Source organism: Schistocerca nitens, chromosome 7 (assembly GCF_023898315.1).
Source record: "Schistocerca nitens isolate TAMUIC-IGC-003100 chromosome 7, iqSchNite1.1, whole genome shotgun sequence".
Classification (NCBI taxonomy): domain Eukaryota; kingdom Metazoa; phylum Arthropoda; class Insecta; order Orthoptera; family Acrididae; genus Schistocerca; species Schistocerca nitens.
This window is the reverse complement of record NC_064620.1, coordinates 580,387,917-580,460,005: the sequence shown is the minus strand read 5'-3', so window position 1 is coordinate 580,460,005 and position 72,089 is coordinate 580,387,917. Positions and strand designations below refer to the sequence as shown.

General features: G+C 43.5%; 1 protein-coding gene across 1 annotated transcript; it reads right to left on the bottom strand.

Moving 5' to 3' along the window:
- Positions 1-13,991: 13,991 nt before the first annotated feature.
- Positions 13,992-58,204, bottom strand: LOC126195757 (E3 ubiquitin-protein ligase MARCHF2-like). Its single transcript, XM_049934385.1, has 3 exons — positions 58,176-58,204; positions 55,976-56,116; positions 13,992-14,367 (listed from the first exon to the last, which is right to left on the bottom strand). Exons 1-3 carry the CDS (start codon positions 58,202-58,204, stop codon positions 13,992-13,994), a joined length of 546 nt encoding a protein of 181 aa, XP_049790342.1.
- Positions 58,205-72,089: the final 13,885 nt, after the last annotated feature.

The window sequence follows — 72,089 nt, the reverse complement described above, 5'->3', positions numbered from 1 at the left end:
CAACCCTGCAGGATTCATGGTGTCAACTGCCTCCAGCACTACCTCAGGCATTAGTCGAGTCTAAGCCACTTCGTGTTACGGCAGTTTCGCGTGCTCGCAGGGGCCCTACGCGATATTTGGAAAGTCTACTAGTTTGTTTGGCTCTTCAGTGTAGTTTACAAAAAGCACAGGGTACAACAGTTACTAAGATTACCATAGACAACATTTAACATCAGGCCAATTACTTCTTTCTCATCGTAAATTCAAGATGCCACAAAGGACGTCACTAGTCAAAGCAGACGGATAGAATCGGACTGTGAGCTTGTCCCAAGGAATCTTAGTGTTGGTTGGTAAAATCTGCCAGCCGGGACACTCTTCCGATCGTGGGTGAGTAACTTTGGTCCTTCTCCTGTATCGAGTCGTAAGGTGACGAGGCGTCAACAGTTGGGAGGCTGTTCTTTGAGCGTACAAAGAGTCAACAGTTGGCAAAGGAACTGCAGCGTGGGGCTGTGTTCTTTGAGCGTACAAAGCCAGCGCGGCACCCGGCGAGCTCTGAGAACGCTGCATCCTCGTCCAGCACATTCCAACAATGGCGGCGTGTATGCTTTTTTCCCTCGAAGGACCCGTCACAGAAAGGGCGTATCTCTTCGACCCGCCCACCCACACTCGAGAGCAGCGAGAGTTTGAATGAAAAGAGTTCCGTGGGAAGAGACTATGGGGCGAAATACTGAATCCAAAATGATGAATTATTAGCACAGTGAGCGACATGGAGCAATATACAGTTTTAAAAATAAAAATACTCGTATCAATCAGGGGGCCATACTTATAATATTATTAGATTATAGGTGGGTGTGGGGGGTTGGGGGTGTGGATGGGGTGGACAAAGAGACACTGCCATGCCCAGTAAAATGTAGAAAAAACGTTAAATTTCAAAAGAACATCCAGTCGTCTCGGAATGGACAAATACAGAACCTGTATGGTTTTCAAGGAAGTCTTACGAGGGCAGTTCAATAAGTAATGCAACACATTTTTTTTCTGAAACAGGGGTTGTTTTATTCAGCATTGAAATACACCAGGTTATTCCCCAATCTTTTAGCTACACAACACTATTTTTCAACGTAATCTCCATTCAATGCTACGGCCTTACGCCACCTTGAAATGAGGGCCTATATGCCTGCACGGTACCATTCCACTGGTCGATGTCGGAGCCAACGTCGTACTGCATCAATAACTTCTTCATCATCCGCGTAGTGCGTCCCACGGATTGCGTCCTTCATTGGGCCAAACATATGGAAATCCGACGGTGCGAGATCGGGGCTGTAGGGTGCATGAGGAAGAACAGTCCACTGAAGTTTTGTGAGCTCCTCTCGGGTGCGAAGACTTGTGTGAGGTCTTGCGTTGTCATGAAGAAGGAGAAGTTCGTTCAGATTTTTGTGCTTACGAACACGCTGAAGTCGTTTCTTCAATTTCTGAAGAGTAGCACAATACACTTCAGAGTTGATCGTTTGACCATGGGGAAGGACATCGAACAGAATAACCCCTTCAGCGTCCCAGAAGACTGTAACCATGACTTTACCGGCTGACGGTATGGCTTTAAACTTTTTCTTGGTAGGGGAGTGGGTGTGGCGCCACTCCATTGATTGCCGTTTTGTTTCAGGTTCGAAGTGATGAACCCATGTTTCATCGCCTGTAACAATCTTTGACAAGAAATTGTCACCCTCAGCCACATGACGGGCAAGCAATTCCGCACAGATGGTTCTCCTTTGCTCTTTATGGTGTTCGGTTAGACAACGAGGGACCCAGCGGGAACAAACCTTTGAATATCCCAACTGGTGAACAATTGTGACAGCACTACCAACAGAGATGTCAAGTTGAGCACTGAGTTGTTTGATGGTGATCCGTCGATCATCTCGAACGAGTGTGTTCGCACGCTCCGCCATTGCAGGAGTCACAGCTGTGCACGGCCGGCCCGCACGCGGGAGATCAGACAGTCTTGCTTGACCTTGCGGCGATGATGACACACGCTTTGCCCAACGACTCACCGTGCTTTTGTCCACTGCCAGATCACCGTAGACATTCTGCAAGCGCCTATGAATATCTGAGATGCCCTGGTTTTCCGCCAAAAGAAACTCGATCACTGCCCGTTGTTTGCAACGCACATCCGTTACAGACGCCATTTTAACAGCTCCGTACAGGGCTGCCACCTGTCGGAAGTCAATGAAACTATAAGAGACGAAACGGGAATGTTTGAAAATATTCCACAAGAAATTTCCGGTTTTTTCAACCAAAATTGGCAGAGAAAAAAATGTGTTGCATTACTTATTGAACTGCCCTCGTATTATGTTCTTCCTAAAAAATAGTGCCAGGTTCAGTTAACTACGATAGAGCTGGACAGCTCCTTCTGTCCAAATTGCACCACAAAGGCTCAAATATATTGTGATACGATGACTGTGTTGGCCAAGAGAGATGCGACAATTCATCCTCATGTTCACAAAATCAGTCCTGGACGAATGCGAGTTGTGTGAACAGGGGCCCTGAGGTCTTGGAACGGAGCAACACCACTGGGGAACAAACATTGTTCCACAATATGGTACTGATCACCCAAAATTGTCGCTTAATCCTTGGCAGTAGTGCTACTTTGCAGCGTAACAATGGGGCCGGTAGAATACCACGCTATGCCCGCCCAAATGATCACCAAACCCCACTGTGTTTCACCCTTGGGACGTAAACTCGGCCAGAAGTTAGATAATAGTGAGAAACAAGACTCCTCCGACAAAACTGCTTTTTTCCGATCCTACATAGTCCACATTTTGTGGTTTCGGCACCAGGTTTTCCTGTAACAGGCATTCGCATCACTGACAAAAGGTTTTGGAATTCCAGCGAACCCACCAGTTCCCTACTCTGGAGCTGATTTATTGCGGTTTTTGTGCCCACAGGGTTCGCGAGTGGGACATTCAGTTCTGCAGTGGCTCTTGCAGCTGTCGGTCACTTATTATTCGTCACGATTCTCTTCAGTGACCGTCCGACACGATCACACAATACACACTTTCGCCCGCGTTGTGAGATAGCGGATGATGTTATTGCGCTTTCCGCTTACGCGATTCAAATCTTCTATTCGATGTCTCTTGAAACACCAGACGCTTCGGTTGCCTTGTTTACGGGAGCACACCCCACACGAGCACCAACAATCACCCGACGTTGAACTTTACTTGTCTCCGACATGACGCACTCACAACTATACACAGCGCTGTTCTGGCACGACCGACATGTGCAGCACGTTAAGGACACTGCACAGGTGCCATTCGTCGTCAAATGCAGCAGCCTCCAGGTGCGGCTTGCGTCTGCATTTATGTCCGCATCATTCCTCGCGGTGTTTCCATACCTTTGTCGGACGTCTTTAAGTCTGTATTTGAAAGGAGAAGAGGAAATAAGACTGTCAGTGGTGAATCTAGTGAAAGCTGATTGGCTCATTTCATAATCGTGCAGTTAAGTGAGAGGCAGACGATAGCCGCCAAAGCTGATGGGCAGGACCCCACTGCGGAGTGGAATCTTACAGAATAAGGATGCGCCCTAGGTGCTCTGCAAGATTGGCCGAAATTGGTTCAAATGGCTCTGAGCACTATGGTACTTAACTTCTGAGGTCATCAATCCACTAGAACTTAGAACTACTTAAACCTAATTAACCTAAAGACATCACTCACATCCATGCCCGAGGCAGGATTCGAACCTGCGACCGTAGCGGTCGCGCGGTTCCAGACTGTAGCGCCTAGAACCGCTCGACCACCCCGACCGGCAGATTGGCCAACAAAAAGTACCAAGGAAGTGTGGTAGTACACGTGAATGAGTTTGTGGGAATATAGATGTCGACAATTTTCTGCTATTTATTTACCTTTTGAATTATTTATTACGTATTTGTTTTTTGCCAGTACGTGGTAATAAATTTATTTAAATTAATTGTTGTTAAATGGTTACTGTGCCTCATGGTACGCATGTGTCATCATCACTTTTTTTCAGTTTTTTCAGTTGATAATCTATGGTTAAGAAAGTCGAGACGCTGCTCTGTCACAGATAGTGGCGACTCTGCAATTAAATACTTGTTGTTGTTATTGTTGTTGTGGTCTTCAGTCCTGAGGCTGGTTTGATGCAGCTCTCCACGCTACTCTATCCTGTACAAGCTTCTTCATCTGCCAGTACCTACTGCAGCCTACATCCTTCTGAATCTGCTTAGTGTATTCGTCTCTTGGTCTCCCTCTACGATTTTTACCCTCTACGCTGCCCTCAAATACTAAACTGGTGATCCCTTGATGCCTCAGAATATGTCCTACCAATCGATCCCTTCTTCTAGTCAATTTGTGCCACAAATTTCTCTTCTCCCCAATTCTATTCAGTACCTCCTCCCAGTTATGTGATCTATCCATCTAATCTTCAGCATCCTTCTGTAGCACCACATTTCGAAAGCTTCTATTCTCTTTTTGTCTAAACTATTTATCGTCCACGTTTCACTTCCATCCATGGCTACACTCCATACAAATACTTTCAGAAAAGACTTCCTGACACTTAAATCTATACTCGATGTTAACAAATTTCTCTTCTTCAGAAACGCTTTCCTTGCCATTGCCAGTCTACATTTTACATCCTCTCTACTTCGACCATCATTAGTTATTTTGCTCCCCAAATAGCAAAACTCATTTCCTAATCTAATACCCTCAGCATCACCCGATTTTATTCGACTACATTCCATTATCCTCGTTTTGCTTTTGTTGATGTTGATGTTCATCTTATATCCTCCTTACTTAATTTCCTTTAATATCTTCCACAGTTACCAGCAGACTTCCAACAGAGGCCCCAGATAAACAGTTTAGTACAGTCTCTGGAACAACGTGGAAATTATATAGAGGCGCTTAGGTAATAAAGAATCTGGTGACTGAAGGACAGTACATGAGCAACAACCAAGAAAATATGCGTAATCCCACACAGATAATGCCTAATCACCGTACCAGCACGAGCATGAAGCTCTCTCATTACTTGTGACCTTGACACCTGCTTGAAACTCGTGTCTGGAGAACAGAACCTCTAGAGCAAGACGACTCTTAGCACAATACTAGCGGAAGGGAAATATTCGAAGTGTGTCAGTGAATGACCCGTGCACGAAAAGTACACGTTTAATCAATACACTATTTCACGATCATAAAATTTTCATCTGTGCTTTTCCTTACCCTCTTATTACAAACGTCATAGTATTAGAATACAGTCACACTTTTCGTTAGTTGAACATGTGCCCAGAAGCTAAATTTTTGTCTCCTAAATCCATGCTCGAATCATGAACTTATTTCATGACTCTCCAGCGAACGAATTAATGTTGTTGTTCTTGTTGTCGTCTTCAGTCAAAAGCCTGGTTTGACGCACCCCTCCATGCTACTATATCCTGTGCAAGACTCTTCATCTCGGAGTAGCTACTGGAGCCTACATCCTTCTGAATCTGCTTGCTGTCTTCAACTCTTGGTTTCCCTCTACGATTTTTACCCTCCACGCTTCCCACAAGTACTAAATTGGTGATCCCTTGATGCCTCAGAAAGTGTCCTACCCACCGATCCCTCCTTCTAGTCAAGTTATACCGCAAAATCCTCTTCTCCCCAATTCCATTCAGTACTACCTCATTAGTTACGTGATCTACCCATCTAATCTTCAGCATTCTAGTGTATTATCACAGTTCAAAAGCTATTCTTTTCTTGTCTAAACTATTCATAGTCCATGTTTCACTTCCACATGTGGCTACACTCCACACAAATTCTTTCAGGAAACACTTCCTGACACTTGAATCTACACACGATGTTAATAAATTTCCCTTCTTGAGAAACGCTTTTCTTGCCATGGTTTCCTAATCTAATTAGCATCAACTGATTTAATTCGACTACATTCCATTGTCCTCGTTTTGCTTTTGGTGGTGTTCAACTTATGTCCTCCTTTTAAGGCACTGTCCATTCCGTTCAACTGCTCTTCCAAGTCCTTTGCTGTCTCTGACATAATGGCAGTGTCATCGGCAACCCTCAAGGTTTTCATTTGTTCTCCCAGGATTTTAATTTTTACTTCAAATTCTGTTTCCTTTCTGCCTGCTCAATACACAGATTGAATAACATCTTGGATAGGCTGCAACCCCGTCTCACACCCTTTTCAACCACTGCTTCCCTTTCGTGCCCCTCGACTCTCATAACTGCCATCTCGTTTCTGTACAAGTTGTAAATAGCCTTTCCCTCCCTGTATTTTATCCCTTCGAAAGAGTATTCCAGTCAACATTGTCAAAAGCTTTCTCTAAGTTTACAAATGCTATAAACTTAGGTTTACCTTTTCTTAGCCTATCTTTTATGAGAAGTCATAGGGTTAGTATTGCCTTGCGTGTTCCTATACTTCTCTGAAATCCAAACTGATCTACCCCGATGTCGGCTTATACCACTCTCCCACTCGTCTGTAAAGAATTCGTGTTAGTATTTTGCAATTGTGACTTATTAAACTGATAACTGAGTAACATTCTTTAAGATACGGTACTAGTATGTCATATCTTAAATAATATTAACGAAGTAATATTTTTTATGATATGACATGCTAGTATCTTTTCACATCCTACTCTCTGACACTGAATGTAACACACTGCTTCATCATCTGTAAGGAAAATTTTGAAAGCGAGGGGGTGGGGGGAGGTGCTGCGGCTTTCGTGAGAGACTGGTTCACACCCTAGCTTGCCACTGACAGCCTGTAACGAGACAGGATGTGAATCAGTCCTTCATACACTCAGTAGGGAGCCAGGGTGTACATCTTACCTGCACACACGCTACAACCAGACTTCAAGAAGGCCATCACAAAAGGGGATTAATCGGTGTAATAGGCCAGAACAGTTTAACAAGTGTGAGTGTAGTGTTGTGTCAGCATTTGTATGGATTTGTAAGGGATTTAGAGAAAGATATACCCTATCTCCGTGTTTATGTAATGTGTTGATTGTGAAAATCATTCATATCACGAAAGAGAAGGCAATGGAAGTAAAAGCCAATGGTGAAAGGATACACTTTATGAGGTTTGTTGGTGATGCAGTAATAGTTCCACACCCCAGAAAAGAAATGAGTAGAATGCTGTAACACCTATCAGATAGGAATCAAAAATAACAAAGGGAAACGAAAGTAATGATATTGCAGGAAAATATGGGGCAAAATAAAATCTACATACCAACTGATGACGTCAGAATTGATAAAGTGAAACAGTTTTAAAATCTCAGTAGTATAATCACTGAGGACGATAGATACTGAATGGGAGTGAAGAAGAGGATTGCATTCGTAAAAGAGGTATTTATGAGTAAGAAAAACATTTTAAACAGCAATCATTTGAATTTGTGCGCTGCAGAATAGTAGTCGTGGTGGAAGTGAAAATTTTTAAAGTTTTCACTGGCCAGTGACAGCACAAGAGCTGAAGTAAAGGCAAGATAGCACACCATATCTAGATTGGAATACCAATAACGAAGGAAGCCGATTTGCATGTAACATGGGCACATCGTCTAGTGAATCACCGCACACGACCCGAGGCGGATGACCACAGTGCCAATGCACCAGAGTGACATCATGGAGAAGGGAGCAATGTCATTCTGTTGACCACACACAGTGAAGCAACAAGACAAGTCATACACAAGAGTGGCTCCACGCCATACAAACACTTTGAAAGTAACCAAAGTGAAAGCTTGAAGAGAAGACTTAAGACAGGGCGAAATACTGAATTGCTAGCGGTTCTGGAAAATTAGGACAGATTCAGTCATTCCTGCCACATAATAACCTCAGTGGCTGAGACCAACCGCTAATAATACTCTCACTTCCAGAGGCCAGTTGGCAGTTGCATCTAACCAGTTCCAAAGTGGGACCTGTGAGGCTCTACCTGCGATCTGTGATTCAATGTTCAGCTCGGCCTGAAGGACTTGGCTGCTGTGGCCTTGTAACGCCGGAAATGCATATCCTCCTACTTCTATTTATTGTACTATAAATTTGTTTTCCTTATTTTTGTTACCTGAATGTATAACATTTCTGTGTCTTCGTATGTTGTAATTGTTTTACTATTTATATATATATATATATATATATATATATATATATATATATATATATATATATATATATATATATATGCATTTATGTCGATGTATAATTGGTTTGTTTCGTAAATATTATTTGTATTTCTACGCTGGGTCTTGCCTAGGGAAAACTGCTATCGAACGATTACATCGATAGGTCGTATGAAGAATCGAAGTATGTAGGATCTTTGGTAGTGTTAACTCTGCCGCGTGGAGCGCGGGCAGAGCAGTCGGAGTCTGGCTGGAGTAGCGAGTGGAGCAGGTGTGTTGTGTGAGGCTCCCGCGAGTTGCCGCGCTTTCGGGGTTTAGCAGCATGTAATTGCGCTCGACTTGCGATGATAGTTTCTGACATGGTGTCGCGGACGGGAAGCATTAGCTGGCGCACATCAAGAGCCCGTTTCGCCTGGTGACCGTGTCGAGAAGAAGGCGCGCCAACATCCAGGTTCTGCAACAGCGACGGCCGACAATGAGTGACTGTCGCCACCTCCTCGATCGACGGCTTCAAACCTTCAATCAACCAACATGGAAGACTAAAAGCACGTAAAGTTTCAGAACTGTATGGCAGACCTCAGCTTTTCAAATTGTTCCATTTGCCTCGCAAAATTACAGCTACTTAGCATGAACCTTTGTTGTTCATTGTCCCAATTGCATTGCCAAGCAGGGTCCCTTCCTTTTCCGAAATGAACCCGAGTGTCGTTGAAATTCAAACGCCAGCATAATTCCATTTCACTGCTTTAATTTCAAAGTTCACTTTAAGTATTCATAGCTGGCTACAATAGTTAGATTACACAAGCACAAATTAAGAGTGCGAGTTTTGTTACCGTATTTTAGCTTACCTGTGACTGCAGCTCAGCTTGGTACGTACTAAATTTTACTATTGTTAATTGTTCAGAATCGTTTAATTCAAGTTCAAAGTTAAATCTCTTCTTTCTAAATTGCGTAGATTCAAGTAGCTTTAGAAATGATTGTTGAGCTAGTCCAAGACTAACTGTATTTCGATGTGCTTCAGAAAGAAAGCTCACTATTAACTTCAGTCACTAAATTAACTTTCGATTTTCCGGTTTCATTCATTCTTTTGCTAAATTAAGTGTAGCGAAATTTATTACTTCTGACAAACTTTCAGTTTTCACACTACACGTGTCAACCTTCAGTTGCCACGCTTCTAGTGCTAATTATGTGTGTAATAACCTTTCTTTTTCAGTTATTATAGTAATTGTCCTTAGGACTGGCGACCGTGATTTCCCCCAAATCTCAAATATCTAATTACCGCTAGTTAATTGTTGACGTAACGGCCGCACATTCACTTTCTTTATTAACTTTACCCCTTTTCAAAATTAATTTCCAACAGTTTCATTTGCATTTTTCCTTTCATTTAGATGTAACCCTTTCCTCCCTCTTTACCGACAGATTAACTTCGGTGACGATTGCTTTTTTCCAGATTTCCATTAGGTACACGCGGTTTAATTTTTCACTGTCATTAAGGTCGATAAGTGAGGGGGAGGTTACAGCCTGACCCACCTCATCTTCGCCTTAGCTGATCAGAAGACTTGGGCACCACCTACTACCTCACCCTCTGGCGGCCTAACTGTTGCTGCCTGTGTAGCTGCCAAACTATCATCATCCCTGGGGAGCACAGTACCTGCCTCGTCTTCACCTGAATCATCAATAAGACACTGGCATCACCGGGCATTCTCTCACTGAAAGGCAGTGACATGACTGATTATAAGTACGGCCACCTCGCGCTGAGCTGTTTGGAGCTTTTCAGGGCTGCCATCTCGGACGTCAAGTAGAGTGCCCTGGTAGCCTGCCGACCCAGCTGCTGACCACTGGGACCACGCAGGCAAAGTCCGCAGAGCATCTGGTCAGCAACCTCCTGCGTCTGCAGTCACATCACTGCACCAGCAAGACTGCAAGGCACGCAGGCATCAGTGTGTACTCAGAATGAGATTTTCACTCTGCAGCGGAGAGTGCGCTGATATGAAACTTCCTGGCAGATTAAAACTGTGTGCCCGACCGAGACTCGAACTCGGGACCTTTGCCTTTCGCGGGCAAGTGCTCTACAAACTGAGCTCCGCTGCAGAGTGAAAATCTCATTCTGGAAACATCCCCCAGGCTGTGGCTAAGCCATGTCTCCGCAATATCCTTTCTTTCAGGAGTGCTAGTTCTGCAAGGTTCGCAGGAGAGCTTCTGTAAAGTTTGGAAGGTAGGAGACGAGGTACTGGCAGAAGTAAAGCTGTGAGTGCCGGGCGTGAGTCGTGCTTCAGTAGCTCAGTTGGTAGAGCACTTGCCTCCGAAAGGCAAAGGTCCCGAGTTCGAGTCTCGGTCGGGCACACAGTTTTAATCCGCCAGGAAGTTTCATATTAGCGCACACTCCGCTGCAGAGTGAAAATCTCATTCTGGAAACATCCCCCAGGCTGTGGCTAAGCCATATCTCCGCAATATCCTTTCTTTCAGGAGTGCTAGTTCTGCAAGGTTCGCAGGAGAGCTTCTGTAAAGTTTGGAAGGTAGGAGACGAGGTACTGGCAGAAGTAAAGCTGTGAGTGCCGGGCGTGAGTCGTGCTTCAGTAGCTCAGTTGGTAGAGCACTTGCCTCCGAAAGGCAAAGGTCCCGAGTTCGAGTCTCGGTCGGGCACACAGTTTTAATCCGCCAGGAAGTTTCATATCAGCGCACACTCCGCTGCAGAGTGAAAATCTCATTCTGGAAACATCCCCCAGGCTGTGGCTAAGCCATGTCTCCGCAATATCCTTTCTTTCAGGAGTGCTAGTTCTGCAAGGTTCGCAGGAGAGCTTCTGTAAAGTTTGGAAGGTAGGAGACGAGGTACTGGCAGAAGTAATGCTGTGAGTACCGGGCGTGAGTCGTGCTTCGGTAGCTCAGTTGGTAGAGCACTTGCCCGCGAAAGGCAAAGGTCCAGAGTTCGAGTCTCGGTCGGGCACACAGTTTTAATCTGCCAGGAAGTTTCATCAGTGTGTACTGACCTTTCGTGTGCTTCAACTGGTCTCCTGGATGATTGCCACCTTAAAGTAAAAAACTGTGTATCCACGCACAGTGAATGCTGATTCTGTTAATAATGTCTCACTACCAGTCCCCGGCATCTGACAAATCTTCCCACCGCCACTCCACACCAAACTATCCTGACAACCATGGCGGGCACAGATAAGGCCCTATGTAGAAAGTAGGTGTCAGATAACCATCTGCAAAAATCATTTGTACAGAGTACATTGCACTTTGGAAGTTAGAGTTGGACTCTCGGTAAATTGGAAAGGAATCGACTTGGAGCTGCTGAAAAGTGAATATGGTGGAAAGTGACAAGTACGAAATGGAAGGAAAGAAAAACCAACACAGAAGTCTTGAGGGAAGTCAACGAAGAAAGGAAATGGGAATGAGAAAAATAAAATTTGCCTTACACAACATTTTCATCATTTGCAGTCTTGAAGAGAAAGTTCTAGGAAACAACAGAAGAGGACAACACAGAAGAAAGTATTCAGGAGAGATCAGGAACAGGATAGGATGTGACAATTATATGGAACTGATATGAACAGCCAGGAACAGAAGAGAATGGTGGCATCGACAAGGCTTCAGCTAACAGAATGTGCATGTATCTACTTTAGTGTAAAATCTGGTTATCCGGCACCACCTCTCCTCCCCTTTCCTACAAAATACTAGCCATGCAAATTCTTTTCTGTCGACAGGTTTCAAACGAGCTGACGACTTGAGTCATGAGGCACACTTCGAACTGAGTCCAGATGGCCAGCGAAGTCATGTCGAAACGGTACAGTAGTTTCCGCTCCATAAGCAGCAGGTTTCGCTGCTCGCTCGAACCGGCCGCGGGTGCACCAGAAACCATGTGGCCTGGTCGAAAGAAAAGTGTGAGGCTTCATAATATGTATTTATATGTGTCGTGTATTGTGCATTTCTTGTACGTGAATGTGAATCTGCACATGAACTTTCCAAATCCTCCTCACACCTTTCCATAAAGCGTGTTCAAATCTTCAGTTGGGAAGTAGTTCTGAAGTATAGTAGTGCCAACCTTACTCCTGCGTAGGGGATCAGAGAGACGGCACAGGCAGATAAAAGTCAAAGACGTTCCAGTGTCACAAGACTTGGGGTGGAGAGGTTGGTCACGGTCAGGTGGTTTGACCATCCCCTCCACAGGGGCCCAGGAAGACCTCCGGGTCCCCGCGATATTCTGGGAGTGTTACAGAAGACGGGTAAGTGAGCAGACATGCTCTCAGTGCGTCTGTATCGATGTTCCCGCTTCGGATTGTGTGAGGAAATGAATGATCTCGTTAATTTAGGAAATTTGACCCCCCTGTGTTAATGTATCTGTTTCCCAGTTTGCCCGTTATACTCCTCACATAGTGGATGTCCCATGTATAATATTGGGAGGCTGGTGGTTTACATTTGGCCAACGCAATTCCGTCTTGCCCGTAGAAATGTGCGTGCAGGTTAGTACATAATATACCCGAGTTGTAAGCTGTAAAATTGTAATATCTGTAAACTGGAACAATTGCTGCAATCGCTGTAAAGTCGAGTGGTAATGTTTAAAATAAATAGGTAATCAGTTGTCATCAATCTTTAACATACCCTAAAAACGACATTGGAGTCAAGTTGAAGGAATTCGTCCAAAATAAAAGATATAGAATGCAGGGACCCATACGTCAGCGAGTGAGCCCTCCAGCCCCTTGGCTAGTGTCGTACAGAAAGGGCACGCTCTCTAGGTAGCGCTCTCGAGCTCCCCTCCCCAGTTACCCGTTGCGCAATTTTCATTCAGGGCTTGACGACATCAACTTGCATCTGGCGTCCCTAGGCAAGGAGGTTTGACGGTAATCTTTCTGTTTTATCCACGGACCCAACCAACCAACCAACTCGCAGAAGCGCGCCTCGACCGTGACATCGCTGGCCACAGTTCCTGTCGCGGCCATCGGCGTCCCAGGGCGTTACCGCCAACGGAAGAGGTCGCGCCATGGCTGAGCTCGGGTCCGCAGCCCCCTCTGCCTTTTGCATATAAGGAGGAGCGCTGGCCCCGAGACGGGCAGTCTATTGTCGATTGTCTATTGCTAGCCTTTTGTGGAGTTTATACAGAAGCCATTGCAGTGTGATATTTGCTATTGTATTCGACTAGGCTCAGTATCCGGATTACTCTTGCATATTAGTCGGACTTGTGCTGCTGGTGCACGTTTCGTCAGAAATAAAGATAAGTTATCTCTTCATTCTAGCTGGCGCAATTCTTGTCATTAATTATTTTTCAGCCGACAGACATAGCTACATCCTGGCCACTACGCACGCTTTATACAATTTGTGGTGGCTGCCCCAAAAGTACCGCCGAGGACCTTGGGTTTGGGAGCCGTCACAAGACTTTCAATGTCTGCAGACGCGCCAGAGAGCGATGCGATACAACTCTGACTCTCGCCCACCATGCGGTCCGGCAACCAGGTGTGACGCTCTGGGGTGTCATTTCATTTCATAGCAGGACGACCTTGGTAGTCATCTACAGCACCCTTACAGCACAGTGGAATGTCTACGATATTCTATACCCTGATTTGTTGCCCTTCGTGGGTTACACTTCAGCAAGATAACGCTCGCCCGCACACGGCGGGAGTTCCTATTGCCTGTCTTCCTGCTTGCCAAACCACGTCTTGGCCAGGCAAGGTCCCGGACCACTCTTCCAATTGAGAACGTTTGGAGCATTGTGGACAGGGCTCTCCAACCAGCTCGGGGTTTTCACGATCTAACACCAATTTTGAACGGAATCTGACGCGACATCCCTCAGATGGACGTCCAACGAGTCCCTCCGCGCATACGTGCGTCAGAGGCAGGGTAAATTGTGTGCCACCGGTGGAATAATAACCGCGTGTGGCGGTGTCTGAAAACGGGGGTCTTTATTGACGGAAGGCGCCTCGAGAGGGCGCTAGTCGACGATGATGCGGACGACGGCGCAGCGCCGCCACCACACGTGCCACGGCACGACGAGGTCGCGGACCAGCAGGCAGACGATGACGAAGTAGCCGAGCAGCACGAGCGCCATGAACGAGGAGATGACGGCGACGGTGTAGGCGCGCGAGATGCCCAGCTTGAGGCCCTCGGCGGCGAAGTACTGCAGGCCCAGCAGGCAGACGGCCACGATGCCCGCCACGACGAAGGTGAGCGCCCCCAGCACCAGCAGGTCCTCCATGAGGCTCTGGCGCACGCGCGGGTGGCAGAACCACAGCCGCAGCGAGCGCGCCACGCTGTAGCGCGGGATGCGCGTCACCGGGAACTCGAACAGGCACAGCTCGCAGTAGTTCCTGCGGACGCAACCAAAACAACGCAGCCCGCTAGGTGCGCTCTCGTCCAGTCCAGTATAGGGAGAGAGTGGCCATGGGCGAAGTTGCCCGTCATTGGTTGATTAGCTTTGGCGCCATTTTTCTGCCAAACGTCTCTCGCGCTTCCTGTGTTCGCCGTGCTTTTGTGTTGAATTGAAGTTCAGAGGACTTTTGGAAACTACACTCCTGGAAATGGAAAAAAGAACACATTGACACCGGTGTGTCAGACCCACCATACTTGCTCCGGACACTGCGAGAGGGCTGTACAAGCAATGATCACACGCACGGCACAGCGGACACACCAGGAACCGCGGTGTTGGCCGTCGAATGGCGCTAGCTGCGCAGCATTTGTGCACCGCCGCCGTCAGTGTCAGCCAGTTTGCCGTGGCATACGGAGCTCCATCGCAGTCTTTAACACTGGTAGCATGCCGCGACAGCGTGGACGTGAACCGTATGTGCAGTTGACGGACTTTGAGCGAGGGCGTATAGTGGGCATGCGGGAGGCCGGGTGGACGTACTGCCGAATTGCTCAACACGTGGGGCGTGAGGTCTCCACAGTACATCGATGTTGTCGCCAGTGGTCGGCGGAAGGTGCACGTGCCCGTCGACCTGGGACCGGACCGCAGCGACGCACGGATGCACGCCAAGACCGTAGGATCCTACGCAGTGCCGTAGGGGACCGCACCGCCACTTCCCAGCAAATTAGGGATACTGTTGCTCCTGGGGTATCGGCGAGGACCATTCGCAACCGTCTCCATGAAGCTGCGCTACGGTCCCGCACACCGTTAGGCCGTCTTCCGCTCACGCCCCAACATCGTGAATGGAGGGACGAATGGAGACGTGTCGTCTTCAGCGATGAGAGTCGCTTCTGCCTTGGTGCCAATGATGGTCGTATGCGTGTTTGGCGCCGTGCAGGTGAGCGCCACAATCAGGACTGCATACGACCGAGGCACACAGGGCCAACACCCGGCATCATGGTGTGGGGAGCGATCTCCTACACTGGCCGTACACCACTGGTGATCGTCGAGGGGACACTGAATAGTGCACGGTACATCCAAACCGTCATCGAACCCATCGTTCTACCATTCCTAGACCGGCAAGGGAACTTGCTGTTCCAACAGGACAATGCACGTCCGCGTGTATCCCGTGCCACCCAACGTGCTCTAGAAGGTGTAAGTCAACTACCCTGGCCAGCAAGATCTCCGGATCTGTCCCCCATTGAGCATGTTTGGGACTGGATGAAGCGTCGTCTCACGCGGTCTGCACGTCCAGCACGAACGCTGGTCCAACTGAGGCGCCAGGTGGAAATGGCATGGCAAGCCGTTCCACAGGACTACATCCAGCACCTCTACGATCGTCTCCATGGGAGAATAGCAGCCTGCATTGCTGCGAAAGGTGGATATACACTGTACTAGTGCCGACATTGTACATGCTCTGTTGCCTGTGTCTATGTGCCTGTGGTTCTGTCAGTGTGATCATGTGATGTATCTGACCCCAGGAATGTGTCAATAAAGTTTCCCCTTCCTGGGACAATGAATCACGGTGTTCTTATTTCAATTTCCAGGAGTGTATTAAAAGGTATTTGAATTATTGAGAGACTTGTTATGCGTTGCGCATGCGTGTTCGATTTAGTTGTATATCGTTTTTAGTAGGCAATTAGCGTTTGCGATCTTAAATACGAGTTGAAATAATGAAGCGTTTTGTGATGAAGTCGGTAGGCCTACATGTTTGAAGTAAACACGTTAGTAATTGTACAGTATTGTTTTTGACATCTGTAATTCGTTCTGCAGACGTTCGTAAATGACGTCAGGAAGGATTGAGTAACTCTTGTAATAAAGTCCACGTACAACTTTCTTAATGGTATATATTATCCGAAATACTTATTTAGTTACGCCTATAAAAATGTTTGGTTCTTCGCTTTACTCATCTACATCTACATCTACATCTACATGATTACTCTGCAATTCACATTTAAGTGCTTGGCAGAAGGCTCATCGAACCACAATCATACTATCTCTCTATCATTCCACTCCCGAACAGCGAGCGGGAAAAACGAACACCTAAACCTTTCTGTTCGAGATCTGATTTCTCTTATTTTATTTTGAAGATCATTCCTACCTATGTAGGTTGGGCTCAACAAAATATTTTCGCAATCGGAAGAGAAAGTTGGTGACTGAAATTTCGTAAATAGATGGTTCAAATGGCTCTGAGCACTATGGGACTCAACTGCTGTGGTCATAAGTCCCCTAGAACTGAGAACTACTTAAACCTAACTAACCTAAGGACAGCACACAACACCCAGCCATCACGAGGCAGAGAAAATCCCTGACCCCGCCGGGAATCGAACCCGGGAACCCGGGCGTGGGAAGCGAGAACGTAAATAGATCTTGCCGCGACGAAAAACGTCTTTGCTTTAATGACTTCCATCCCAACTCGCGTATCATATCTGCCACACTCTCTCCCCTATTACGTTATAATACAAAACGAGCTGCGTTTTTTTGCACCCTTTCGATGTCCCCCGTCAATCCCACCTGATAAGGATCCCACACCGCGCAGCAATATTCTAACACAGGACGAACGAGTGTAGTGTAAGCTGCCTCTTTAGTCGACTTGTTGCATCTTCTAAGTGTCCTGCCAATAAAACGCAACCTTTGGCTCGCCTTCCCCACAATATTATCTATGTGGCCTTTCCAACTGAAGTTGTTCGTAAAGTACTTACTTGAATTGACAGCCTTGAGAATTGTACTATTTATCGAGTAATCGATCACCTCATACTTTTCGTTATTTAGCGTCAACTGCCACCTGCCACACCATACAGCAATCTTTTCTAAATCGCTTTGCAACTGATACTGGTCTTCGGATGACCTTACTAGACGGTAAATTACAGCATCATCTGCGAACAACCTAAGATAACTGCTCAGATTGTCACCCAGTTCATTTATATAGATCAGGAACAGCAGAGGTCCCAGGACGCTTCCCTGAGGAACACCTGATATCACTTCAGTTTTACTCGATGATTTGCCGTCTATTACTACGAACTGCGACCTTCCTGACAGGAAATCACAAATCCAGTCGCACAACTGAGACGATACCCCGTAGGCCCGCAGCTTGATTAGAAGTCGCTTGTGAGGAACGGTGTCAAAAGCTTTCCGGAAATCCAGAAATCAACTTGAGATCCCCTGTCGATAGCGGCCATTACTTCGTTCGAATAAAGAGCTAGCTGCGTTGCACAAGAACGATGTTTTCTGAAACCATGCTGATTACGTATCAGTAGATCGTTCCCTTCCAGGTGGTCCATAATGTCTGATTTTAAGGTGTCAGTTTTTTTAAATATTTTTAGTCACGCAAAACAGGTAGCCCTATTACAATTTACTGCATTTTTAAGCTCTTATTTCTTTAACAGCTCGTGCATACTGGTAGCATCATAAGCTTTTCTGAAGCCAATATTTGACAGTCCTTGCTGGAAACGGAAAGTTCCTGTAATTGTTGTGCCATGCTCGGTCGACTTTATAGCGTGAAACTTTATTTCGTTCCGAATCAGAACACTAGGCATTATTTTGGTTTCAGTATTATTGCCTGCCTGTTGACGCAGGCAAGTTGTAAGCATGTTTTCCTCAGTTGTCGTGGTTGCTGAAACATTGTTCGTAGTAAATAATTGTAGGTACTCTTGAAGACAGTTTTTAATAGGCCTACTTACTGTGGGGCAGAAGGGATACGGTAGTTTTCTTGTTATATTTGGTCGTTATTACAGTAGCCTACATTTAACATTACCTGATTTTTGTAATCTTTTTCGTTTGTCTACGAGAGGTATTCAGTAAAGTCGTAAGCAGTTGTTTACTTGTGACATGCAAAAAGTTTGAAGACGTGACAAGAAGTACTAATACGTCTCACACTTTTTGCATGTCGCAACGACTTTCATTCATCTGACGTAATACAGGTACAGTCGTGGACAAAACGAGCGAGACCCCTCGCCTTTTCGTTATGCTGATCCGCACGGCTTTAAAGTCTGCTACACAGCATAACAGGCAAGGCGACGAAGTGCTACCAACATAATATGCACAGGCGTGAAATTCACAAACTATCTGAACTTTTTTAGACTGTTTTCCATAATTTGTAAGACTATATTAATGCTGATTAGTGTGTTAAATACAACACGTAAATATAAGACAGAAGTGAAAGAAGAAACGCTAATTGGTATGAACTGGACAAATAAAAATGAATTTCAACTTATCGAGATGACTTAACTGTTTCAGTAAGACAAAGAACCCCATATCGTTACGAAGTAGCAAAATATTATCCGCATTCGGCCGCGAAACGGTCTGTGTCAACGTTCAGACCAGTCATACTGGATTACCGTTGCTGACCTACCATGAAAGTGTGCAAATTTAGCAATTCACTTAAACATCATTCAGTGCCACACTTAAGTCAATTCCATTATTGACAGAAGCGGAAAAAGTAGGCAGTAACATGTATGAAATTCTACAAGAGTGTCATATTGATATCCACAGAGCGCCAGTACAGAATAAAGGTAGCGATAAAACGTATTGGGTGCGCGAGAATTTCTTAAAATTGCTTTACTGATATTCTACCTGCCTCCATAGGAATTAGAACCTAAAACAAACCAGACCTTCCTTTCACTATGCTAGCAGACAACCCAGGCAAACACCCCTCTATTATTACCCCAGACATGAAAAAGCCGGCAATTTCGCAATGAAAATCTGCAGTTTCTGTTGCATAGAGCTTTCTGGACTCAAAAACATGAATTTTCTTCCTTTATGTCACCGCTTATGTGACAATCATTCGGGATGTTTATCGAAATAACAAATTACTGTTATTAGAGAGTATATTTTGTAGGATAATTCTGCACCAGCCCAGGAAATAAACGGCTACACAGCTGCCAAACATATTCTGCATTGTTTCGAATTCTCCACTAGACTCGCCACAGCCAGAAAACGTTCATTAGCAGAAGTGTTTCTTAAGCTAGCTAGCAATGAGAATGTTCGCAGTTCTAAAACGCGGTGGCATTAACACTGGGATGTGAATTACCACGTGTATAGGCAAATACATTCTATTTGCATTCCTGTAAACGTGATTTGGATCGAAAACGTTGCTACGATTAATATGCTTATGTATCGACAGCAACTAGAACATTTCGAATAAAGAGTAGCGGGTGTTATTTATGCGGCCCTCATCTTCAGTGTTTTCGTTGTTAGGATTTCGTCACCTAAACCGGTAGAAACGGAACCCTACTAGTCTCACTTTCTTGACCGTCTATCGGTCTACCCAACCCTTAAAACCAGTTTACCTCCAGAACGGATGGACATAATAAGCGGAAATGTATCGCACCTCTTGCTGTAACCGGTCCCTTGGTGGTGTAAAAAAGTGAGCTTCTATGTCAACGCAATCAAAAGATACGACGGTTTATGTAAAGAAAATTTACGCGATAGGTCAAAAAATGGCTTCAAGAACTATGCGACCTAACTGCTTAGGTCATCAGCCCCTAGACCTGGAACTACTTAAACCTAGCTAGCCTAAGGGCATCACAGACATCTATGCCCGAGGTAGAATTCCAGCCTGCGACTGAAGCAGCCGTGCGGTTCGTCACTGAAGCGCCTGGAACCGCTCGGCCACCGCAACCCGGCGAAACCCTACTCACCTCATGTATAATGATAATATATACTGTCTAGTGAGGATAAACTGTATTCGCCAGCAACTCAGATCGTTTGATCACGGAACTTTTACGAAGCTACATTCGAACTTTGTTCGTAGTCGTCTGCAATATCCATTTATAAACACCCTAGGAACGTCGTATGCGATATCCACTTCTGAAGACGCTGGAAGATACTTCAGTACTGTAACAAGTTGGTGGGAATTTATTGTTATTGGTCCGCGCATGACACTTTATTTCAATATTAATTTAACGCGCCTAGGTGTTCGTATATTTCTGAAACTATTGAACAAAAAGTAAATAAACAGCAAACAACTTCGATGTTCAGATCAAATGAAAGTCACATGTCGTAATTAAAACATAATTTCGTTGTTGCATCTACATGACTACATCAACAGGATTTCTTTGCAATCCGGACTTACGTGCCTGGCAGAAGGTTCGGGTTATTTCTCTACCGTCCCACTCATTAACAGTGTGCGGGAAAAGGGACCACATAATCTTTTCTTGCGAGCCTTGAATTACATTATTACTATGGTTTCTTCCTGTTTAAGTTCCCGAGGAAATACCCTGATCTTGCTGAAACTTCGCTCAGTGAAAGCGGGGACAAAATAAGCGAACACGTGTCTCGGCTTATCTGCTTACACTCTACCGCTTCTGAGAAAACGGAGGGCAAAGTTTTCAATGCGCTGTTACTATACTGTAGATACCTCTTAGCGGGTAAGCATTCAACTGGAGCGGTGGCTCTGCGGCTACCATAGAGATTCCGAAACTTTGCACTGCGAGTTCGAAACCCGGTTTTTCCTTTTTTTTCACCTCACTCTCTGAATTATCTACGAATGTTTATTCCAATTTATGTTGAAACACTGTTGTCGCTATTCGTCAGTTAATTTACTGTGTAAAGAAATAAGTTAAAAAGGGAACACATAATGCGTAGTGGGGCGATCACTCTGTTGTAGAAATAATTCAGAAGCCAAGATCGCATAAATATTGTTTACTGGATAACCGGTTTCAACACACTAAACGCGCCATCATCGGATCTAAATATAGATTAACATTTATAAAATATTTGGTTATAACGATACATGAGGCAGCCCAGATGATTTTAGATCAGCTTGTCTCATTCGTTTATTACTTTTTAATTCATTAATTACACATAAAGTTAATTGGCGAATAATGACAACATTATTTCAACATAAATTAGAAAAAAACTTTCGTAGATAATTCTGATAGAGAGGCAGGAAAATAAAATAATTAAAAAACCCAATATGGTCTCGAACACGGGAATCAATGTTAAGAAGGAACGACGGTAGCCACTGAGCCACCGCTTCAAGTGCGTTCTCGGCTTCAGAAGGTATCTACACTAGAGCAACAGCGCGTTGATAACTTTGACCGTCGTTTTCTAGGAAACGGTCGAGTGTCTGCAGATAAGCCGAAACACATGTTCGCTTATTTTGTCCTCTCCTTCACTGAGCAAAGTTTCGGGACAATCAGCCTATGACACTTGGCGAGTTCCCCTCGCTCGTCGAGTCGCTTCTTACGCCCGGCGAGAATTATGTATGCCTCCGAGTAAACTGCGCCACTTGGAAACACGGCGAGTGGGGATAAACACGTTTTCCTTCTTATAAGGCAACCTCCTACAGATAAAATTCACGAAGTGTTCTTCAGGTTGCCTCAGATATTTCAGAAATGTTTCTTGCGTCAGGCCTGCCGCATATGCAAAACGTAAACATTTCATGTCATGTAATATTTATCAGGATAAGACATGACAAGAGAGGACCAGTCCCTTCTGAGAAAAATTAGAGATTCTAAGTTGCTCCACTATGTATTGACACGGGTACGGGCTTGCGATCTCTCTTTTATGCCATCGATTTCTGTGTTACACATACTTGGCCACTGCGTTGCGGCTGCCATCTTGGAGGAGGCAGTCTGTTTCCTGCCAGCGCTGTTTCCGCAGCCAATATTAACCGCGACGAATCATTCAGTCAACGCTAAATGGCCCATCTGGCTGAGGCAGACTAGGGCGCTATAATAGAACTCCATGCAGAGGGATCTTCAAATGCCGACATAGCAAGAACTATGGGCCTTCACTAGTCGACGGTAGCCAGGTGGATCAGACGAAAGGAAGAGAGTGGTAACCTGAATGGGAGGCCTCATGGCCGTCGCCGCAAAACAACAGCAGCTCAGGATCAGCAGATACGCCGTTGCAGTGAGAACCATCCATTTGTCAACGCACGACAAATCAGCAAATTCATGACGCTTGGAATCAGTTACTTGAACTAGTTCTGTGGCTCGAGTCGTGGGCTCAATGCCCAACAGATTTCCAGCTGTTGTGGAAGCCAAAGGAGGCTATACGCGATTTTTTTTACAGACTTATATTTTATATAATTTCAAGGAAACGCAGTAAGTGGAATGGGGACAAACAAATTAATTCACAGCAAGATATGTAATATTTAATTTGATAAGAGAAGAAATACTCACCTTATATATTCATTCAGTCTCTATAAAATACGTGACACTCGTGTGTATGCAAGAAGGGTACAAAACAGTTCAGCACAAAATAAAAACATTGAGGAGAAGCTCGCCGATGAAGACGTAATTGCAGAACAAAGGGTGGGCTAGAAGGAGAGGTAAGGAGGCCCGAAAAAGCAGAGCAAAATCAAATACCCAATAGACTTTGAGTCGTTGTCGCAGCAAAGAACGGTTGGTATATGCGATTAGGAGCAACTGTACAAGAATAGTTTTATTTACTGATTTTTGAGGCTTTATTTTGTGACGGCTAAACAGTGCTGCATCATGAGACCCGCTATTTTTCCACATGTGGCTAAACATCAGAGCTGAAAAAATTTTGAGAGGTACCGAAGTTCTCTGGAAGAGTAAAGTGTTTTAGACAAGAAGATGATTTTTAGTTCATTTCATTTTAACCATTCACACTATGCTTCGACATTCTAATCTTTGATTTCATTTTATTATTATGTATCTTTTCTTCAGTGAAAGTCAACGGTAGTAAGTTTCAAGATATGAAGAATAACTGGAAGTTTTTAATTTGTGGAAAGCGTATTTAACAGTTAACATTTACAACAAATCTGTAGTTATAGGACATATTAACAAGCAAGTAGAAATGGCACTGTGGAAAGATCGGGTTGGCCTCTAAAGGGTAACGACGGTAAAATAGCAAATACGAAACTATGGGTAACAACTATTGTTGATGGTGAGGAGCCGTAATCGATATGCCACTATTCTGTAATTGTATTTCTGAAGTTTATCGTCAATCCTAGGACTGACACCGATACTCTGTTTTACGTAAAGAATACAACCTTCAAAATGTATTTAGCAGCGCAGAATATTAAATCACAACTTATAGATCAGGAACCTAATCCAACTGCCTTTAATTTTATTCTCACGGATGACATTGGGACAGTAAATAACAAGAGAAATAACAAAACTCTCAGAATCAATATATAGAATTCAAGTGACCAGTGGATTCAAAAGTTTGCTATAATAGCGATTAATTGCTTTTACAGACTCCTTCATGCCTACATTTTCTATCAGACAATGTTTGAAACTAGGACTTACAAGGTAAACAATTTTTCCACAAATTGTCAAATTGGAAGTCGGAGAGCCAGTTACATAAATTACGATGACAACAAACGTTTTTGAAGTAAACTGATCACAGGAGGCATCCAACACATTTATTGTGTGTTACATGCACAGTATGTAAACTGGCAACGCCACCAAAACACAATACCACTAACAGGGGAACATCCCCATCGCACCGCCCTCAGATTTAGTTATAAGTTGATACAGTGGATAGGCCTTGAAAAACTGAACACAGATCAATCGAGAAAACAAGAAGAAGTTGTGTGGAACTATGAAAAAAATAAGCAAAAAATACAAACTGAGTAGTCCAAGCGCAAGATGGGCAACATCAAGGATAGGGTGAGCTCAGGAGCGCCGTGATCCCGTGGTTAGCGTAAGCAGCTGCGGAACGAGAGGTCCTTCCTTCAAATTTCCCCTCGAGTGAAAAGTTTAATTTTTATTTTCAGACAATTATTATCTGTCCGTCCGTCCGTCCGATGCGAGGTAACCGCGCCGTAGTATGATGACGCTACACCTAAACAAACGTCGAAAGACATGACGTCAGTCGACTATAGCGCACGGAAGAGAGAGTATTCCTGCTATCGAGGCTCCCTGGCTGGCAGTTAACTGTTCGCTACTTTGGACGAGAGTGTATTAAATACGTGAGATGCATTGCGTGGGCAATATGAATCCAGCAAAAATAGCTCGTGACTTCAATAACAATGTCAATGAATATTTTCCGAACTGTAAGGCATCGGAAAGTTCCTTAAGGGATCGAACGATTGTCGAACATTTGTATGATTATTTCCTACATTTGTTGATAAACAGTACGTGTGGTGATGATTGTCTGAAAATAAAAAAATCAAACAACTCACCCGACGGAAGACTTGAACCAACGACCTCTCGTTCTGCAGCACCTCACGCTAACCACGCGACCACTGCGCTCCCGAGCTCAAGCTATCCATGATGTTGCTTATCATGCGCATGGACTACTCAGTTTGTTTAGTTTGATTATTTTTTTCATAGGTCCACACAACTTCTTCCTGTTTTCTCGAATGACCTGTGTTCAGTTTTCAAGGCCTATCCACTGTGTCAACTTATAACTAAATCCGAGGAGGGTGCGATGGGGAGGTTCCCTTGTTAGCTATGAAACAACTGTAGCAAAACGGAGCATCCTCGTTATCCATGTGATGGATAAGACGACTAATTCGCAACATAAATGTCAATGTAAGCATCATTTTGTGTTGCAACATGCTTCCTGGACCAAATAACATACATTTCCTACGTCTTCAATGCGAATCATGTAGCAAATGTAATTTAAAGGACATAAAAATATCGAGTGAATTTACTAACATAATTATGAACCACTTGAATTTGCATTCAACAGGCAATGTTCAGAAGTCTGGTGCAGGAGTACTGCGTGCTCTAATTCGAAACAACAAAAATCAACAGAGTGACTATTATTGAACGTCATCAGGTCACTCATCGAGCATTCCTATGCAGTACTGTTACTGGTGACGTGTTATGATGCCTTTATCGTTAACTTCCTAAGAAGAAATGAAAGGCTGAGCCCCACCAAAAGACGTAAACTCGAGGAGAGAGTAGTGTGAACATAATATTTTACATTTGATAAATCCAAAAGTGTGTCTTGGGCTACGAATTCTGCCCCCAGGGTGTGGCCACACAGTTGGAATTTGTTGCCAACAACTGAGACACCTTTCGGTCACAGTGTAAGAAAATCGAGCAACAAAACTACATCACCTGTGCTACTGCATGATAACGCACTATGTTGATTTGAGAAACCAAATTACCCAGGAGATTGATAGGAAAGTCGTCTCTCAGGCACTTGTATTGATAGGGAAGTCCTCTCTCAAGCACTTGTCCCTCTCGTGATAGATTTGTAAAATTTTACCTTTCCCACTCTTGATCGATCAACCGTCAAGGCAATTAATTCATTTCTAGACGAAAATACTGTTTAAACTACTCTGGTTTAACGACATCGTTAGAACCAGTAGGTTTCTACAGGCGTAGAATTTGTAAACAACTTTAGCATTGTCATATCGTTTTAGATATCGTGAAAGAAAATTCTACTGCTAATTAATTTCTCTTTGATAATTACTGTTGCGTTTAGTAAACTAATGGCAAATGCAATTAAAATATTCACTGTACTAATACAAATTAAATTCAACTTACTACAGAAACATCACGACGGCAGTCTATCTTAATAAAGCATTAAGTTTCTGTGAGACGATTGAGCCTATTTTAACACGAATTAGTAGGATATTACAGACTTTACACTTCGAAAAGATCTGTATTTCTTTCATTTCCTGTACCATTCGTAAGTAGTATCAAAATGTGACATTTCATAGATAAAATTATGTATTCACAACAACAACAAAAATGTCGGCAGAAAACAAAAGTGGCATTATGAATCTGGCAGTACCGTAAGGTTTTCACTCTGACACTAAGAGTTACTGAAAGTAGCAAGACGAATTTTGCTCGAGCGTTGTCTTACGATTCCCTTATTAAGTTTTTATCTGCCTGCTTGTAGCTGTGCTACAAAAGAATTAAAAATCTGGCTTTCAGCAAGTCTCGAAAGGCGAACAAAAGCAGCTTGCACCTGGTTACTAAGCATGTTACCTGGGAACTGGTTTTTTCTTAAAGTGGGAAGACATCCTTTTGTGGTTCAATTGGCAAATGTCAGTCAGACGTGTGACGTTAGTCTAAGCGTTTCGGTGTGTTGAATTTGTACCAATGATTTTTCTACACGTTTTTTCTGCCCCAAATAGAGTTGAAGTCTCCCATTAGTATTTTCACGTCATCTTGGTGAATTTTGCTCATGGTATTTTCGAGTGCGTTCCAGAATTTTTCAATATTGTCGGTGTTTTTCTTATTTTCGATGTTGGTGGGTTCAAATGGTTCAAATGGCTCTGAGCACTATGGGACTTAACTGCTGTGGTCATCAGTCCCCTAGAACTTAGAACTACTTAAACCTAACTAACCTAAGGACATCACACACATCCATGCCCGAGGCAGGATTCGAACCTGCGACCGTAGCGGTCGCGCGGTTCCAGACTGTAGCGCCTAGAACCTCTCGGACACTCCGGCCGTCGATGTTGGTGGGGATACGTGCATTGATGAGTGTATATGTTTTACTGGGGCTCTGAATGACCATAGTCATAAGTCGGTTCTTGGCTCTTCAGTCCGGAACCGCGGGACTGCTACGGTCGCAGGTTCGAATTCAGCCTTGGGCATGAATTTGTGTGATGACCTTAGATTAGTTAGGTATAAGTAGTTCTAAGTTCTAGGAGACTGATGACCTCCATTGTTAAGTCCCATAGTGCTCAGAGCCATTGGAACCGTTTGATTGTCGTGTGATTTCTTTGACAGAGTTGATAGATCGGTGTTCGAGAAATGCAATGCCGAAGATTGGTACGCCTTTCGCTACCTTTTGTTGTATTCTGCTCTTGAAGATGCAATGGTTTCAATAATGCAAGTTTTCATTGTCAGTTAGTCGTGGTTCTTGAAGTGCAAGAATGAGAATTTTTTGTCGGTCCATTTCTTTTGTGAGATTATTTAGTTTTCGTGTTTGGATCAAGGTATCGATGTTTACTTTTAAATGCATGTTTTTTGCTTGTAGGGAAATTTACCAGAGATCTTCGATATTCTCTGTCGTGCTAACCTGGACTCCCCAGAATCCGAAAATCCAACTGCCGCCTGTCGACAGCCGGGTTGTGTACCACCTGGGATAAAGTTGACTTTGCTTGCATAGTTTACGTTTGCTTGTGTTTCATTGGTTGTGCTTGGGTGATACCAGGACCGGACAGGACCAGAGGGTGTTGAAGCCTTTGAAAGCAAATATTTTCAGCCAAGCTCATTTAGCTAACAGACGGTGACCAGAGTAGCGGTGATTTTCACTCAGACGTGTCTGGATTTTGCGTTCAACGGATTGAGTAGCCGTTCAGGATTGTGTTAGTATTTGGTTCACCCCTAGTAATTGATTTCCTCGGTACCACCCATATGGGGGAGGGTTTCCACTATCCACCACACGCGATTATTATTATTATTATTGTCATTATGTCTCAGCAAACCCGATATGGTGTATCTTCCCACCACTGAAATAGATGTGTATTGTTCGATTCAGTATTTCCATCACATAAATGTGGTTTATAATTACGTTACATTGCTACCAGTAGCCATATTTCTCACATTTTCTTAGACAGTTGCTACCTGTTACTCCATCATAGGAATTTATGTGCGAAGCATTGTTACAATACAGACGTTCAAATTATCCGATTTCTGTAATTTCATTTCGATACCAGATCGTTCTAATCGGATTCAGCCAGGTAGTCTTAATGTGGATATCCGACCACGACTGTCACCATATGATAGACTGTGTAAACCACACTCTTTATCGGACTGTTGAATATAGATCACTTATCTATGACAGGACCTGAATTCTTAAACACTGTGGAAAATAATAATCCGATGTGCTTATTACAAATACGTTATTTCAATATAAATATGTGAACTAACGAGATAACAGTTCATTTACAGGAGCAGAACTAATGTTCAAATGTTCAAATGTGTGTGAAATCGTATGGGACTTAAATGCTAAAGTCATCAGTACCTAAGCTTGCACACTACTTAACCTAAATCATCCTAAGGACAAACACACACACCCATGCCCGAGGGAGGACTCGAACCTCCGCCGGGATCAGCCACGCAGCTCATGACTGCAGCGCCCCGACCGCTCGGCTAATCCCGCGCGGCTACTAAAAGTATACTCGTCCACAAAACCCATGTGGACAATTATCTGATAATCGGTCAAGCTTTGCTTTGTCGCAGCTCTTTAGGATACAAGTCCATTTACTTTCAGGCTCCTCCTTACAATTCTTGCAATGCAAGATAATTGAAAAAACTCATCCACTCGACGCCAACTGAGGAACTGACTGGTGCATGTGTTGTTCAACACACAGTAGTTGTCACCCTCACTGGAATCAATGAGTGTGTGCGTGTGTGTGTTTTTGTGTGTGTGTGTGTGTGTGTGTGTGTGTGTGTGTGTTTGAGTGAGTTTTCGTGTTCATGCACAATCTGAATCAATACTATTAACATTAGACAGACAACCGGCAATAAATATTGCATCAAACATGACTGTAAAGTATGTTAATGCGATGGGAAGTTACAAACTGAATTTTCACCCAACCCACGTCCTGCATATTACGTTAAGTAAGATGTATTAACTCCATAGTATCGTTAGCAGAGAGTGCGCTCTTGTTGTGGAGGCCTGCGACAAGCGCAGCGATCAGCAGTGCCCAATGCCGCCGCGATTTGTTTATGTTGGCTGAGCGTGGACACTGCAGCAGACGCTTCGCCATAAACAGAAAGAAATCACCATGGCTCTGACTGCAGTGCGCGGGTATCACTGCCTGCGTGTTCTTATAGTAACCAACGTGAGACTCTACTCACAGGTGCCATGGAGCAATTGCAACGGGTATCATGTCATTAGTCATGAGAATATTAACCAGTGATGAAATGTCCACTCTATTTGAATCCCAAGAAAATAGGAACCTTCTCACAAAGGAATGTGAGGTGATATCAAAATTTATCCAACATACAAAAATGAACTGCAGGGCTTTCATGTATGCAGTAGTAGCACACAAGGAAATATTATGTCTTGGAAGTGTATATTTCATTTCCTCTTCTCATATTAACGTTTTGTTTCAAATGGTTCAAATGGCTCTGAGCACTATGGGACTTAACATCTTAGGTCATCAGTCCCCTATAACTTAGAACTAGTTAAACCTAACTAACCTAAGGACATCACACAAATCCATGCCCGAGGCAGGATTCGAACCTGCGACCGTAGCAGTCGCGCGGTTCCGGACTGCGCGCCTAGTTAACGTCCTTGTTTTAGAATGATGTGAGAAAATTAACACGAACAACTTAAGTTCCTGAGAAGCATATAAGTCATTTCCTCTTCTCATACCATAGCTTTTGTTTTAGTATGAGGTAAAAAAATAGACAGTTTACGGCTCTGAAACATAATATGACACCAGATTCTTATCGTAGGCGCTATCGGAAACGCAAAAAGCAGGCAGCTGTCCATTCTTTTGTCCTAAAGTCTGTTTCCTTTCATGCATTACTCACGCTAGGAGGTTCTTATTTAAGGACTTGTGGGCATCAAGTTCTTCAGCAGAACAAGCCTTATGTTATTGTGCTAATTACGGTATGGAAAAAATGCAAAAAAGTCGAGTTCCCCTAGAGCAGTGAGGATATTTGCACATGTCTGTATTCAGCAATGACTGCCAGCTGCCACAACACTTCACAGAATCCTTGCGGCAGGCAACATAACTGTGCGTGCACTTCAGACTTCATTCAGTAAGACGTCAGGAGATGGTTGGAAACGTCAAATTAACGTTGCTTTCCGAGTCGTATTCAATCCAGAATGAGGTGTTATTAAGGTAGTTGAACGTTCTAGCAATTACACTTCTATAATTCCCATATGAGTATTCCGATAGCCAAAAGGACCCGTTAGTGTGAAAACATCTGGAACTGCATTAACATCAAACTGCGAGAACCTGAGACAATACGTGGACTCTTCTCTTCGCTAGGTGACCTATTACTGATATTTAGGATTCTCTCCGTCCTAGGCGTAATGGAAATGGAACTTCAGAGGCGCTTTCCGATATTCTTGACAAACTTGAGAAACTTGTAATCACTGCGAGTTACAACTGCGTGATGATAATGGTTCAGGTTGTCAGTAGTTGTGGTGGTGTTATGCTGTCAAACTGCTTACAGCAACGTTAATGGTGGCGCTCATAATTTAGGGCTGACTACCTACTTATGTAGAGATAGTGTTGTGGCGTCGTCGCTCGACTTTATTTGGCCTCAGCTTGAGTAATCCAACTTAACGAACATAGTACTACATTCGCGGGCTGCTAATGATACAGTATGACTACAGAGATCATCGTGCGGGTATTACATTAATTCTGCAATGAATTGCTTAAAAAATATTACCCTCAGCTATGCAGGTGGAATGACTCATTACGCAGGTACTCTATGTTGCACTTGGTTAAGTGATTAGTTCGCTGCAATCCTGCTTCTACTGTTTGTAAATACTTGTATACTTCAAAAATGGTTCAAATGGCTCTGGGCGCTATGGGACGTAACGTCTGAGGTCATCAGTCCGCTAGAACTTAGAACTACTTAAACCTAACTAAGGACATCAGACACATCCATGCCCGAGACTGAAGTCGAACCTGAGACCGTAGCTGTCGCGTGGTTCCAGACTGTAGCGCCTAGAACCGCTCGGCCACCCTGGCCGGCATACTTGTATACTGGCCATTCGTTATTTGACTAAATATGAACTACAATCTAATTCGCAAGTGTATGACATGAGTTAGCGCCGGCACAAAGGTATGACTAAGGATTGGATGCCGTTGGAGTCCCGTTATTTTGATGGCAAGACAAATGTTCGCAAATCACCTCTATCGCCTCAAAAAATATCGAAGGACTGACGTCCACACTGTCACAGCGTGTTGAAATACAGCAACGACGGCAGATGAAAATTTGTGACCGACTGAGCTTCGAACCTAGACCTCCTGCTTACTAGACAGACGTGCTGACCACTGCACAATTTTTTTTTTTTTTAAGGTTGAGAAGGCTTTCCGCACCAGGTAGGTGGAGGTAAAGAGGGTAGGGGTCGAAAATCCGAGGCCTGGCCACAACGCCTGCCCCATACCTGTCACTGAGCAGCTGCATTATTCACATGTATTCCATGTTTGCACTCATATATTCCTTTAAATTGTAGAACAAAATTGAAGTAGTAATTAAGGTAAAATAAACTACAGATTGTCGCCTCCAATGGCGTGCGTTCCTTGTGGAACATATAACAGTGAACAGGGTGACGGGAAAATACATAACAAACATTCATTCAGAAATATATTCACAATTTAAGTTATTATGCACTGTAAAGGAATATTCCAGGAATAAAAAAAAGTGGAAGAATAGTATTCTGCTTCTAATAAAAAAAACTGTCCACCTCTTCGTAGCCCACATAAAACAAAAGATAAAAAAATTTGAAACCGTTCGTTATATTTGTTATTCTTCTTCAGCGTAAAATGTTCTTCTGCAATATAAAACATGTACTCTTCTAAGTTCTAAGTTTATACCCAGAAGCCACGAATAACTGTTATTCTTTGCGGACGGGTAACTTTTCCAGTCGGGTTGTAAAGCTTCAGTTATCGGTATATGACTTTCTGCGGTTCTGTTGATATTGCCAATTTATTCCTAGTCCAGTTCCAAATTCTCAATCTATTTTCACATAAGAAGGTGTGCGCTACAGTTTCTACAAGCCCACATTTGTCGCAGTATGGAGATGGTCTCAATTTGATTTTTCATAATCGTTCCGCTGTGGGTATGGTTTCGTTTACAACGTCGCACCATGCGGCACTGACTCTAGTTGGTAGAATTTTATTGTTGATATTTTTCCAGACACATCCATGCCCGAGGCAGGATTCGAACATGCGACCGTAGCAGTCGCGCGGCTCAGGACTACGCGCCTAGAACCGCGAGACCACCGCGGCCGGCCACAACACTATCTCTACATAAGTAGGTAGTCAGCGCTAAATTATGAGCGCCACCATTAACGTTGCTGCAAGCAGTTTGACAGCATAACACCACCACAACTACTGACAACCTGAACCATTATCATTACGCAGTTGTAACTCGCAGTGATTACAAGTTTCTCATGTTTGTCAAGAATATCGGAAAGCGCCTCTGAAGTTCCATTTCCATTACGCCTAGGACGGAGAGAATCCTAAATATCAGTAATAGGTCACCTAGCGAAGAGAAGAGTCCACGTATTGTCTCAGGTTCTCGCAGTTTGATGTTAATGCAGTTCCAGATGTTTTCACACTAACGGGTTCTTTTGGCTATCGGAATACTCATATGGGAATTATAGAAGTGTAATTGCTAGAACGTTCAACTACCTTAATAACACCTCATTCTGGATTGAATACGACTCGGAAAGCAACGTTAATTTGACGTTTCCAACCATCTCCTGACGTCTTACTGAATGAAGTCTGAAGTGCACGCACAGTTATGTTGCCTGCCGCAAGGATTCTGTGAAGTGTTGTGGCAGCTGGCAGTCATTGCTGAATACAGACATGTGCAAATATCCTCACTGCTCTAGGGGAACTCGACTTTTTTGCATTTTTTCCATACCGTAATTAGCACAGTAACATAAGGCTTGTTCTGCTGAAGAACTTGATGCCCACAAGTCCTTAAATAAGAACCTCCTAGCGTGAGTAATGCATGAAAGGAAACAGACTTTAGGACAAAAGAATGGACAGCTGCCTGCTTTTTGCGTTTCCGATAGCGCCTACGATAAGAATCTGGTGTCATATTATGTTTCAGAGCCGTAAACTGTCTATTTTTTTACCTCATACTAAAACAAAAGCTATGATATGAGACCGCGGGACTGCTACGGTCGCAGGTTCGAATCCTGCCTCGGGCATGGGTGTGTGTGATGTCCGTAGGTTAGTTAGGTTTAAGTAGTTCTAAGTTCTAGGGGACTTATGACCTAAGATGTTAAGTCCCATAGTGCTCAGAGCCATTTGAACCATTTTTTTTTTATGATATGAGAAGAGGAAATGTCTTATATGCTTCTCAGGAACTTCAGTTTTTCGTGTTAATTTTCTCACACCATTCTAAAACAAGGACGTTAATATGAGAAGAGGAAATGAAATATACGCTTCCAAGACATAATATTTCCTTGTGTGCTACTACTGCATACATGAAAGCCCTGCAGTTCATTTTTGTATGTTGGATAAATTTTGATATCACCTCACATTCCTTTGTGAGAAGGTTCCTATTTTCTTGGGATTCAAATAGAGTGGACATTTCATCACTGGTTAATATTCTCATGACTAATGACATGATACCCGTTGCAATTGCTCCATGGCACCTGTGAGTAGAGTCTCACGTTGGTTACTATAAGAACACGCAGGCAGTGATACCCGCGCACTGCAGTCAGAGCCATGGTGATTTCTTTCTGTTTATGGCGAAGCGTCTGCTGCAGTGTCCACGCTCAGCCAACATAAACAAATCGCGGCGGCATTGGGCACTGCTGATCGCTGCGCTTGTCGCAGGCCTCCACAACAAGAGCGCACTCTCTGCTAACGATACTATGGAGTTAATACATCTTACTTAACGTAATATGCAGGACGTGGGTTGGGTGAAAATTCAGTTTGTAACTTCCCATCGCATTAACATACTTTACAGTCATGTTTGATGCAATATTTATTGCCGGTTGTCTGTCTAATGTTAATAGTATTGATTCAGATTGTGCATGAACACGAAAACTCACTCAAACACACACACACACACACACACACACACACACACACAAAAACACACACACGCACACACTCATTGATTCCAGTGAGGGTGACAACTACTGTGTGTTGAACAACACATGCACCAGTCAGTTCCTCAGTTGGCGTCGAGTGGATGAGTTTTTTCAATTATCTTGCATTGCAAGAATTGTAAGGAGGAGCCTGAAAGTAAATGGACTTGTATCCTAAAGAGCTGCGACAAAGCAAAGCTTGACCGATTATCAGATAATTGTCCACATGGGTTTTGTGGACGAGTATACTTTTAGTAGCCGCGCGGGATTAGCCGAGCGGTCGGGGCGCTGCAGTCATGAGCTGCGTGGCTGATCCCGGCGGAGGTTCGAGTCCTCCCTCGGGCATGGGTGTGTGTGTTTGTCCTTAGGATGATTTAGGTTAAGTAGTGTGCAAGCTTAGGTACTGATGACTTTAGCATTTAAGTCCCATACGATTTCACACACATTTGAACATTTGAACATTAGTTCTGCTCCTGTAAATGAACTGTTATCTCGTTAGTTCACATATTTATATTGAAATAACGTATTTGTAATAAGCACATCGGATTATTATTTTCCACAGTGTTTAAGAATTCAGGTCCTGTCATAGATAAGTGATCTATATTCAACAGTCCGATAAAGAGTGTGGTTTACACAGTCTATCATATGGTGACAGTCGTGGTCGGATATCCACATTAAGACTACCTGGCTGAATCCGATTAGAACGATCTGGTATCGAAATGAAATTACAGAAATCGGATAATTTGAACGTCTGTATTGTAACAATGCTTCGCACATAAATTCCTATGATGGAGTAACAGGTAGCAACTGTCTAAGAAAATGTGAGAAATATGGCTACTGGTAGCAATGTAACGTAATTATAAACCACATTTATGTGATGGAAATACTGAATCGAACAATACACATCTATTTCAGTGGTGAGAAGATACACCATATCGGGTTTGCTGAGACATAATGACAATAATAATAATAATAATCGCGTGTGGTGGATAGTGGAAACCCTCCCCCATATGGGTGGTACCGAGGAAATCAATTACTAGGGGTGAACCAAATACTAACACAATCCTGAACGGCTACTCAATCCGTTGAACGCAAAATCCAGACACGTCTGAGTGAAAATCACCGCTACTCTGGTCACCGTCTGTTAGCTAAATGAGCTTGGCTGAAAATATTTGCTTTCAAAGGCTTCAACACCCTCTGGTCCTGTCCGGTCCTGGTATCACCCAAGCACAACCAATGAAACACAAGCAAACGTAAACTATGCAAGCAAAGTCAACTTTATCCCAGGTGGTACACAACCCGGCTGTCGACAGGCGGCAGTTGGATTTTCGGATTCTGGGGAGTCCAGGTTAGCACGACAGAGAATATCGAAGATCTCTGGTAAATTTCCCTACAAGCAAAAAACATGCATTTAAAAGTAAACATCGATACCTTGATCCAAACACGAAAACTAAATAATCTCACAAAAGAAATGGACCGACAAAAAATTCTCATTCTTGCACTTCAAGAACCACGACTAACTGACAATGAAAACTTGCATTATTGAAACCATTGCATCTTCAAGAGCAGAATACAACAAAAGGTAGCGAAAGGCGTACCAATCTTCGGCATTGCATTTCTCGAACACCGATCTATCAACTCTGTCAAAGAAATCACACGACAATCAAACGGTTCCAATGGCTCTGAGCACTATGGGACTTAACAATGGAGGTCATCAGTCTCCTAGAACTTAGAACTACTTATACCTAACTAATCTAAGGTCATCACACAAATTCATGCCCAAGGCTGAATTCGAACCTGCGACCGTAGCAGTCCCGCGGTTCCGGACTGAAGAGCCAAGAACCGACTTATGACTATGGTCATTCAGAGCCCCAGTAAAACATATACACTCATCAATGCACGTATCCCCACCAACATCGACGGCCGGAGTGTCCGAGAGGTTCTAGGCGCTACAGTCTGGAACCGCGCGACCGCTACGGTCGCAGGTTCGAATCCTGCCTCGGGCATGGATGTGTGTGATGTCCTTAGGTTAGTTAGGTTTAAGTAGTTCTAAGTTCTAGGGGACTGATGACCACAGCAGTTAAGTCCCATAGTGCTCAGAGCCATTTGAACCATTTGAACCCACCAACATCGAAAATAAGAAAAACACCGACAATATTGAAAAATTCTGGAACGCACTCGAAAATACCATGAGCAAAATTCACCAAGATGACGTGAAAATACTAATGGGAGACTTCAACTCTATTTGGGGCAGAAAAAACGTGTAGAAAAATCATTGGTACAAATTCAACACACCGAAACGCTTAGACTAACGTCACACGTCTGACTGACATTTGCCAATTGAACCACAAAAGGATGTCTTCCCACTTTAAGAAAAAACCAGTTCCCAGGTAACATGCTTAGTAACCAGGTGCAAGCTGCTTTTGTTCGCCTTTCGAGACTTGCTGAAAGCCAGATTTTTAATTCTTTTGTAGCACAGCTACAAGCAGGCAGATAAAAACTTAATAAGGGAATCGTAAGACAACGCTCGAGCAAAATTCGTCTTGCTACTTTCAGTAACTCTTAGTGTCAGAGTGAAAACCTTACGGTACTGCCAGATTCATAATGCCACTTTTGTTTTCTGCCGACATTTTTGTTGTTGTTGTGAATACATAATTTTATCTATGAAATGTCACATTTTGATACTACTTACGAATGGTACAGGAAATGAAAGAAATACAGATCTTTTCGAAGTGTAAAGTCTGTAATATCCTACTAATTCGTGTTAAAATAGGCTCAATCGTCTCACAGAAACTTAATGCTTTATTAAGATAGACTGCCGTCGTGATGTTTCTGTAGTAAGTTGAATTTAATTTGTATTAGTACAGTGAATATTTTAATTGCATTTGCCATTAGTTTACTAAACGCAACAGTAATTATCAAAGAGAAATTAATTAGCAGTAGAATTTTCTTTCACGATATCTAAAACGATATGACAATGCTAAAGTTGTTTACAAATTCTACGCCTGTAGAAACCTACTGGTTCTAACGATGTCGTTAAACCAGAGTAGTTTAAACAGTATTTTCGTCTAGAAATGAATTAATTGCCTTGACGGTTGATCGATCAAGAGTGGGAAAGGTAAAATTTTACAAATCTATCACGAGAGGGACAAGTGCTTGAGAGAGGACTTCCCTATCAATACAAGTGCCTGAGAGACGACTTTCCTATCAATCTCCTGGGTAATTTGGTTTCTCAAATCAACATAGTGCGTTATCATGCAGTAGCACAGGTGATGTAGTTTTGTTGCTCGATTTTCTTACACTGTGACCGAAAGGTGTCTCAGTTGTTGGCAACAAATTCCAACTGTGTGGCCACACCCTGGGGGCAGAATTCGTAGCCCAAGACACACTTTTGGATTTATCAAATGTAAAATATTATGTTCACACTACTCTCTCCTCGAGTTTACGTCTTTTGGTGGGGCTCAGCCTTTCATTTCTTCTTAGGAAGTTAACGATAAAGGCATCATAACACGTCACCAGTAACAGTACTGCATAGGAATGCTCGATGAGTGACCTGATGACGTTCAATAATAGTCACTCTGTTGATTTTTGTTGTTTCGAATTAGAGCACGCAGTACTCCTGCACCAGACTTCTGAACATTGCCTGTTGAATGCAAATTCAAGTGGTTCATAATTATGTTAGTAAATTCACTCGATATTTTTATGTCCTTTAAATTACATTTGCTACATGATTCGCATTGAAGACGTAGGAAATGTATGTTATTTGGTCCAGGAAGCATGTTCCAACACAAAATGATGCTTACATTGACATTTATGTTGCGAATTAGTCGTCTTATCCATCACATGGATAACGAGGATGCTCCGTTTTGCTACAGTTGTTTCATAGCTAACAAGGGAACCTCCCCATCGCACCCTCCTCGGATTTAGTTATAAGTTGGCTCAGTGGATGGGCCTTGAAAAACTGAACACAGATCACTCGAGAAAACAGGAAGAAGTTGTGTGGACCTATGAAAAAAATAATCAAACTAAACAAACCATGGAGAAGAAATAAAAACTTTGAGGTTCGCCGATGACATTGTAATTCTGTCAGAGACAGCAAAGGACTTGGTAGAGCAGTTGAACGGAATGGATGGTGTCTTGAAGGGAGGATATAAGATGAACATCAACAAATGCAAAACGAGGATAATGGAATGTAGTCGAATTAAGTCGGGTGATGTTGAGGGTATTAGATTAGGAAATGAGATACTTAAAGTAGTAAAGGAGTTTTGCTATTTGGGGAGCAAAATAACTGATGATGGTCGAAGTAGAGAGGATATAAAATGTAGACTGGCAATGGCAAGGAAAGCGTTTCTGAAGAAGAGAAATTTGTATAGATTTAAGTGTCAGGAAGTCTTTTCTGAAAGTATTTGTATGGAGTGTAGCCATGTATGGAAGTGAAACATGGACGATAAATAGTTTGGACAAGAAGAGAATAGAAGCTTTCGAAATGTGGTGCTACAGAAGAATGCTGAAGATTAGATGGGTAGATCACATAACTAATGAGGAGGTACTGAATAGGACTGGGGAGAAGAGGAGTTTGTGGCACAACTTGACCAGAAGAAGGGATCGGTTGGTAGGACATGTTCTGAGGCATCAAGGGATCACTAATTTAGTATTGGAGGGCAGTGTGGAGGGTAAAAATCGTAGAGGGAGACCAAGAGATGCATACACTAAGCAGATTCAGAAGGATGTAGGTTGCAGTAGGTACTGGGAGATGAAGAAGCTTCCACAGGATAGAGTAGCATGGAGAGCTGCATCAACCCAGTCTCAGGACTGAAGACCACAACAACAACAAACAAACTGAGTAGTCCATGCGCATGATAAGCAACATCAAGGATAGCTTGAGCTCGGGAGCGCAGTGGTCACATGGTTAGCGTGAGGAGCTGCAGAACGAGAGGTCGTTGGTTCAAGTCTTCCCTCGGGTGAGTTGTTTGATCTTTTTATTTTCAGACAAACATCACCACACGTACTGTTTATCAACAAATGTAGGACATAATCATACAAATGTTCGACAATCGTTCGATTCCTTAAGGAACTTTCCGATGCCTTACAGTTCGGAAAATATTCATTGACATTGTTATTGAAGTCACGAGCTATTTTTGCTGGATTCATATTGCCCACGCAATGCATCTCACGTATTTAATACACTCTCGTCCAAAGTAGCGAACAGTTAACTGCCAGCCAGGGAGCCTCGATAGCAGGAATACTCTCTCTTCCGTGCGCTATAGTCGACTGACGTCATGTCTTTCGACGTTTGTTTAGGTGTAGCGTCATCATACTACGGCGCGGTTACCTCGCATCGGACGGACGGACGGACAGATAATAATTGTCTGAAAATAAAAATTAAACTTTTCACTCGAGGGGAAATTTGAAGGAAGGACCTCTCGTTCCGCAGCTGCTTACGCTAACCACGGGATCACGGCGCTCCTGAGCTCGCCCTATTCTTGATGTTGCCCATCTTGCGCTTGGACTACTCAGTTTGTATTTTTTGCTTATTTTTTTCATAGTTCCACACAACTTCTTCCTGTTTTCTCGATTGATCTGTGTTCAGTTTTTCAAGGCCTATCCACTGTATCAACTTATAACTAAATCTGAGGGCGGTGCGATGGGGATGTTCCCCTGTTAGTGGTATTGTGTTTTGGTGGCGTTGCCAGTTTACATACTGTGCATGTAACACACAATAAATGCGTTGGATACCTCCTGTGATCAGTTTACTTGAAAAACGTTTGTTGTCATCATAATTTATGTAACTGGCTCTCTGACTTCCAATTAGACAATTTGTGGAAAAATTGTTTACCCTGTTAGTCCTAGTTTCAAACATTGTCTGATAGAAAATGTAGGCATGAAGGAGTCTGTAAAAGCAATTAATCGTTATATTAGCAAACTTTTGAATCCACATGATACTTGTATTCTCTATATTGATTCTGAGAGTTTTGTTATTTCTCTTTTTATTTACTGTCTCAATGTCATCCGTGAAAATAAAATTAAAGGCAGTTGTATTAGGTTCCTGATCTATAAACTGTGATTTAATATTCTGCGCTGCTAAAAAAATTTTGAAGGTTGTATTCTTTACGTAAAACAGAGTATCGGTGTCAGTCCTAGGATTGACGATAAACTTCAGAAATACAATTACGGAAAAGTGACATATCGATTATGGCTCCTCACCATCAACAATAGTTGTTACCCATAGTTTCATATTTGCTATTTTACCGTCGTTACCCTTTAGAGACCAACCTGATCTTTCCACAATGCCATTTTTGACTTGCTTCTTAATATGTCCTATAACTACAGATTTGTTGAAAATATTAACTGTTAAATACGCTTTCCACAAATTAAAAACTTCCAGTTATTCTTCATATCTTGAAACTTACTACCGTTGACTTTCACTGGAGAAAAGATACATAATAATAAAATGAAATCAAAGATTAGAATGTCGAAGCATAGTGTGAATGGTTAAAATGAAATGAACTAAAAATCATCTCCTTGTCTAAAAGACGTTATTCTTCCAGAGAACTTCGGCACCTCAAAATTTTTTACACCTCTGATGTTCAGCCACATGTGGACAAATAGCGGGTCCCATGATGCAGCACTGTTTAGCCGTCACAAAATGAAGCCTCAAAAATCAGTCCACATTCAATTTACTGCGTTTCCTAGAAATTATATAAAATATACGTCTGTAAGTAAAAAAAAAAAAAAAAAAAGATGAAGGAGAAGGAAAGCTTGAAACAGCTGATTGGTGAAGCCTCCTTTGGCTTCCACAACAGCTCGAAGTCTGTTGGGCGTTGAGCCCACAACTCGAGCCACATAACTAGGAGATTCAAGTAACTCATTCCAAGCGTCATGAATCACATCAGAAAGCTGTCGGCGAGTCGACGGTGACTGCCCTTTTCTCGTATTACTCTGACCATTTCTGCCCAGATATTCTCAATGGGATTCGTGTCAGCTCCTTTAGGTGGCCATTCCATTACAGTAATATTACTATGGTCGTCGACTCGCGATAGCCGAGCGATCTTGTTGGAACATGATCTGATCATCGCCAAATCTTGCAGCCACAGCAGGCAACATCACGTTCTCCAGAACTGATATGTAATTGCGCGCATCGAATCTTCCTTCCACTTCCCACAGGAGCCCACACCCTTCGGCCGATATCCACGCCCATACCGTTACCGACTACAAATGGCTCTGAGCACTGTGGGACTTAACATCTGTGGTCATCAGTCCCCTAGAACGTAGAACTACTTAAACCTAACTAACCTAAGGACATCACACACATCCATGCCCGAGGCAGGATTCGAACCTGCAACCGTAGCGGTCACGCGGTTCCAGACTGAAGCGCCTCGAACCGCACGGCCACACCGGCCGGCACCGACATCCTGCCACTCCTTCGGCAACTGTAAATATATTTTCGATTATACCTAGCACATTTAGGCCGGTAAACAAGTACTTTTCCGGTTGATGCCGTAGAGAAAACTTTTTGGTGCGTGAAAATCACTCGCCTCCAAAACTGGAGAGGTTTGTCGCCATTTTCAGTAGCAAAAGCAAGGCAAGCTTCTCTTTGGGAAACAGTCAATGTATCTTTCACAGCAGCGCCTCTTGCTCTCAGTCCACCTTCCCTTGCACGACGAGTGACGGTCTTACTGCTAACATTGAGACCCAAAGTTTGCTGAATTTGTCGTGCGTTGACAAATGGGTGGTTCTCACTGAAACGGCGTATCTGATGATCCTGAGCTGCTGTTGTTTTGCGGCGACGGCCATGAGGCCTCCCATTCAGGTTACCACTCTCTTCCTTTCGTCTGATCCACCTGGCTACCGTCGACTTGAGAAGACTCATAGTTCTTGCTATGTCGGCATTTGAAGATCCCTCTGCATGGAGTTCTATTATAGCGCCCTTGTCTGCCTCAGCCAGATGGGCCATTTAGCGTTGACTGAATGATTCGTCACGGTTAATATTGGCTGCGGAAACAGCGCTGGCAGGAAACAGACTGCCTCCTCCAAGATGGCAGCCGCAACGCAGTGGCCAAGTATGTGTAACACGGAAATCGATGGCATAAAAGAGAGATCGCAAGCCCGTACCCGTGTCATTACTTAGTGGAGCAACTTAGAATTTCTAATTTTTCTCAGAAGGGACTGGTCCACTCTTGTCACGTCTTATCCTGATAAATATTACATGAAATGAAATGATTACGTTTTGCATATGCGGCAGGCCTGACGCAAGAAACATTTCTGAAATATCTGAGGCAACCTGAAGAACACTTCATGAATTTTATCTGTAGAAGGTTGCCTTATAAGAAGGAAAACGTGTTTATCCCCACTCGCCGTGTTTCCAGGTGGCGCAGTTTACTCGGAGGCATACATAATTCTCGCCGGGCGTAAGAAGCGACTCGACGAGCGAGGGGAACTCGCCAAGTGTCATAGGCTGATTGTCCCGAAACTTTGCTCAGTGAAGGAGAGGACAAAATAAGCGAACATGTGTTTCGGCTTATCTGCAGACACTCGACCGTTTCCGAGAAAACGACGGTCAAAGTTATCAACGCGCTGTTGCTCTAGTGTAGATACCTTCTGCAGCCGAGAACGCACTTGAAGCGGTGGCTCAGTGGCTACCGTCGTTCCTTCTTAACATTGATTCCCGTGTTCGAGACCATATTGGGTTTTTTAATTATTTTATTTTCCTGCCTCTCTATCAGAATTATCTACGAATGTTTTTTTTCTAGTTTATGTTGAAATAATGTTGTCATTACTCGACAATTAACTTTATGTGTAATTAATGAATTAAAAAAATAAGAAACGAATGAGACAAGCTGATCTAAAATCATCTGGTCTGCCTCATGTATCGTTATATCCAAATGGTTTATCAATGTTAATCTACATTTAGATCCGATAGTGGCACCTTTAGTGTGTTGAAACCGGTTATCCAGTAGACAGTATTTAAGCGATGTTGGCTTCTGAATTATTTCTACAACAGAGTGATCGCCCCACTACGCACTGTGTGTTCCCTTTTTAACTTATTTCTTTACACAATAAATTAACTGACGAATAACGACAACAGTGTTTCATCATAAATTGGAATAAACATTCGTAGATAATTCAGAGAGTGAGGGGGAAAAAAAGGAAAAACCGGGTTTCGAACTCGCAGCGCAAAGTTCCAAAGTCGCTATGGTAGCCGCAGAGCCACCGCTTCAGTTGAATCCTTACCCGCTAAGAGGTATCTACACTATACCAACAACGCATTGAACACTTTGACCGTCGTTTTCTCAGAAGCGGTAGAGTGTAAGCTTATTTTGTCCCCTCTTTCAATGAGCGTAGTTTCAGCAAGATCGGGGTGTGACACTTGGCGTGTCCCCTCGTAAATTGCGTGCGTTGGGATTCAGTAGACAGAATGCGTCCACTTTCCTCGACTACTCATTGACATGTTTGGAAACTTTCCTTGTTGTAGTGGCACTTTGCATTATGAGGGCTGGTTTTCCTGATAAGGATCTACTTATGGACTTTGCTCCTAATTTACGTTACTGTGTAGTAGACCTACTGCAACTACTTAAACCGGAAATGTTTGTTTGTTTGGATACTCCGCTTCTTAGTTGCTACATTTCGCTAAAATATTTTCCTTTGTTTCAAAACGTCAAGTTAAGATGACCACTGCAACATGGTAAGATCAGTAACAATTTAATACTTTGAAACAGTTATGTGTGGTGTACGAGGAGTGTACTGTGTTGACTGAGGAATACATTAAACACGAAAGCTGCGTCCAATAACAATAATTAGCTTTCGGTTACATGACAAAACACAAGTCTAAGCACTGTCAGTTCATCTCAGTACCCAGTAAAACTTAAACTGGAAAGATCGAAAACATACTTTTGTGGGGAAGGCAAACGAATGACTGCGCTTTATTGGCCGCACACTAAGAATACGCAACAGGCCAACTGAAAACACTGCCTACACTACGTTTGTCCGCCCACTGCTATAATATCCCTGACAGACGTGATTGACTGTGCACGCAAGAACGTCCAAGGAACGGTAGCACGCTCACGGTCACGAAATAGGGGAGAGAAGATCCCAGATTTGATAATCGAGTTGGGGTAACATTCATGAAAACATATGCGTTTTTAGTTGCCACGAGATCTTTTCACGAAATTTCAATCACCACCATCTGTTCTGAATGACAAAACATTATTTCCTAGGGAACTTACACAGGAAGAAACCATAGTAATAATGTAATTCAAGACTCGCAAGAAAAGATTTAAGTGGTCCCTTTTCCCGCACACTCTTAATGAGTAGGACGGTAGAGAAATAATCCGAACCTTCTGCCAGGCACGTAAGTCCGGATTGCAAAGAAATCCTGTTGATGTAGTCATGTAGATGTAACAACGAAATTATGTTGTAATTACGACATGTGACTTTCACTTGATCTGAACATCGAAGTTGTTTACTGTTTATTTACTTTTTGTTCATTAATTTCAGCTATATACGAACACCTAGGCGCGTTAAATTGATATTGAAATAAAGTGTCATGCATGGACCAATAACAATAAATTCCCACCTACTTGTTATAGTACTGCAGTATCTGCCAGCGTCTTCAGAAGTGGATATCGCATACGACGTTCCTAGGGTGTTTATAAATGGATATTGCAGACGACTTCGAACAAAGTTCGAATGTAGCTTCGTAAAAGTTCCGTGATCAAACGATCTGAGTTGCTGGCGAATACAGTTTATCCTCACTAGACAGTATATATTATCATTATACATGAGGTGAGTAGGGTTTCGCCGGGTGCGGTGGCCGAGCGGTTCCAGGCGCTTCTGTCACGATCCGCACGGCTGCTTCAGTCGCAGGCTGGAATCCTACCTCGGGCATAGATGTCTGTGATGCTCTTAGGCTAGCTAGGTTTAAATAGTTCTAGGTCTAGGGACTGACGACCTAAGCAGTTAGGTCGCATAGTTCTTGAAGCCATTTTTTGACCTTTCGCGTAAATTTTCTTTACATAAACCGTCGTATCTTTTGATTGCGTTGACATAGAAGCTCACTTATTTACACCACCAAGGGACCGGTTACAGCAAGAGGTGCGATACATTTCCGCTTATTACGTCCATCCGTTCTGGAGGTAAACTGGTTTTAAGGGTTGGGTAGACTGATTGACGGTCAAGAAAGTGAGACTAGTAGGGTTCCGTTTTTACCGGTTTCGGTGACGAAATCCTAACAACGAAAACAGCTACGACAGCTACAGAAGATGAGGGCCGCATAAATAACACCCGCTACTCTTTATTCGAAATGTTATAGTTGCAGTCGATACATCAGCATATTAATCGTAGCTACGCTTTCGATCCAAATCACGTTTACAGGAATGCAAATAGAATCCATTTGCCTATACACGTGGTAATTCACATCCCAGTATTAATGCCACCGTGTTTTAGAAGTACGAACATTCCCATTGCTAGCTAGCTTAAGAAACACTTCGGCTAATGAACGTTTTCTGGCTGTGGCGAGTCTAGTGGAGAATTCGAAACAGTGTAGAATACGTTTTGCAGCTATGTAGCCGTTTATTTCCTGGGGTGGTGCAGAATTATCCTACAAAATTTACTCTCTAATAACAGTAATTTGTTATTTCGATAATCATCCCGAATGATTGTCACATAACTGGTGACATAAAGGAAGAAAATTCATGTTTTTGAGTCCAGAAAGCTCTATGGAACAGAAACTGCAGATTTTCATTGCGAAATTGCCGGCTTGTTCATGTCTGGGGTAATAATAGAGGGCTGTTTGCCTAGGTTGTCTGCTAGCATAGTGAAAGGAAGGTCTGATTTGTTTTCGGTTCTAATCTCTATGGAGGCAGGTAGAATATCAGTAAAGCAATTTTAAGAAATTCTCGCGCCCCCAATACGTTTTATCGCTACCTTTATTCTGTACTGGCGCCCTGTGGATGTCAATATGACACTCTTGTAGAATTTCATACATGATACTGCCTCCTTTTTCCGCTTCTGTCAATAATGGAATTGACTTAAGTGTGGCACTGAATGATGTTTAAGTGAATTGCTAAATTTGCACACTTTCATGGTAGGTCAGCAATGGTAATCCAGTATGACTGGTCTGAACGTTGACACAGACCGTTTCGCTACCGAATGCGGATAATATTTTGCTAATTCGTAACGGTCAGGGGTTCTTTGTCTTACTGAAACAGTTACGTTATCTGGATAAGCTGAAATTCATTTTTATTCGTCTGTTTCATACAAATTAGTGTTTCTTCTTTCAGTTCTGTCTTATATTTACGTGTTGTATTTAACACACTAATCAGCATTAATATAGTCTTACAAATTATGGAAAACAGTCTAAAAAAGTTCAGATAGTTTGCCAATTTCACGCCTGTGCATAGTATGTTGGTAGCACTTCGTCGCCTTGCCTGTTATGCTGTGTAGCAGACTTTAAAGCCGTGCGGATCAGCATAACGAAAAGGCGAGGGGTCTCGCTCGTTTTGTCCACGACTGTACGTTAAATCTTTAGCGTTATGCACTTCCGATGCAAAACAAATGTTATACACTATATTTTTTTATTTACGTTACATTCATTGCAATATGTCTAGTAAACGAACTTTAAAGGAGGTAAATGCAAGTAACGAATAATTTTTACAGCCACTGTATCAAATTTTCCTGTCGTGTACGTGGTAGGCTACTATGAGTATATTATAGCTGTAAAGAAAGGCATTTAACGAATGATTTCGCCATATTGTCTTGTGCTTTTGATTCGGTGAGTGTGTACTCCACTACTCCACTACTGGCCATTCAAAAGTCCCGCCCGCAGTTTGGCAGAAAAATGGCCGCCGTATCGTCCAGTCGGCCACTCTCTCCCTATACAGGCTCTCCAGTCCAGTAGCGTAGGGGACTATGGGCTGGCCACCGGCGTCCCTCACAAGACCCATACTGGTCAGCGCAAGACCAGTAACTTCCCACACTTCATTCTTCAAAAGACTGAACTCCACTCTACAAAACAATCTCAAACGTCTGGCTATCTTACAAAAGAGTTAATCTGTCAACTACACTCTAAGACAGAAACTACGACGCACCACAAAACAATTATCTGAATGGGCCGGAAATCGCTAGATGTGTTGCGCGAGGGTCGTTCGATAAGCAACGTCTCACATTTATATAAAAGAAAAGCCACTAATGTACACTACTGGCCATTAAAAATGCTACACCAAGAAGAAATGCAGGTGACAAACGGGTATTCATTGGACAAATATATTATACTAGAACTGACATGTGATTACATTTTCAGGCAATTTGGGTGCATAGATCCTGAAAAGTCAGTACCCAGAACAACCACCTCTGGCCGTAATAACGGCCTTGATACGCCTGGGCATTGAGTCAAACAGAGCTTGGCTGTCGTGTACAGGTACAGCTGCCCACGCAGCTTCAACTCGATACCACAGTTCATCAAGACTAGTGACTGGCGTATTGTGACGAGCCAGTTGCTCGGCCACCATTGACCAGACGTTTTCAATTGGTGAGAGATCTGGAGAATGTGCTGGCCAGGGCAGCAGTCGAACATTTTCTGTATCCAGAAAGGCGCATACAGGACCTGCAACATGCGGTCGTGCACTATCCTGCTGAATTGTAGGGTTTCGCAGGGATCTAATGAAGGGTAGATCCACGGGTCGTAAAACATCTGAAATGTGACGTCCACTGTTCAAAGGGCCGTCACTGCGAACAAGAGGTGACCGAGACGCGTAACCAATGACACCCCATACCATCACGCCGGGTAATACGCCAGTATGGCGATGATGAATACACGCTTACAATGTGCGTTCACCGTGATGTCGCCAAACATGGATGCGACCATCATGATGCTGTAAGCAGAACCTGGATTCATCCGAAAAAATGACGTTTTGCCATTCGTTGACTACACCATCGCAGGCTCTCCTGTTTGTGATGCAGCGTCAAGGGCAACCGCAGCCATGGTCTCCGAACTGATAGTCCATGCTGCTGCAAACGTCGTCGAACTGTTCGTGAAGATGGTTGTTGTCTTGCAAGCTTCCCCATCTGTTGACTCAGGGATCTAGACGTGGTTGCACGATCCGTTACAGCCATGCGGATAAGATACCTGTCATCTCGACTGCTAGTGATACGAGGCTGTTGGGATCCAGCACGGCGTTCGGTATTATCCTCCTGAACCCACCGATTCCATATTCTGCCTACAGTCATTGGATCTCGACCAACGCGAGCAGCAGTGTCGTGTTACAATAAACCGCAATCGCGATAGGCTACAAACCTCCCTTTATTAAAGACGGAAACGCGATGGTACGCATTTCTCCTCCTTATACGAGGCATCACAACAACGTTTCACCAGGCATCGCCGGTCAACTGCTGTTTCTGTATGAGAAATCGGTTGCCAGCACGTTGTAGGTGTCACCACCGGCGCCAGCCTTGTGTGAATGCTCTGAAAAGCTAATCATTTGTATATGACAGCATCTTCTTCCTGTCGGTTAAATTTCGCGTTTATAGCACGTCACTTTCGTGGTGTAGCAATTTTAATGGCCAGTAGTGTACCAATTTTTTAGAGTGTGTTTGATGTTAATCACGTAGATTGTAGACTATATATATAAGTAGAGGCGTACGAGTAATACACTCCAGTAGATTTTTTAATTCTAAAAACAATTATACTCGATATGAGAAACCATTTACATTTTTCTGAAAAAATTAGTGGCTCTCCTAAGCTACTCGTATATGTGTCTACAATGACGTAATTTTTTTTATACGAAGATGGTACCTGTTCTTTCGGACATGTCCGAAAGAACACATATCATCTTCGTATATAAATGTAATACTGTCTCTTCCTTTCCGGAGGCAGTGATAATATTTAGGTCGATTTATCAGCCTTTTTTCTTTACAGTAAATTGTTTTTAAAATATCTTCTGTTTATCGAGAATCCCACTACAGCTGTGGTGCTTTTTTTATTTCTTATGGTATTCGTTACGTTTCATTTCCGAAAAAAGGTTAAAATTCTTCTCATGACAACCATTTGTCACCATTTAGATTTATTACTTGTAGCCACATACATTGCATATCGTAGTCTCCATTTCCCAGAAACTTCGCTGACTGGAAGAGGAGTCAAAGCAAGTGAACACGTTCCTTATCCGTAGAAAGTTCGGAGAAAGTTGCGATCAAAGTTTTTGGGGTACTTTATACGCCGTTATGCGCCGTTCAGCGATCGACTAGCATAATCGACACTGTTGCACAGTGGCTAGCGTGCTGAATTCACACATCTGCGAGCCGTTTTCGAAAGCAAGCTATTACGTGTATTTTAGTTTTTCATTTACCCATCCATGACTGCAGAAGAAATAAATCAGAAAATTATTTGAAATTGTTACTGGTAAAATTCCTAAAGCATATCTTGATTATCAATTGTAAGTGATCCGCTATGTGTGCTTCGCCGTGAAATTATTGCCAACGAGTGAAATCTTAAGCAATGTTAACGGAGTTCGTTTCCCGGGTGAGTTTCACACGAATAAATGTCACTGTGAAGAAGCTACCTTCGCGCGATGCTCGAAGTGTTTGGAATTTTGTGTCTCGAATATTCTACGATCGGTATCATCCAAGGCAATGTACCAAATCTTCCTGTAGTACAGACGTAAGCGTAAAGTATAAGAATTAATATGAGAATTTATATGAGAATGAAATGTAAGAATACGTAAATTTAAAAAGATCGTAACTCCAGAAAATACCATAAACACATGCATTATATAATAAAAGCATGACACTTATTGTGAAACCTAGTTGTAATTTTACAGTTAATATAACATCTTTGTATCCCTTAACTTGATAGGAAACATTCCTATAGTAAGCGTCTTCGGGTAGATAGATGAAAAAAATAAAATAACGGAAAGCAATAATCGGGTTTCGAACACGAGGCGCAAAAGTAAAAAAAAATAATAAATAAAAAATATAACAAAAAGCACATCTCTATCCTTTGCGCCACAATTTCCACTGCTATTATTGTGCGCTAAAAGGTCTCTAAGTAACGTCTAAAACTTTGGCTCTCGTTTTCTCAGAAACGGTCGAGTGTCGATGAATAATTCGACGCACGTATTCGCTTATTTTCACTCCTGTTCCACTGAGCGAAGTTTCTAAGAAATCGGGATATTGCACTTGCCGTGTTCTCCCCGTAAGTACATACAGCGTTATATTCGGAACCTCGTGTCGCTGTTTCTCTTGATCTGCGTAGGTAAAGCGTTATTTTTCGTTACTTGCTTCTAGTTATTTACTATAAATATATGTTTTCAGTTCGTGCTGCGAATCGAGATCCCCACTACAGCTGTAGTGCTCCATTTTACGATACTCCATATGACCGATTTCAAAAAAAAGAAAAAAAAGTTTCTCTTATTTATATGTGATTGAGGTAATGATCCGAGTTGATGTTGGCTCCCCTGCGTACCTGCACCATTGTGGATGTCTTTTTGTATTGGGTACGGGATTGCCACCTGGTCGATTTGGAACTCACCCAACTGCTGGGCTGGAGAGCGCCCCATTGGTGGGACACTGACTGCGAGAATGGATTCGTCACTAGGAAAGTTGCGTACCAGAAATACATTAGCAAAAAAATTCCCAGAAAGTTTACAGGCTTTCAACCTAACACGAAAAACAACCGCAAAAGTTATCAGACAAGCCGAGTGAAAATTCACGATAGAACAGTTGGACACTATAAAGGACAACTTCTGTAATTAGAACACAAGAGATTTCTACAGGTCGTTTGCAGGGCAAATCTGAGGACACACACCACGGAACCTCTGCTTCAGAAAAAGTGATGGGAAAATTGGCACTGACAAATAAGGATAAATGCAAGGTGCTGGCACAGTATTTCTCAGAACTTCTGAATTATCCAGAACTCACAGAGAGATTCATAGAGGAAGAACCGACAGAGAAGCACACAGACTCACTACCCCCGACACAAGAGGAGGTCCCCACAGACACATCCTCTAACTCAAAAACAACACAACATCTGGTGAAGACGGTATAATGGCCGAACTACTAAAAAACTCGGGCCAGAGAACTCACACAGATTATAAAAGACATCTGGACATCAGAAAAGCTTCCAGTCGACTGGAAGTGCGCCCTGATTCATCCATATTATAAGACGGCGACCACACAGACATAAACAACTACAGGGGCATTTCCCTACTACAAGTCACACACAAGATCCTTTCAGCATGCCTACTCTAGAGGACACAGGACCATCTGGAACACAAGATCGGAGAGTGCCAGGCGAGCTTCCGACCTCGTCGCTCCTGCGCAGTACACGTCTTCAATTTGAAAACTACGCTGAAAATCAAAGCCCTCAGAAATACGGTAGTCGTATGCACTTTCGTTGACTTTAAGAAAGCGTACGACTCCGTTGACAGCCAGTCCTTGTTCAATTTGCCTGGACAAGGAGACACTGCGACTGATAAAACAGACGGTGACAAACACGACGTCGAAAGTGAAATTTAGGGGGGAAATCTCTGAACCCTTTGAGATCAGGACAGGCGTGCGTCAATGTGATGGTCTCTCACCACTCCTCTTCAACCTAGTGTTGGACAAAGTCATGAAGGGATGGGAGAAAGAGCTGAAATTACAAGGATACTGGAAGCCAGTGCGACTAGGACGACCCAAGGATGAACCGGAGGTTGGCTGTTTAGCCTTTGCAGACGACCTGGTGCCACTTGCAGACAACGAAACCACAGCAATCAGGCAGGTAGAAGTTCTCAAAGAGTGCGGAGAAACAGTAGGGCTACAGATCTTCCAAAAAACAGAGTTCTTCTGCACGAAATTCAACAACCTAAATTTAAACACGAAATATGGCAAGATCACCAGAATGGCACATTTTAAGGTTATTTCCAAGAATGATTGCCTATCGAAGTCGAGGGGTCCAAACGATACATATCGAGCGTGCGATCGTAAATCGATCGTGCGACTCAGCTGGCGGGCGTTCTGATCAATTATTTGTGATCTTCATTTTTATCTGTTTGCATCGTTCCCTTAGTTGCTCTAAATTACATACCTCCGCGAATTATTCGTGAGTTTCTAGGGAAACTCAGCCGAATTATGTCGTTAGTGAGTTGGATGTCTGGTGTACTTCTTCGGTGGATTTTCTCACATCGAAGAATCTAATTCCATGTTTATCCAACGTAGAAAATTGTTCGCCTTTTTGTCGCAAATATGGAGTACTATCAGACGAGGAAAGAGGGGACTGTGTAGACTGTGGTGGTGCGATGTGTGTAAAACTCCGTAAGAACAGTTTCGATGCTGAAATACTGTTACACTTTCATTGCGGCCAGTGCGGAAAACGAACGAGTTTCAGGAAGAATACATGGTTCGACTCATGCAAATTATCCATTCAGACCACCGTAATGAACTTTCACATGGCGACAAGACGACGACGAGTAAGGTAAGTCGTCTCCTTTGCATTGACAAGTAGTTTTGTAACGCTTTTCTTTCGTCTTTACAGTATGGGCCAACGTAAACATACTCATAACGCCCGCCACCAGAGTCGCATGATCGATTTACGATCGCACGCTCGGAATGTATCGTTTGGACCCCTCGACTTCGATAGGCAATCATTTTTTTTTTTTATAGAGGTGGAGCCCCTCCACGCCCACACCGGCATGATGGCCAACACAAAAGGTCTACTGCCATCTCTGCATAAGGGTTAGTATTCACTAAAGTGAGGTGTCGCAGGATGTGGGTACTGCGATGTTTGCGTACGTCTGGTTAGGATTAACCATTAATACGCGCTCATCTGGAGATAGATTGGTCGAAATCTGACGAAGGGTAGCGGTTTGAAGGGCAGAGGAAAAAAAGTGCCAAAGCAAGAGCTAAGGGAAAAAAACCTCTGCAATAATTCTTGGGAAGTACCCATTTTAAATACGTAGGGGAAGTGCTGGAACCGACAGGAAGGGAGAAAATCACGCAGAACACCAGGTTACTGAAGAGAGCCTTATACAAAACAGGATATCTACAACAAAAAATGTCTGTTTGCCTCCATAAAGATTCGTCACTACAATACTGTAATCAAACCTGAGGTGCTATTGTAAGTAGGCTGTTTAGGTTTTTTTATTGGTAACGCCACCTCTGTATGAAAATCACTGGCTGTGCTGTGTGCAGTCTGTGGCTGCTTTGCATTGTTGTAATACTCGCCATTGTAGTGTTAGACAGCTGGCTGTGAACAGCGCGTAGCGTTGGGCAGTTGGAGGTGAGCCGCCAGCAGTGGTGGATGTGGGAAGAGAGATGGCGGAGTTTTGTAATTTGTCATGAACTGCTATATATATGATGATATCAAGGTAAATACATTCTTTGTTCTCTATTAATATCTTTCATTTGCTAACTATCCCTATCAGTAGTTAGTGCCTTCCATAGTTTGAATCTTTTATTTAGCTGGCAGTTGTGGCGCTCGCTGTATTGCAGTAGCTTGAGCAGCGAAGATTTTTGTGAGGTAAGTGATTTGTGAAAGGTATAGTTTAATGTTAGTCAGGGCCATTCTTTTGTAGGGAATTTTGAAAGTCAGATTGCGTTGCGCTAAAAAATATTGTGTGTCAGGTTAAGCACAGTCGTGTAAAATTTGTTTAAAGGGGACGTTTCATCAGTCATGTAAAATTATCAAAAGGGGACGTTTCACTATACGCCCACGAGACACTAACGCTACACACCAAGTGCGACCTAGAGAAGATCCTCAGAGAGGAAAGAAAAATTAGCAGGAAAATTATTCGACCAAAACTCACAGACGAAGGACACAGGCTTCACTCCAGAGACACGGCAGAGAAGTCGTCCAAGGACATCAGAAAAAGGCTACTAAAATTCTACGGCCCTATCAGTAGACTCCCACAGACCAGACTGACCAAGAGAATACGCAGGCAGATAGAGGCTCAAAAGTAACTACACCTTAGATGGCACAAGTCAAAATTGAGCTGGAAAAAGCACAGGTAGATTCAGCGGACATCACAGACAAAAGCGTCTGTAGACACAAAATACACAAGTGGAAAATAATCTCAGAGAAAACAGCCAGAGACCAAAGTGGACCGAAGAAAGGAAAAGGGCCTTTAGCGAACGAATGAAAGAGTACTAGAAGAACAAGTAGTCATAAACGCTTCGCGTGGTCTGATAAAGGCCTGTAACGTGTGTAATAATAACATATGCCACGTTTCTTGCAGTGACCATTTTCGCAGCAGCTGTTTATAAATTGCAGTTGTTTAAAAAGAATGTCTTTTTCGCATGCTGCACATCGAAATTTTTATTGTTATTTGTGCATCCAGACGCGTTTCGCCTTTTTTACAAGGCATCTTCAGTGGGTGTCCTGAAACAGTACATGATTTGTCCATTTTTACACATAGGTTATGGTTTCACATCTAGGTTATAGATTTAAAAACGGTTCCTTAACGTTTTTTATGAAATGTAAAGGTACTTACAGGTAACGTCTAATTCATTGCATCAAAGCAAACTTCTTTTTCTCATCTGGCAACCAGGTGGACATGTTACAGTTCACTTTCAGTTCACTGTTTACGTTACACATCACTGTAACTGCCATTTTTTTAATAGAGAGTTTCATTTGTTTTTCTAACTGTTACCAACAGTCTCAGTTTTCTACGTTCAACTGTTTTGTGAATGTGTGTGTGTGCGTGTGTGTGTGTGTGTGTGTGTGTGTGTGTGTGTTAGAGAGGGAGAGAGATTTCTTATTTTTTATAGTAAAATAAAAATTATTTATTTTATTTTTATTACTATTTATTATTCATTTATTTATTCTTAATAACAATTATTATTGTTATTACATTTTCCTGTATATACTTATAAGAGGAATCAGATGTGTAAAATAGTAATAAAAATAAAATAAATAATTTTAATGTTATCATAAAAAATAAGAAATCTCTCTCCCTCTATGACACACACACACAGACACACACACACACACACACACACACACACACACACACACACATACACACACACACACATTCACAAAATAGTTGAATGTAGAAAACTGAGACTGTTGGTAACAGTTAGAAAAACAAATGAAACTCTCTATTAAAAAAATGGCAGTTACAGTGATGTGTAACGTAAACAGTGAACTGTAATATGTCCACCTGGTTGCCAGATGAGAAAAAGCAGTTTGCTTAAATGCAATGAATTAGATGTTACCTGTAAGTACCTTTACATTTCATAAAAGAAACGTTAAGGAACTGTTTTTAAATCTATAACCTAGATGTGGAACCATATCCTATGTGTAAGAAGGGACAAATCATGTAATATTTCAGGACACCCACTGAAGATGCCTTGTAAAAAAAAGCGAAGCGCGTCTGGGTGCATAAATAAAAATAAAAATTTCGATGTGCAGCATGCAAAAAAGGCATTTTTTTTGAAACAACTGCAATTTGTATACAGCAGCCGCGATAATGGCCACTGCAACAAACATGACATGTATTATTATTACACACGTTACAGGCCTTTATTAGACCAAGCAAAGCATTTATGACTATTGTTCTTATAGTACTCTTTCATTCGTTCGCTAAAGGCCCTTTTCCTTTCTTCGGTCCACTTTGGTCTCTGGGCTTTAGGTGCTGTCTTCTCTGACATTTTTTTTAAACAATTGCAATTTATAAAATATGTGATTGATTGTAATAGTTATAATTACAACTAGTTTTCCCCCGATATAATAACTTCTCAAAATCAAAATTATTTGTGTTATTTGTGTTTCAAAATATCGGCAACAATATGACGTTCTAGAAGCCATGTCCCTCACATCGTTAACTATGCCACTGATGGAAGCCGACAGCTACTATCGCAATGTCCCCCTGTCCTATATGCTGTAATTTCGCAAGCACCACGCGGTCCGACAGTGTCCACAGGCTGATAGCAAACACCTGTGGCAGGGGCGGGCGACGCGAGCCTACCTGGAGTGCTGGCTGAGCCAGCGCTCGAGACAGGAGAGGTGGACCATGCCCATGGAGCCGCGGCACTTGCAGGGCGACACCAGGGGCTCCCCGTTGTCGCCCATGAGGCAGATGCGGCAGCTGCGAGACAGCTCCCCGCTGCTGCAGGTCAGCGCCGGCGCGCCGCGACTCGCGTCCTCCGCCTCCGCCGCCCCCGGCGCCGGCACCTCCGCCTCCGCCCCCAGAGCCGGCGCCGCCCCCGGCTCCTCCTCCGCCGGCGGCTGCTGCTGCTGCTCCTCCTCCGTCACGTCCGCCCTCTCCGGCAGCGACAGCATTGCTCCACCCTCTCACCTCACTCTACTCCAATTTCGAATTTTCCGAGAAGACGATGCGCTTCGTTGTTTACTTGCAAGTACTACAGACCACGGCAATTTTTATTCCCATTCACTTCCTTATTACGATTTCAATTTCCAACCCCGATTCCGTAGATTTCGCTAATATCATTCCGAAAAGGTGAATTCGTCTGCTTCGAGTCGCAGATGTAACCGCTGCTCTTTACTCCGTGCTGGTCGGGCAGAGACAAAGATACTTTTGCAATCGCTTAGCAATCTCCGTGCGACTTCTGTGGCTATTTCCCGCTTTCGGTTAACAGACATTACGTCTTCAGGTTTGCAGCGGAGCAACCGATATTATGTTTTTATACAACAGGTTGACACCAAGGAATCCGTTTAGTGTCGAGGCAGTGGACATACATTATTCTTCCTCTACTGCATATTGGCACCTTTGATAAATTGTAGAAATGACATCATGTAACATCGTAAGCTGCTGTCTAGTTTCTTCATTAATGTGCACCGATTTTCGATCAGGCACCATTATCTAGCAAAGCTTTTTATTCACAGCAGCATTTACATATAAACCTAAAAAAATGCAATTTCAAAAACATCCATGCATCTATCCCCTGCATGACCAAACTTTATTTATAAATGTATTTTCCTCAATGAATTTTTTTAGGTGTTTAAGTAACTGTTGTTGTCAATAGAAATTGTGCTAGATAATGATGCTTGATGGGGACTGGTCGCACATTAAAGAATAAATTGAACGGCAACTTACAGTGTTACAAGACTTCATTTCTGTACTAACATATACATTAGACCACCGCTAGCAGCAGTGTCATAGGTGAGGCATTGTTCCTGGATAACATGTACGTCTACCTGTACTGCACAAACCAAGCAGAGGAGCACACTTACAAGGCAAGTGCGTGACCTCGAACACTCAGAACGACATGAAAATCTGCTTTGAATGTAAGCTGCTCGTCTCAAATCAATGGCACGAGCCATTCGTATGCAGACCTGTGCGTCTCACCGCGAGAGACAGTTAAATGATAATTTATTCCAGGTAAAAGTGAGGAACTTCGGTAACGCGAAGAAACAAAATATCGGTATAATAGGACCAAAACACACTGACGACAAGGAAATTTCGCCAACCTTTAGATGTGTACTTCGTTAGCTAATAGCATGGAAAGGATTGTTGCGTCTGTAAGGCAACAATACGAAACATCACAGATAAAGTTACACCACCGTAATTTCATCATCAGACGTTACCAAAGTGAAAAACACATTCAACTCTCTGCCCCGTTGTGCAACCTACGTTAAATATACTTGGCTAAAGGCAAGCTATGACACTGACATACCAGTTTCACCATTCTAAAATATAGTTAAGTGTGGCGTCTGATATTAGACTGCTTGAATGAAGGTATGATTTTGTTAGTGAAAAATGGCTGCAGATGAATGCGTACTCTGTTCCATTCCACTTTGCTTTGACCGCTTCGTTGAGTCTACGACCAGCCTTGTGAAGACTCAGTAGCTGTGCAACATTATCGGGTCAGTAGAAAAAGTTTGTTGTTCAAATAGCATAATTATTTCAAACAAAATATGGCAACAAGTGAGGACAGTGAAAAAAAAAATTTTTTTTCCTCTTTATCGATACCTTGTTTCTTCACGTTACCAAAGTTCCTGTGTTAAACCTTGAGTAGATGCTGTTTCAAATGTGTCTCGCAGGTGTAGTTTTCATTGTGAATTAGATGAGCTATTTGTATTCTAAGCACATTTTGGTGCGGTTCTGAGCATTCGAGGTCACTTACTTCCCTTGTTCGCGTATCATTGTCATTTTCGCCGCTTCTTATTTCGTTCGCCGATATTATGGGAAGTAAAATCGTAATTACCTCTCACTAAAAACTCGAATTTCTCTCATTTTAGCGTAGTGGTCAATTCGTCAGAAGCGTATCATAAAGATGAAGTATTACCTACATTTTATAACTCGTTTTACAACGTGGCCTACTCGAAATTGCGTTTTAATATTCTACATCTACATCAGCATCTACACTCGTCAAACCACTGTGAGGTGCGTGGCAGAGGAGACGTCTCTTGCACCAATTATAGGACTTTTTCCGCTCCATTCAAGTATGGAGCACGGCGAGAATTAGTGTTTTGAGTGTCTCTGTTTGTGTTGTAATTAATCTAATCTTGTCCTCATAACTGCTATGGGAGCGATATTTAGGGGACTGTAGTATGTTCCTAGAGCCGACTCTTGGTGCTTTGCTAGTAGACTTTATCAGGATAGGTTCCGTCCAGAGTCTGCCAGTTCAACTCTTGCAAGATTTCAGTGATACTCTCCGGCGGGTCAAACAAACCTGTGACCATTGCTGTCCTTCTCTATGTACGTTCAACATCCTCTCGAGCTTACGTGATGTGCCAACGGTCTTGTCGCAATGGTAACACCGGTTCCCCTCAGATCACCGAAGTTATGTGCTGTGAGGCATGGCTAGCCCTTGGATGGGTGACCGTCCGGTCTGCCGAGCGCTGTTGGCAAGCGGGGAGCACTCAGCCCTTGTGGGGCAAACTGAGGAGCCACTTGACTGAGAAGTAGCGGCTCCGGTCTCGTAAACTGACAACGGCCGGGAGAGCGGTTTGCTGGCCACACTCCCCTCCACATACGCTTCCAGCGACGCCTAAGGGCTGAGGGTGACTCGGCGGTCGGTCGGTACCGTGGGGGTCTTCCCAGACTTGTTCGTATGGAGTTTAGCTTTTTAGTTTAGAGCCTATGTAATCGTTCCGTTTCATGTCTCTACAAAGCGTTACAGCCAGGTATTTGTATGAACTTCTAGCTTAGGCTATGGTCAACAGGATGCACAAATTAAAAAAAAAAAAGGTATAACATTGTGCGCTCTGTAATAGTGTTATTTTATTTTGCCACCGGTTTTGCTTCTGAACCATCATCAACGGCAGGAAAATTTTCACAGATGCATCACATGTCATACATGCTTTAACATAAGTTATGGTAACTTAGTGATCCCAACTGTTACTCACCGATGTTATATTCATAGGATACTATGTATTTTTTCGTTTTGTGATGTGCATAATTTTACATTTCTGAATATTTAAAGCAAGTTACCAATCTTTACACCACTTTGAACTCTTATCAAGGCCTGACTCAATATTTCTGTAGCGTCTTTCAGACTGTACTGTGGTTAACTGCGTCATCTGCGAAAACTCTGAGGTTACTATTATTATCGTCTGCAAGGTCATTAATATGCAACACGAACACCAAGGGACCCAACACACTACCCTGCGGTACAGCGAGAGTTACTTCTAAATCTGTCGATGACTCTCACCGCAAGATAACTTGCTGCGTCCTCCCCAGGAAGACTCTTCACTCCACTTACAGATTTCTCCTGACACCCCATACGATCACAATTTTGATAAGCGTATCTGCGATGTATGGAAGTGAAATGTGGACAATAAATAGTTTGCACAGGAAGAGAATAGAAGCTTTCGAAATGTGGTGCTACAGAAGAATGCTGAAGATTAGGTGGGTAGATCACATAAATAATGAGGAGGTACTGAAAAGAATTAGGGAGAAGAGAAATTTGTGGCACACCTTGACTAGAAGAAGGAATCGGTTGATAGGACATGTTCTGAGGCATCAAGGGATCACCAATTTAGTATTGGAGGGCAGCGTGGAGGGTAAAAATCGTAGGAGGAGACCTGGGAGTTGAAGAAGCTTGCACAGGATAGAGTAGCATGGAGAGCTGCAATAAACCAATCTCTGGACTGAAGACCACAACAACAACAACATCTGTCATATTAAGTAAAACTCTTTTAGGAAATCGAGAAATACTGCTTCTATCCGACTGCCTTGATCCATGGGTTTCACGTCATCATGTAAGAAAAGTCAGAGACGCATTTCACGAGATCTATGTTTTTCGAAATCCACTGGTTGGCATAGAGGAAGTCGTTCTGTTCTAAATACCTCACTATGTTTAAACTCAGGTTATGTCCTAAGATTCTACAACAAATAGATATCAAGGATACCCAGTTAACCGACACACTAAAATGTACTAGACTTTAACCATCGACCAGAAGCTAACATAGTAATCTGAGCTACTGACCATCCAACAGAGAGCCTACAATTGACTGAAACTACTGACAGGCCGAACTTGGGGATTACACCCCCCGATTATTCTCCACATATACAGAACACGATCCGATCCATCCTTTGCTATAGAGATGTTACATGGGTATCCAACCGTAAATATATTTTGTCATTTCCTCATGAATTTTTTTAAATGCTCTAGGCTCAAAAGAGCTATATTGTACCGCTGGCAGTCCATCCGAGGGGGACGAAATAACAAATAAAAAATGTCGTGTATTTGTGTTATGCATTCTGAAGTTAACAAATTTTCACGCGTAGATTATGTGAGTTTCGTTATATTCTCTTGAAAGTGGTTCAAACACCATTCTATATTTTGTGGCACCACACACTCTCGACATTTACAAAATGTGAGCGAGTTTCATGTGAATAACAAAATTCTCATGTGAAACTGTTCTACTGAAGAACTGTCGGCCACTAAAATTTCACCCAAAGAGATCATGAAGAAAAGACGGAAAGCTTGGAAAAGATATTGGCTTCTCATCAGCAGAATACTGGGTGCTACAGGCGGGAAAGACGTCTTAATCAATATAGGCTTCGGGACAGTATGTACTACAAGAATTTTGGTAAAATGAGCAGTTCTCAGAGAAAGTTTATGCGAAAATTGTTGCCATAATTTAAGAGGGCCCATTGAAATTGTCCCTTTCGTACCTTAATTAAAGACTTGGTGACGGTAAAGGATGGCAGGGTACATATTTTGTAGGTTCAAATTGCGTATAACCTGAAAGATCTTGTAGTTCACTGGTGTCGAAAATTAAAGCAACAAACTGCTATTTTCCCGTCCTGTGTCTAATTTACGATATAATCACACGAACTGTCACCTGATGTCGTTAAGATCGTGTTCTGCACGGAAGAAGGCATTCCAGTCAACGGACAACAACGCCAACAATGACATCAGGGCACCTGTCAAATGCCGGCCGCTGTGGCCGAGCGGCTCTAGGCGCTTCGGTCCGGAACCGCGCTCCTGCTGCGGTCGCAGGTTCGAATCCTGCCTCGGACATGGATGTGTGTGATGTCCTTAGGTTAGTTAGGTTTAAGTATTTCTAAGTATAGGGTACTGATGACCTCAGATGAAATTAAATGTCGTGTGGCTAGGGCCTCCCGTCGGGTAGACTGTTCGCCTGGTGCAGATCTTTCGACTTGACGCCACTTCGGCGACCTGCACGTCGATGGGGATGAAATGATGATGATTAGGACAACACAACACCCAGTCCCTGAGCCGAGAAAATCTCCGTACCCAGCCGGGAATCGAACCCGGCCCCTGAGGATTGACATTCCGTCACGCTGACCACTCAGCTACCGGGGGCGGACGACCTCAGATGTTAAGTCCCTTAGTGCTTAGAGCCGTTTGAACCTATCAACCGGACTAGTTTTTGCCGGGAAGTCGCATAACCACAATCGCTCACTGACGGAGCAGTATGGCACAGAGAAGACGCCTACCAGATTCTCTGTAGTGAAGGGCCGTAGGAAGAATGGAAGCGAGACAGTCGCAGACTGATGTGGCTTGATGGCTTAATGTGAATCACTCTGTTGTTTCTGGGATGTTGTGACTGTTTATAAAAACCGAAACTGTATCCCGGAGACCAGGACAGGGCCGACCAAGTGTGACATCAGAAAGAGCGAACCGTTATTTGGCTGTAAGGGCACGACGGTATCGCCTTACTGCTGCACTGCAACTGTCATCTGACCTCGCAGCATCCCCTGGAAGTGTTGAGTCGGGGCAAACGGTGTACACAAGGCTTCAGCAGAGTGGCCCTCATTGTTCGAGACCCGCTCTCTTTGTTTACCTCAGACGCGCCTTCGCGGAAGGGACCGTCTCGACTGGAATCGTCAGCATGCCACCTGGACGGTTGAACGGTGGACCAATGTTCTTATCACAGATGAGCCCCGATTTTGTCTGGAAAGTTATTCTCCACTGATTCGCATCTGGAGGGCACGCGGAACACGATTTCGGGACCCAAACATTGTGGAAAGAGACCGATATCTAAGAGGATCCCTAATGGTGTGTGCAGGGATTACGTTGACCACTCGAACACCTCTTCATGAAACTGTACGGGTGAATTAGCAAGATTTAATTTTTGTCAGGTACAGTGAAGAGATCTGGGGATCTCATGCACAGTTGTGATGAGGTGCCGTGGGCCCAAGCTTCGTGATGATGGATGATAATGCTCGACCTAGAGCACGTCTGGGATGCACAAGGGAGACGGGTTGCATCTCGTCAGCATGCACCAACCACTCTCCAAAAGCTGCGCGCAGCTCTGTAGGAAGAATGGTGTTAGTGACTGACATGAGATTGATGACATCATTCTCAGTACGTACCGTCCTTGTCAGCCCTGTGTTGGTGCAAGAGGTGGTCATATCCCATACTGAGCACATTAACCAGTGTGTGTGCAAATCCGTCAAGTTGGAAAAATACGAAGAACATTTTTGTCTACCGTTATGCATGTTACATTTGATTACATTCTGTATTCTTTACATTGTTTCTACTTTACTACCATCTGTTTATACTGTTTTGTGGCCAAACAGGAGCAACCTTGGGCAGGAGTTTGCATGTGATCATTGTAAAGTTGTTACTACGAGGGCAGTTCAATAAGTAATGCAACACATTTTTTTTCTCGGCCAATTTTGGTTGAAAAAACCGGAAATTTCTTGTGGAATATTTTCAAACATTCCCGCTTCGTCTCGTATAGTTTCATTGACTTCCGACAGGTGGCAGCGCTGTACAGAGCTGTTAAAATGGCGTCTGTAACGGATGTGCGTTGCAAACAACGGGCAGTGATCGAGTTTCTTTTGGCGGAAAACCAGGGCATCTCAGATATTCATAGGCGCTTGCAGAATGTCTACGGTGATCTGGCAGTGGACAAAAGCACGGTGAGTCGTTGGGCAAAGCGTGTGTCATCATCGCCGCAAGGTCAAGCAAGACTGTCTGATCTCCCGCGTGCGGGCCGGCCGTGCACAGCTGTGACTCCTGCAATGGCGGAGCGTGCGAACACACTCGTTCGAGATGATCGACGGATCACCATCAAACAACTCAGTGCTCAACTTGACATCTCTGTTGGTAGTGCTGTCACAATTGTTCACCAGTTGGGATATTCAAAGGTTTGTTCCCGCTGGGTCCCTCGTTGTCTAACCGAACACCATAAAGAGCAAAGGAGAACCATCTGTGCGGAATTGCTTGCTCGTCATATGGCTGAGGGTGACAATTTCTTGTCAAAGATTGTTACAGGCGATGAAACATGGCTTCATCACTTCGAACCTGAAACAAAACGGCAATCAATGGAGTGGCGCCACACCCACTCCCCTACCAAGAAAAAGTTTAAAGCCATACCCTCAGCCGGTAAAGTCATGGTTACAGTCTTCTGGGACGCTGAAGGGGTTATTCTGTTCGATGTCCTTCCCCATGGTCAAACGATCAACTCTGAAGTGTATTGTGCTACTCTTCAGAAATTGAAGAAACGACTTCAGCGTGTTCGTAGGCACAAAAATCTGAACGAACTTCTCCTTCTTCATGACAACGCAAGACCTCACACAAGTCTTCGCACCCGAGAGGAGCTCACAAAACTTCAGTGGACTGTTCTTCCTCATGCACCCTACAGCCCCGATCTCGCACCGTCGGATTTCCATATGTTTGGCCCAATGAAGGACGCAATCCGTGGGAGGCACTACGCGGATGATGAAGAAGTTATTGATGCAGTACGACGTTGGCTCCGACATCGACCAGTGGAATGGTACCGTGCAGGCATACAGGCCCTCATTTCAAGGTGGCGTAAGGCCGTAGCATTGAATGGAGATTACGTTGAAAAATAGTGTTGTGTAGCTAAAAGATTGGGGAATAACCTGGTGTATTTCAATGCTGAATAAAACAACCCCTGTTTCAGAAAAAAAATGTGTTGCATTACTTATTGAACTGCCCTCGTACATTGTATTTAAGTGCTCTTTATTGTTACATTCCAATTACCCGCCTCTTGCTGTGTGCTTAAGGGTATATGGAGGAGCGGTGGAGAGAGGGACGAGTATCGAGGAGGAAATTGTGCCTGTGTGAAGCGGCACAATTGGACTTCCTGCCGCCAGTTCCGGGATACTGGCGGTTTTTAGTGGCCAGTTCAGCTAGAGGTCTCTTGCTATGCCCGGGCTTTGATGCCGCCGCCTCTCGAGTTTGCCGTGGTGGCGTGGCGAAGTGAGCAGCAGTTTGTTGGCGGCCAGCAAGCGATAGGAAAGCAGTGAAAGTGTGGGACATCGAGTGCCGTGGCACGTGCGGCGTGTTGAGTGTCACAACGTCAACGTCAGCGTCAACACTGGGCAGTACGTGGACATCGCCCTTTGTCCATAAGAAGACGGCAGCCGCAGGCGAAGATTGATGGAGATTAGTCATTGTTTCTTGTAGAGAGAGCTGAGTGTTGTGTTTTTATTACCCTACCAAGTTTTACTCATGCATACTAACATTGGGCTGCCTGCCAAAAGCTTTTAAAATTACTAAACTAGTTACTGTGCTGGAACCAAACGTTAAAGTTACCGCCCTATCGCTCATCTCATCTGCTGCTACAAATTTCTGGAATGGCTACTCCTCAACAGGCTGGGCCCACGAATCCTAGAAGTCATCCCACCAGAGCAGGCAGGTTTCAGACTCAATAGCAGCTGCACAGACCAGGTTCTAAGTCTAACGACATATACTGAAGCAGGTTTTCAAAAACAAAAAAAATACTGTGGTAGCTTTCGTAGACCTAACAGCTGCCTATGACACTGTATGGAAGGAAGGACTTCTACACAAACTGATAAAAGTAATCCCCTGCCGTATGACACTGAGACTCATCAGCAATATGCTTTCGGATAGATACTTCCAGGTGATACAGGGTAATGACATAAGCAAACAGAGGTAACTGAACAATGGAGTGCCTCAAGGATCAGTTTTAGCACCAATGCTCTTTAATCTTTACATCTCTGACATGCCTGAAACCATCTCAAGGAAGTTCAGCTATGTTGATGATATGGCCCTAGCTATACAAAGCAAGCAGTTAGAAGACACTGAAAACATCCTCACAACTGACCTAAACAAAATGCTTGAGTGTTTCACCAAATGGAGGCTAATACCAAATCCCACCAAGACTGAAGTCAGCTGTTTTCATTTGAACAACAGAATGGCGGGATATGAGCTGAAGGTTCATATGAATAACAGTCAACTGCGATATCAGCCATATCCAAAGTACCTGGGGATCACTCTATGTAGGACATTATCCTTCAAAAGACACCTGGAAAATGTATCCAATAAAATAAGCTCACGGAACAGCCTCATTCAGAGGCTCTGCAGCACTAACTGGGGAGCAGCAGCAGACACACTACGAACCTCTGCACTTGCCTTAGTGTATTCTGCAGCCGAGTACTGTGCACCAGCGTGGTTAATCAGCAAGCATGTAAACAAGGTTGACACCCAGCTCAACGCTGCTATGAGAACCATAACTAGATGCATAAAGACTACCCCACTATATTGGCTTCCAACACTTACTCATATAGCTCCACCCTCCCTGCGAAAACAGGAAGCTTTGATGAAGGAATACACAAAAATAACGAATAACCACCTACTTCCTATCCATGAAGATGTCCCAACTTTGGAAAGAACATGACTCCAAAAATCCCCCTTTAAGACTGGCCCAACAACTGTCAGCTGCCAACTTCAGCATGGATACTAAATGGCACGAGAGGTGGAGTGATAGTGCCTCCCCTGACAACCGTGAACTTATCTGTCCATCAGAGAAACCTAAGGGCTTTGAACTTCCATGACAGCTATGGAAAAGCCTAAACAGAATCGGAACAGGACATGGACTATGTGCACACAATCTACAAAAGTGGGGAAAGCTTCCCAGCCCTAGTTGTGACTGTGGGGCACCTAATCAAACAATACAGCACATTGCCCAGGACCGTGAATTAAGAGCCTACCAGGGTTGTCGGGCTGACTACTTCAACGCCACACCGCCCTTCCTCGAATGGATCGCCAATTTGGAGGTCAGAATTTGAAGACTTGTGTAACGCAAAATACACTCCTGGAAATGGAAAAAAGAACACATTGACACCGGTGTGTCAGACCCACCATACTTGCTCCGGACACTGCGAGAGGGCTGTACAAGCAATGGTCACACGCACGGCACAGCGGACACACCAGGAACCGCGGTGTTGGCCGTCGAATGGCGCTAGCTGCGCAGCATTTGTGTACCGCCGCCGTCAGTGTCAGCCAGTTTGCCGTGGCATACGGAGCTCCATCGCAGTCTTTAACACTGGTAGCATGCCGCGACAGCGTGGACGTGAACCGTATGCGCAGTTGACGGACTTTGAGCGAGGGCGTATAGTGGGCATGCGGGAGGCCGGGTGGACGTACCGCCGAATTGCTCAACACGTGGGGCGTGAGGTCTCCACAGTACATCGATGTTGTCGCCAGTGGTCGGCGGAAGGTGCACGTGCCCGTCGACCTGGGACCGGACCGCAGCGACGCACGGATGCACGCCAAGACCGTAGGATCCTACGCAGTGCCGTAGGGGACCGCACCGCCACTTCCCCGCAAATTAAGGACACTGTTGCTCCTGGGGTATCGGCGAGGACCATTCGCAACCGTCTCCATGAAGCTGGGCTACGGTCCCGCACACCGTTAGGCCGTCTTCCGCTCACGCCCCAACATCGTGCAGCCCGCCTCCAGTGGTGTCGCGACAGGCGTGAATGGAGGGACGAATGGAGACGACACGTCTTCAGCGATGAGAGTCGCTTCTGCCTTGGTGCCAATGATGGTCGTATGCGTGTTTGGCGCCGTGCAGGTGAGCGCCACAATCAAGACTGCATACGACCGAGGCACACAGGGCCAACACCCGACATCATGGTGTGGAGAGCGATCTCCAACACTGGCCGCACACCACTGGTGATCGTCGAGGGGACACTGAATAGTGCACGGTACATCCAAACCGTCATCGAACCCATCGTTCTACCATTCCTAGACCGGCAAAGGAACTTGCTGTTCCAACAGGACAGTGCACGTCCGCATGTATCCCGTGCCACCCAACGTGCTCTAGAAGGTGTAAGTCAACTACCCTGGCCAGCAAGATCTCCGGATCTGTCCCCCATTGAGCATGTTTGGGACTGGATGAAGCGTCGTCTCACGCGGTCTGCACGTCCAGCACGAACGCTGGTCCAGCTGAGGCGCCAGGTGGAAATGGCATGGCAAGCCGTTCCACAGGACTACATCCAGCATCTCTACGATCGTCTCCATGGGAGAATAGCAGCCTGCATTGCTGCGAAAGGTGGATATACACTGTACTAGTGCCGACATTGTGCATGCTCTGTTGCCTGTGTCTATGTGCCTGTGGTTCTGTCAGTGTGATCATGTGATGTATCTGACCCCAGGAATGTGTCAATAAAGTTTCCCCTTCCTGGGACAATGAATTCACGGTGTTCTTATTTCAATTTCCAGGAGTGTATCTGCTGTGATGTTACTTTTTATTGTGTTTATGTATTACATTTTATCTGAATATGTATCCTTTACTTATCTATTTTATAGTGTATTTTATCATATAATTTCATAATGTAATAAGTGTAAACCATGTGTGTAGCGCCATACGCTAAATAATTAAATAAATAACCCGTACCTAGCGATGGGCAGCTGACAGATGTTGTCAGAGTGAAGTTACTGCGCAGGAGATACTGAGAGCAGTGGGGTCAGCCAGTGGCTGTCGTTGCGTTTGCCAACGCGGTGTAACCGCTGTACGTTGTGAAACATATGCAGCACGGCGTCGCTGTGAGGGCATGGGAGATTCATTTCTGCCTTGTGTTTTCTACTCACGTAGAGCTCATGTTTCGGTCACTGTGTACAGCCACAAGTTTCCTGTGATATGCTGTGTTACGGTAGGCAGCTCTGTGTGTTCGTACTGTCCATACTATTAGTGAGTAGGTGGGGGTGATTCTTGGTATTAGAGAGTGGTTTTTGTTTATTTAGTACTCTGTGTTAATCTGATTGTCCGTTTAAAATTACTAGAGGCTGATATTGTGACTACCGTGATTTCCGTTCATTTGTTCTGGAGTGACGCCCACTCGTTCATCACCAGAGTTGAATAAGACCAGTGCGTGAAAATTCTGTATGTCCTTAGATTAATTTTTCTTTATTATTATTTTTGATGTGCTCATTTTAAGCCAGGATTACTTCTGGGCAGATTCAAATGGTTCAAATGGCTCTGAGCACTATGGGACTTAACATCTCAGGTCATCAGTCCCCTAGAACTTAGAACTACTTAAACCTAACTAACCTAAGGACATCACACACGTCCATGCCCGAGGCAGGATTCGAACCTGCGACCGTAGCGGTCGCGCGGTTCCAGAATGAAGCGCCTAGAACCGCTCGGCCACCAGTGGCCGGCTTCTGGGCAGAAAATTGTTTATTTTGATATTAGCTTCCAAACATTCCTGTTGATGATACTTGAGTTTTAAGTGATAATATATGTTTTTTTTTAATAAATGCTATTGTGAAGTAAGCACACGCTTGCACAGTCCCAACCCAAACCCCACTGCACCCAAATCCATGCGCTACACGCTCTACTGATGCTCTAAGTCGTTCGCCGTCTCTCATAGAATTACAATGTGCTCGGTAAGTCTCAAAGTTTTTATTTGTTCTCCCTTCTTTCTACACAGAATCACTGGAAGGATGGTTAGTACTCAGGGACATAACAAGAATGATCATTCGAAAGAAAAAAGTGTAGTGGAAATGGCCTCTAAAATGCATACCTTACGAGCTATGAGTACTTATTCACCTTTGGCACTGTGAAACAAATCTCTTCTGCTGCAAGCTCTTTGTTGCCCATATTTTGAGAGGTGATGGCATGGACCAAAACAAGAGAAGAAGTGTCCAATAAACACTGGCTCTAAACAGCGTACCTTAAGAGATGTGATTACTTGTCCGCCTTTGCTACTGTGAACCACATCTCTTGTACTGACCAACTGCATGTAGCTCTTAAGGTATGCATTTTCACTGGACCTCTTCGCTTCCTGTTACATCCAGGAATACTGACCATTCCTCCTGGGATTCCTTGTATATTTCTTTTGTTTCCTTTGCTGCTTCCTCAGTGTAGAGATTGAATAACATCTGGCATACGTTACAATCCTGTCTCACTCCCTCTTCAAGTACCGTTTACCCTGCTCGTCCGTCAGCTCTTATAACTGCAGTCTGGTTCGTTTACTAGTTGCTACCTTTCACTCTCCGTATTTTTATCGCTCCTGCCTTTAGAATTTCAGTCAGAGTTTTCCAATCAACAAAATCAAAAGGTTGTCTTTCCAAATTTACTAATGCTGTAAACGTTGGTTTGCCTTTACTCAGTCTGTTCTTCAAACAGTCTTGCGGTCAGTATAGCTGCACGAGTGTCTACATTGTTCTAGAATCCAATTAGTTTTCCCCGATGTCGGCTTCTGCCAGGATTTGCGTTCTTCTATTACATTTCGATACAAGTTCCACGAAAGAGTAATTTTCAAATGGTTCAAATGGCTCTGAGCACTACGGGACTTAACATCTATGGTCATCAGTCCCCTAAAACATAGAACTACTTAAACCTAACTAACCTAAGGACATCACACAACACCCAGCCATCACGAGGCAGAGAAAATCCCTGACCCCGCCGGGAATCGAACCCGGGAACCCGGGCGTGGGAAGCGAGAACACTACCGCACGACCACGAGCTGTGGGCTAAGAGTAATTTTGATCTTATACATTCTTTTTCTTTGTAGGCCATATTTTTGCTTTAAGTTTCTCAAATTTCGTAGTTACTTGTTTTATCGATGTTAACCCTTTCGTGGTTGAAGGGACACATACGTCCACTAAAGTGATAAGCAGTTTTGGGAGTTGTGACGTATAAATCTCCTATCTATGTAGTGCAACGATGTAGCGAGACGCTTTCGGACTAGAGAAAAATAATACGGACGACGGGATGGTCATATAGAAGGCTGTGAGCGATCAAATGGTGCGGCGTGTTTTCGTAAGTGCCACAGTGCGTCTGTTTCACAAAAATCAGATCAAATCACCTTCCTCTCCATTTCAAGAATGTCTGAGGTAACTAACTGTGTTTTCTTACACATCAAAGACATTTTTTTGAAACATTACTACACACCTCGGTAATTCAGCTGGTTTGTACATGATTTATATATAATGGGACGTATATGCCCCAGATGACTTCATAGAATGTATAACACATTATTATGTAGTGTTTCAAAGTCAACTTAAAAGGTTATGTTGTAAACTTGTGGGCGATATTTCATGTTTTTGACTGTCAAGAGAGTAAATTTGCTTTGGTAATGATTTGTTATATTTTTTCTGTAATTGTTATGCTGATAAAACGATTTTACAATTAAAAAATTTCAGTCTGAAAATCCTAGGTTCACATGATAACATGGATCCAGTTAGGTTCGTTGGACACATGTGCCTCACTTCACCGAATTTCAAAATGGGGCACTTTAAAAATTTTTTGGTAGTAAAAGTGCATTATTTATCGCAAAGGAGGACAGTTTCTTACCTTTCATTTTTGAAATATATGCAGAATAAATTTTTGCCTGAAAGAGTTAAGCATTTAACAGGATGACCGATCTCAAGTGAATGCTGGGAACTGAGATTTTCGCTGAATCATAAAATCAAAGATGGTGAGTACTTGGTGACTTCGTTCCTATGTGTAATACCTCTATGAATGAAGAAATGGTAGTAAACCCCATTCTTTTTTACTAGAAATATAAAATCTGGAACTGCGTGCAAAAAGGGATACAACAAAATGTAAAGCTCAGATGTCACAATAAATGTAATTAATTTAATTTTAATTTAATTAATTAATTAATAATTAAAGTTCAGATGTGACTCAGCTTGGTGAACTGTCAGCATGCAGAAATGGATAGCTAATTCCGACTACAGGACGGAAGAAGGTCCACGCCTCTTCCTAGTACTAATGCACCAACAACTGTAGCCTGCAGTGGTAGATGTATTGTGACTGCGTGCATAAGACATTAAATACCTAACGAATTTCATGAGTGACGAAAAAATGTATGCTTTACATATTTTACAGTGAGTATAACAGAAAAGACCCGAAAGCCGTCCTGGTATGTACTAAGAGTTTTATATACATAAAAGAGTTTTATATACATAAAACAAACAGTGTGAGACATCAGTAGTCTTTGAGCTATTGTACAAAATAAATATGTTATAACCAAATTATATAAAGGATGAATTCATTAAAAGTATTTACATTCCGTTCATTTTCGCTAAGATGCAATATACCTTGACATTAGCAATTTATATGGCATGGTGTGTTGTATAGGGGCTGAAGATGGCGTTGACGCAACGTCGAAACTAGTAGCCAAATAAATATGAAATCTTAAGTACAGCTGGAGGAGATTCACTTTTAATAAAAATTATACAAGATGGTTCAAATGGCTCTGAGCACTATGGGACTTAACAGCTGAGGTCATCAGTCCCCTAGAACTTAGAACTACTTAAACCTAACTAACCTAAGGACATCACACACATCCATGCCCGAGGCAGGATTCGAACCTGCGACCGTAGCGGTCTCGCGGTTCCAGACTGACGCGCCTAGAACCGCACCACCACACCGGCCAGCATTATACCGATGATATCCCACCATCATCCAAT

Excerpts from the sequence above, each read along its gene's own strand:
- LOC126195757 (XM_049934385.1), bottom strand. The coding sequence starts at position 58,204 with ATGAGAGAAATTCGAGTTTTTAGTGAGAG. Across the intron at positions 56,117-58,175 it reads ATTCGAGTTTTTAGTGAGAG|CAGCGGGGAGCTGTCTCGCA; the intron begins GTAATTACGATT and ends GCTGACCTGCAG. Across the intron at positions 14,368-55,975 it reads TGGCTCAGCCAGCACTCCAG|GAACTACTGCGAGCTGTGCC; the intron begins GTAGGCTCGCGT and ends TTGCGTCCGCAG.